Genomic DNA, 72089 nt, shown 5'->3' on the forward strand with positions numbered 1-72089 from the left:
TTGGGTCATGTTGTATCAGTAGAAGGTATTCAGGTGGATCCTAAGAAGATTGAGGTAGTTCAGAACTGCCCTAGAACCACATCAACTACAGAGATCCGTAGTTTCCTGGGTTTGGCGGGCTATTATTGTCAATTTATGGAGGGGTTTTCATCCATAGCAGCCCCATTGACCAGATTCACTAAGAAGGGTGCCCCGTTCAGGTGGTCAGACGAGTGTGAAGTGAGCTTTCAGAAGCTCAAGACTGCTTTGACTACGGCACCGATATTGATGTTACCTATAGGTTCAGGAGCTTATACAGTATATTGTGACGCATCTCGTATTGGTCTGGGTGCGGTTTTTATGCAGGGTGGCAAGGTTATTGCATATGCTTTGCGGTAGCTGAAAGTTCACGAGAAGAATTACCCTGTTCGTGATCTAGAGCTGGCAGCCAGTGTTCACGCGCTGAAGATTTAGGGGCACAATCTTTACGGCGTGCCATGTGAGGTATTCACTGATCATCGGAGCTTGCAGTATTTGTTCAAGCAGAAGGAGCTCAATTTGAGGCAGAGGTGGTGGCTGGAGCTATTGAAAGACTATGATATCACCATATTGTATCATCCCGGGAAGGCCAATGTGGTGGCCGATGCTTTGAGTAGAAAGTCAGTCAGTATGGGCAGCCTTGCATATATTCCAGTTGATGAGAGACCGCATGCATTGGATGTTCAGGCCTTGGCCAACCAGTTCATGAGGTTGGATGTTTTTGATCTCAGCCGTGTTCTAGCTTGTACAGTTGCTCTGTCTTCTTTGTTTGAGCGCATCAGAGATCGGCAGGATGACGATCCTCATTTACTTGCCCTTAGAGACACAGTGCGGTACGGTGGTGCCAAGCAGGTTAGTGTTGGAGATGACAGAATTTTAAAGATGCATGGTCATATTTGTGTGCCTAATATGGATGGACTTCGTGAGTTGATTCTTGAGGTGGCCCACAGTTCCCGGTATTCTATTCATCTGGGTGCTGCCAAGATGTATCAAGACTTGAGGCAGCATTATTGGTAGAGGAAGATGAAGAAAGACATAGTTGCATATATAGGTCGGTGTATAAATTGCCAGCAGGTAAAGTGTGAGCATCAGAGACCTGGTGGTTTACTCCAGAGGTTAGAGATTCCTGAGTGGAAGTGGGAGCGTATCACTATGGATTTTGTTGTTGGACTCCCACGTACTCAGAGGAAGTTCGATGCAGTTTTGTCATTATGAACAGGCTGACTAAGTTAGCGCATTTCATTCCTATGGCATTTACCTATTCCTCGGAGCGGTTGGCAGAGATTTACATTCGTGAGATCGTCCGTCTTCACGGTGTGCCCGTGCCTATCATTTCTGATCGAGGTACGTAGTTTACCTCGCACTTTTGGAGGGCAGTTCAGCGTGAGTTGGGTATGTGGGTTGAGTTGAGCATAGCATTTCATCCTCAGACGGACGGGCAGTCCGAGCGTACTATTCAGATCTTGGAGGATATGCTCTGCGCTTGTGTTATAGACTTCGGAGGATCGTGGGATCAGTTCTTTCCCCTTGCAGAGTTTGCCTACAACAACAGCTACCAGTCGAGCATTCAAATAACTCCATATGAGGCATTATATGGTAGGCAGTGTCGGTCGCCAGTTGGGTGGTTCGAGCCGAAAGAGGCTCGGTTGTTGGGCACAAACTTAGTACAAGATGCCTTGAATAAGGTCAAGATTATTCAGGATCAACTACGCACATCTCAGTCCACGCAGAAGAGTTATGCAGATCGTAGAGTTCGTGATGTTGCATTCATGGTTGGAGAGAGAGTGTTACTTCGGGTATCACCCATGAAGGGTGAAATGAGGTTCGGAAAGAAGGGCAAGTTGAGCCTTAGGTATATCGGACATTTTGAGATTCTGGAGAGAGTGGGAGAGGTGGCTTACAGGCTTTCGTTGCCATCTAGTTTAGCAATTGTTCATCCGGTATTCCACGTATCCATGCTTCGAAAGTATCATGGCGATCCGTCCCATGTGTTAGATTTCAGCTCTGTCCAGTTGGACAAGGATTTGACTTACGAGGAGGAGTCGGTGACTATTTTAGCCCGACAAGTTCTCCACTTGAGATCAAAGAGTTACCCTTCAGTTCGAGTGCAGTGGAGAGGTCAGCCTATTGAGGCAGCTACTTGGGAGGTCGAGTCCAATATGCAGAGTAGATATCCCCACCTTTTTACCAGCCCGGGTACTTTTCTATCTCTTTTCGAGGATGAACGGTTGTTTTAGAGGTGGAGAATGTGATGACCCAAAAGGTCATCTTATGTTTTAGAACTCGAATCTGCGCTCTTAAGCCTTAAAATCTCATTTTTACCCTCCTCGATTTGTATGCGCAGTCCGGGCATGTTTTCGGAAAGCTTTTATGTTGAAAATTGATGAAAATAACAATTTATGCATTAAAAAGTAATTTTAGTTGACTTCGGTCAATATTTTTGGTAAACGGGCCCGGATCCATATTTTGACAGTCCTGGTGGGTCCGTATCGAATTATGGGACCTGGGCGTATGTGCGGAATCGAATTCGGAGGTCCCTAGATTGAGTTATGAATTTTTTAAAAATAATTAAAAGTCTGAAAATTATTTGTTTTTAAGAATTGATCCATGTTTGGTATTGTTAGTACCACGTCCGTATTTTGGTTCCAGAGCCTGGTACAGGTTCATTATGATATTTAAGACTTGTCTGTGAAATTTGGTGAGAAACGGAGTTGATTTGACGTGATTCGGACGTCCAGTTGAGAAAATAGAAATTTTAAAGTGTTCTTGAGAATTTCATTTGATTTGGTGCTAAATTCGGAGTTCTAGGTGTTATTTTGGCGATTTGATCGCGCGAGTAGGTTCGTATGATGTTTTTAGACTTGTGTGCATGTTTGGTTTGGAGCCTCGAGGGCTCGGGTGAGTTTTGGATAGGCTACGGGATGTTTTAGACTTAGAATTTCTGCTGTTTTGCTGTTGCTGGTGCACAGGTATTTTGTGCTTCGCGATCGCGAAGTGTAAACTAGGCTGGGAGGTAATTTCTTCTTTGCGAACGCGAAGCATTAGGCATGGTACCCTTCGCGAACGCGATCAGTCTCCCGCGAACGCGATAGGTTAAGGGACCTGGGGGAGGGTTCATGTTCTTCTACGCGAACGCGTCCATTGGGTCGTGAACGCGAAGGCTTGGGAGGAGCTGCCTTACACGAACGCGTAGAAAGGCTCGCGAACGTGAAGGCCTTAGGCCGTTGTGCATCGCGATCGCGACAGGCCTCTCGCGAACATGATGAAGGCCTGTCCAGTGTTTTAAAACAGACTTCAAAACGAGATTTGTTCAAAATTTCATATTTTCTTCCATAGAACTCGACCTAGGGCGATTTTTGAAGAAGGATTTCGACACCCAATCATAGTTTTGCACTTTCTAACTTGTTTTCTTCAATTTCCATCATCATTTATTGAATTCCTTGTCTTTTATCTTGTTCTTTAAGAGTAGAAATTAGGGATTTTGGGGGAATTGGAAATTTTACAAATTTGGGGATTTAGACCTCGATTTGAGGTCGGATTCCGGAACTAATTACATACTCGGGCTCGGGGATGAATGGGTAAATGGATTTTGGTCTGAAACTCAAATTTTGACCAAGCGGGCTCGGGATCGATTTTTTCGACTTTTTGGAGGAAAATTTGGGAAATTTAATTTATGCAATATAGTTGATTTCTTTAGTAATATCTGATATTATTGAGTCATTTTTGAATAGATACGAGTGGTTTGGAGGTGAATTCCAAAGGGAAAGCTGTGATTGAGAATTAAGTGGCATTCGGAGCGAGGTAAGTGTTGTGTCTAACCCTGACTTGAGGGAATTAGGAACCTTAGTGTATCGACCCAGCCAGTCATTCCGAGAGTTGTAGCCTTGTTTTTCCCATTTCTGCTTATTTATGTGTTGTTCAGCTGTGTTGAGTTGTATCGAGTTGGTAGATCTGGAGTAAAATGAACACTTAGTCTCTTAGTTAGAAAAGTCAACCGGAAGTTGACTTATAAGTAAACGAATTCGGATGTGGATTTTTATGATTCGATTAGCTTCGTTGGGTAATTTTAGACTTAGGAGTGTGTCTGGAATGTAATTTGGAGGTCCGTGGTAGAACTAGGCTTGAATTGACAAAAGTTGGAAGTTTAGAAGTTCTTAGGCTTGAATCCGAGATTGATTTGGTGTTTTGGTATTGTTTTGGGTGTTCCGAATGTTTGACTAAGTTCGGCTAGTGATATATGACTTGTTGGAATTATTGGTTGAGGTCCCGAGGGCCTCGGGTGAGTTTCAGATAGGTTTGGGTTGTGTTGCGCTCGTTTTTCTTATGTTTCGACGCCGTTTCTTCAAGCATAAATGATATCATATTGAACAAATGAGCTCCAATTTATTTTTTTATTGAAGCATTGGATCCATATCGTAATTATGGACCCGTAGCAAAAAGAATCATCGAATTTGGACATCGTATGAGGATTTTATGGTCATTTTACTAAGAATTAGGTTGCCAGATTTGTTAGATTAATTACGACATTGCCACTGACGGTGTATTTAAAAATCTGCACGATTTGCAAATATTAAAACATACATATCTCCTTCATTATAAGGTCAAATTGAGTGATTCAAAAGCCTAACTTGACTATGATTTCACAAGGAATCCATTGGAGGCAAAAAAAGTGAGTTTTGGGATCGTTTGTCATGAGAAACGAGGCAGAATAACTGGCAAAAAATATATAAAACGAGGGTTTGTTCATTCGGTCATATTTTGAGTTGGGGAGCTCGGATTTGGGCGATTTTGGGAGCAATTTTCACTATAAGGATTGGGGTAAGTGTTCTCTACTCAGTTTTGGTTATATTTCATGAATCCATCTTCGTTTTGGGATTTGATTGATGATTTCAAAGTGAAATTGAGGGAGTTAGGGTTTGAGTTTTGGAGAGTTTAAGTGAGGATTTGAGGGACCAAACAGAGTCCGATTTTAATGAATTTTATATGGTTAGAATCGAAAGAGGACGAGGTTTAATATTCTACCATTTTTGACTCATTTCGAGATGTGGGCCCGGGGGCCAGGTTTTGGCCAGTTTTGGATTTTTGGCATATTTTGTAATTTTTATTGTGGAATTAGATTCGTTAGCCTATGTTGATGGTATTAATCTGATTATGGTTAGATTTATAGCTTTTGGAGACCGTCCAAAGACGAGGGCATCCCGGAGTAGGATTTTACGCTGTTAAGGTAAGTAACAGTTTTAACTTTGGCTTTGAGGGTATAAACCCGAAGAATTTGATATCGTGTGACTGTTTGGAGGTGATACCCATGCTAGGTGACAGGCGTGTGGGTTATACCTCGAGGTATTGATACTTGGTCTGTCCCGTGAGGCCTCATAGCCATCATCTGTGTTTACGTAGTTACTTGTTGTTGAACTTGTCTTCCTTCATATTAGAGATCATGCTTAGGCTTTATTCATGCTCACATTATTTGTACTTAGTCATAGAAATTATTGTACATGTTTACCTCAGTCTCTATTATTTGCTAATATGTTGTGATACTTGATATGGGTTGTGTTCCCTTATTTGTTGATGATGGTGAGGCTAGTGAGGTACATGATTGAGTGAGGCCGAGGGCCTGGTTGTGAGGATATTAATACCATAGCGTGTGAGTTGTCCGCGTAGTACGTGAGTTGATCGTGCGGGCCCAGGTATTGATACCATAGCGCATGAGTTGTCCGCGTAGCGCATGAGTTGACCGTGTGGATCCAGGTATTTATATGATGGCACGTGAGTTGTCTGTGCTTAGCGCTTGGGCTTTGGGAGCCCCTCCAGAGTCTGTACACACCCCTAGTGAGCGCAGAGTGTTGACTGTTTTGAGTGTTGAGTGCTGAGTGCGAGTGATGAGTGATAGAGTTACACTGCTGTGAGGTTGTATTTATTTGTGTTGTTGCTGCATTTATCTGTTAAACTTCTTTGTGGCACTTACTGAGTTATGGAATTTACCTGTTTATTTCTATTTATTTTTAAATTGTGAAAATAAATAATTGGACTGTTTTACTTAGATCGTCAGTACTGCTCAGTTCCTTAGTTATTTCTGTTACTACTGAGTCGGTTGTACTCATACTACACCCTGCACTTTATGTGCAGATCCAGGTGAGTTAGAGCGCGACGATCGTTGAGTTCAGGCCGTCTATCTATGGAGCTTGCAAGGTAGTTGCTAGCGTCCGCAGGACCTTGTTACTCCTTTTGTCATTTCTTCTTTTGGACAGTTAGACAGTTTATATATCTTAGTTTATAGTTTTAGACGCTCATGACTTAGTGACACCCCGATGTTTGGGGCTTGTTTCCGTATTTTTCTATATTATACTTAGAGTTGATTTAGTTTATGAAAAATTTAAATGTTGAAATGTTTTATTAAATTCTTATAATCAGTTTAGTAGTAATATTTTGGGAAGCAGGCTTGCCTTGTAACACGATAGGCGCCATCACGATCATGGTTAGATTTTGGGTCGTTACACTTAGATTACTTGCTAAGTGAAATCCATGTGAGTAGCGTATATGTGAGGTGACGAGTACTTATGCACCGTCAATTTACCTGTTTTCCATGTTTCTCTATTTTTCTTATATTGTCTCTTTCCTATGCCTAATTGCTACGTGTTATACTAGTGTTGTTCAATTTATCGTTCTTATCATGTTTACTGATTTTCTGGTGATAATTGAGTTTTTATTTCAAAGTTGAGATTGATATTATGGAACCAAATGTTGAAGTAAGGTTTGTACTTATTATTCTATCTCCCTGTTGTTATTTATGCATTGCATTATGGTAAGGGAGAGTGTTAATGCACAAAGGGTGATGTCGTGCCATATTGTGAGAGTTAATGCACGAAGGGTGATGCTGTACCATATTGTGAGTGTTAATGCACGAAGGGTGATGCCGTGCCATATTGTGAGAGTTAGTGCACGAAGGGTGATGTCGTGCCATATTGTGAGTGTTAATGCACGAAGGGTGATGTCGTGCCATAATATGAGAGTTAATGCATGAAGGGTGATGACGTGCCGCTTCTATTGATTTATTGGTGAGATTGAGAGTAAAAGCACGAAGGGTGATGCCGTGCATTATTCCTTTACTGTATTCACTATTCCTGTTGATTCGTGGTATATTGATTGCTCCGGTGATCATTCTGTTGTAGTTCTTTATCTTTTATTCCATCTCAGTATGTTCCCCTCCCGACATTTCCTGTTTAGTTCTTCATTTCTATTATTTGTATATACACTGTTAAATTGTACAGGTTGATTTGTAGGTGCCTTTCCTTAGCCTCGTCACTACTTCATTGAGGTTAGGCTCGACACTTACCAGTACATGGGGTCGGTTGTACTGATACTGCACTCTGCACTTTCTGTGCAGATTTTGATACTGGCTCGGGTTGATCGAGATTTTGCTATTGGTCTGCTGTCCGGAGACTCAAGGTAGATTTGTTGGCGTTCACAGACCTTGAAGTCCCCGTCTATCTTTTCTGTTCTACTGTTTCTTTCATTCAGACAGTTGTATTTCTTTCAGACTATTACTTGTAGTAAATTCTAGAATGCTTATGAATTATGACTCCAGATCTGGGTGGTAATAATTAATATATTTTTATGATATTCTGCACTTATTATATTTTATCTTAGTTAATTATTGTTAATTACTGAATGGAAATAAGGAATTGGTTTAATGATTTTCTAACGTTGGCTTGCCTAGCAAGTGAAATATTAGGTGCCATCACGATCCCGTCGGTGAAAAATTTCGGGTCATGACAGATCCCCTCACACTGCATTGTATGGCTGAAAGATCGCCTCATACTGCATATGTATGGCTGAAAGATCACCTCATACTGCATATGTGTGGCTGAAAAATTGCCCCAAACTACCTTTGCATGGCTGAAAGATTGCCCCATACTGCATTACATGTCTGAAAGATCATCCCATACTGCATCAGTCTGGCAGAAACATCTCTCCATACTGCATAGCATGGCTGAAAGATCACCCCATACTGCATTGCATGGCTGAAATATCGCCGCATACTGCATTGCATGGCTGAAAGACCGCCTCATACTGCATTGCATGGCTGAAAGACCGCCTCATACTGCATCTGCATGGATGAAAGATTGCCTCATACTGCATCTGCATGATTGAAAGATCGCCTCATACTGCATCTGCATGGCTGAAAGATCGCCCCATACTGCATTTGCATGGCTGAAAGATCGCATCATGCTGTATTGCATGGCTGAAAGATTGCCTCATACCGCATCTGCATGGCTGAAAGATCACCTCATACCGCATCTGCATGGCTGAAATACCGCCTCATACTACATTGCATGGGTGAAAGATCGCCTCATGCTGCATCAGCATGGCTGAAAGATCGCCTCATACTGCATTGCATGGCTGAAAGATCACCACATACTACATCTGCATGGCTGAAAAACCGCCAAATACTGCATTGCATGGCTGAAAGATCGCCCATACTGCATTTGCATGGCTGAAATATCGCCCCATACTGCATCTACACGGCTGAAATATCGCCCCATACTGCATAGTATGGTTGAAAGATCGCCCCATACTTCATTGCATGACTAAAATTTTGCCTCATACTGCATTTCATGGGCTAAAAGATCGCCAAATTATCCAAAGGCGTCATAGTCTAAAGGCACCATTTTCATGATCCGAGGACACCATTTCATGGCCTAAGGATCTAAATTTGCACATTATTATTCAAAGGCGTCATAGTCTGAAGGCATCATCTTCATGGCCGAAGGACATCATTTCATGGCCTGAGAATCCCTTACTTTACGCTCCATGGCCCAAGACAACATAGTCCAAGGACATCATTCTCATCGTCCGAAGGCACCTTTCATAGTCTAAAAGGGAATTGCATCATGTTTAAATATTCTCAGTAAATAACATCCATCGTATTAACGCCTACATATGCTTACATACTAATTATCTTTTATAGGAACAATTGAAGTTTGCAGGTCAAAGCACGAAAAACCACAAGAAGTTTTATTATCAAACTGGGGCAATTTTCGCATCGAGTATCTCTTTATTTCTGATTTCTACTCAATTCCAGCATCACCGCAACTTGAGACTGGAATAATTTCTAGAATTAACATCTCCTTCAAGTAGTAAGTGTGCCTTTATCCTCTTTATAATATTACGTTTTACCACTTACTTCTCTTTCCTCAATTTTTGCACTAATCTCTACCTTACTTAGGATCATATTACTTCTCAATCCTATTTTCACCATACACCCTTTTGTTTTTATACGATCATAATATCCGGCACCGGGGCAAATTTTAGTGATTCATGTCCTTCACTAATCTAGAACTACACACGACCTGATTCTCATAAAGACCGAGATATGTAGGCAACTCAGAAACCAGAGTTCGGCCGTAATAAGTTTTCAAAAAACTCTAATTTCCTTTTGCTCTTACATAATTATCTCATCAATCGGACAAAATTGGCTACTACGTCAATTTCTTTGTCTGACAACTCTTTTATCATTTTCGGGCAAAGAGGGGCAACTGTTGACACTCATTTTTGTCCTTCTATACCCGAATTTATCCCATTGAGTTGCTATTTTACTTTAAAAGGTCATAATGATACTTATAGTATTCTTATCTTATTAAGAGTATTATATAAGTTTATTTTTTACATATTTTATTTATTAAATTAATAATTTTTGAGGACATAAGGCATTGTAATTCATTTTTAACTTGTTCAAGAGGTGCATTTATCTAAATTTTAGTTTCCGCTTCACATATTTTATTTGGGTATTTGAATTACCATTTGTTAATAATTTTTTCTATTACTATTATTATATTATTAGTATTGTCATCACTATTATTATTATTATTATTATTATTATTATTATTATTATTATTATTATTATTATTATTATTATTATTATGACCTTTTAATTAAATAGTGACTCAATTACTCTCTTAAGACCAAACCCAAACAACCTATTTCTAGCCCATCCCACTAAAGTCATCTTTCCTTAGTCTTACTATGTAAAAATTGCATGGAGCGCCCTATTTGGTCGCCCCTTTTTAACCTGTACCCGCTTTATTTTTTTGTTTGCATCCGTATCTATTTTTTTTGTTAAAAGCCTTTTAAAAAGATAATTTTGCCCTTCTTTATTAAAAGACTACTTTCTCTCCAAATATACGCCATTCTACTGTCTTTGTCTCTCTTCTCCCGTTCTTCGCGTTTTTTGATTTGTTTCTCTCTGAAATCAAATAATTTTCGATTCCTCTTGATTTTTCAACTGTTTGTTCCCCAATAACATTACGTTTAATCACATGTAAATTGCATGAACTTTCTGAGTTTTATTTTAGTATTATTTTTACGATTTAATTTCTGGTTTTTTTATTTATAGTCATCTTAGTTGAATCGTTTCCCTTTTTTTTATTTATGATAAAATAGTTTCCTAGGTTTTACTTTGATTAGTGCATTAGTTTTCTAGGTTTTATTTTTACGATTGTGTTTTTAGGTTTTTTGAACGTGTGTTTGTGTTTTTGATGAAAATTCTATAAATTCTTCAGTGATTTTTGGATACTTTGATATTTTTAACAATTTTGAGAGTAAAATAGATGATGCTATTAAAGTGTGAAGTTTATAATACTTCAATAATAACTTAATTCTAGGAGCTGAAGTTTTGTTTTGTGTTTTGTATTTTTGTTATATTATTTTATGAACTTCAGCATTATTTGGAGTTGAATTTGTGTTCTATATTTGTAACTTCACCATTTCTAGGAGCTGAAGTTTTGTTTTGTGTTTGCTGAACTTCGAGTTTTTGCTGAAGTTATTGTTTTATAACTGTTGAACTTCAACATTATAGTCCTGAAGTTTTTGTTTTTGTGCTTGCTGAACTTCGAGTTTATGCTAAAATTTTTATTTTGTAATTGGTGAACTTTCAGCATTCTAGGAGCTGAAGTTTTGTTTTGTCTTTGCTGAACTTCAGCATTCTAGGAGCCATACCAAGACTATTACAGTTTTTGCTGAAGTTTTTATTTTGTAACTATTGAACTTCAGCATTATAGCCCTAAAGTTTTTGTTTTTGTGTTTGCTGAACTTCGAGTTTATGCTGAAGTTTTTGTTTTGTAATTGGTGAACTTTTAACATTCTAGGAGCTGAAGTTTTGTTTTGTATTTGCTGAACTTCAGCATTTAGGAGCTGAAGTTTTTGTTTTATATTTGCTGAACTTCAGCCTTCTTAGACCTAAAGTTTTAACTGATATTTTTGATAATGTTCTGACGTTATTTTTCCTATCTTTTATTTTTTTTTTTAACAGATGGCATCTACGAATCCTAAAGATCCTAAAGCACCTAAAGATTCTAAAGCACCTAAAGCACGTAGAATACGCAAATCTCCTTCAGTCCCTATTGCTCTACCTACAAAATCAGGGGACAAATATTATGAGTTTGGAGATTGGTTTAACTGTCGTGCTTACTGGAAGGGGAACAATGGATTGAAGTGTTATATTGCAACTTTCTTGACTCCTACACAATAGGAGAAGCTGAATAATGGTACATTTTGGTATATTATGGCTATGGAGAATTTTTATTGCAGCATGAAGTAGGTTCATTATTTGATTCTTTCTCGCGTATTCACCAATGATCGAGACTCCATTAGTTTCAAGATTTTTGGTCATAATATGTCGTTCAGTCTTGAAGACTTTCATATTATGTGCGGTTTGAGGATCACAACACATAATGTTGAAAAAACAGTAAAACAAGAGAGCAAGATTCTGAAGCGCTATTTTGGGAAGTCTAAGGGTGTGACCTTGAAGGACATTCGAGATTATATGACCCAGAATAAAATTCAAAAGGATGATGTGAATTTCAAACACATATGCGAGAGTGATGAAGATGCTGTGAAGCTTATGGAAATTCTTGTTGTGGAGTCTGTTTTGTTTGGAAAAAAGAATGAATCAACTGTGTCAGCTGATTATGCAGCTATTGTTGAAGACGATAAGGCTTGTGCTGATTATCCTTGGGGTAATGCATCTTATGAGAAGCTCATTACCTTAATAAAATATTCTTTGGACAAGCAGGACAAAAAGAAACCAACTGAGTATACTATAGGTGGATTTCCATTTCCACTATGTGTTTGGTTCTATGAGCGCTTCCCAGATATTCGGGAGAAGTATTTAAAAGAGAAAGACTTCCTTGATGCCCCTCAGGTTCCCAGGATGTTACGTTGTGTATCTTTGGGAGAGCCTAAATATAAAGAACTTTATGAGGATTACTTCAGTAATCATGGTGTAAGTTAATATTTTTTATTTTTCCTTTTTTTCTGTAGTTGTGTTAATATGTTGACGTATCAGTTTTATTTTATTTTCATAATATACTTTTTTGTATTAAACAGAAATATCGGATATTTAGGATAGTGGATATAATTCCTACCGAAGAGGAATTGAATTCAATGCCTTTAATTGGAAAATTACCATACAATCGGAATTGTTCAAAGGTACTGAATCCGGTTCCATCAACTGGTGAATCACCACGTAGTCGGAGTTGATCAAAAGAAGCCAATCGAACTCTTGTAATTAGTGAATCATTACGTAGTCGGAGTCTATCAAAAGAAGTCAATCGAACTCCTGTAATTGGAGAATCACCTCGTACCCAGAGTCGTTATAAACGTTCTACAATGGCGTTTGACAATGATGAATTAGTCAACACAATATGTCGTGTAATATTTGAGCTGAAGTTTTTTGTTTTTGTGTTTTGTAAAACTACAGCATGTTTTAGCTGAAATTCTTTGTTCTGTTTGTGATGAACTTCAACATTCTAGTAGCTGAAGCTTTAATCTGTATTTGCTGAACTTCTGCATGTTTTTAGCTGAAGCTTTGATCTGTATTTTGCTGAACTTCAGCATGTTTTAGCTGAAACTTTGTTCTGTATTTGCTGAACTTCAGCATGTTTTAGCTGAAGTTTTGTTATGTGTTTGCTGAACTTCAGCATTCTTCTAGACCTGAAGTTTTGTTCTGTGTATCTATACTAGAGGGTAACGAGGGAGGTTAAAAGACATGCAGAAGAAGAAAGACGCATGATCGCGAAAAAAGTTGTTGAGGAGTTTCAACAGGATGAGTGATCTTCTATTGTGGATGAGGTTATGATAAAAGTCAAGGTAAGCTTATTTATAGAGAAGTATTTTTTTCTGCTAATGTTATTCAGATTAATCATTGTTAGTAATTTTTTTATAGGAATATTTTGATGAGAAGTTTGAAAAGTTGTTTAAGATTGTCGATAAATCAAAAAGAATGGACGATGGTGATGCAGATTTTGATTTGATAAACTATAGACAATATGATAGGATGAACGACTCGTTCAAACCTCTATCGGACATTAATGTTGCTCATGATCCACTGCATAAAGTCACAGATGAAAATATAACAGGTGGGAAAGCAGCTCTTGAAGGCGATATTCAAGTATTCGAGGAAGTTCAACGTGTTGAACAACAAGTTGAAGAGGAATGTACCAGTGTTGATAGACTGAGCAAAGATGGATATGATGAACAGTTATCAACCGAGAATGTAGGAAGCAACAAAGGTGCAGCTGATGAAGTTGTCGATACTGAAGAACATGCACCGAGTTGTGCTTTGGGTAGTGATATTGCACAAGGCAATGTGTGTGGTGATGGAGATCATGAACCTATTGGTACTAAAGAACTGACACTGAGTGATGTGTGTACCACTATTGGGAAAGGCAATCCGTTTGCGGATGCAATAGCTATTTGCCAAGAAATTTTAGGTGTCGAGACACAGGAAGTTTTCACTACAGGTATAAATATTTTCTATGTTATATATATATATATCATTGATCCCTCCCCCATCTTTATTAATATGCAGTGGAAGTTGAAAATAGTGGTGCTTTAATTGATGCAACTCAAAAACTCTCTGATGATGTTGCATTGCATGAAGATAGAGTTGAGAAAATCCTTCCAGGGAATACTCAAATGCTCCTCGACGTCGTTGCTGCACAATTGAATGAAGCTGGAGCTGCTGAGATTGAAAAAGGCATGCAATCTGGCAAAGCCGCAGTGGAACACAAATGTCAAGGTATTCTATAGATCACGAATTTATTACATTTGATCCAATTATATATTTTCAGTTTGAAATTTTACATACTTTCTTTTCCTTTTTTATTCTTTTTGAAGATTATTCAGAAAGACTCAATGCAGCTGAAAAAGAAATTGGTGAGATCATTCGGCTATATGAAAAAAGAGAAATACATCTAATCACACCTGTTGGCTCACAGACAGGTGTGAAGTGTGTTTGTATTATTTTTAAATTTTAGTCAGTACTATTAAGTATATTTTTTTTGGCATGAAGATATAGGCGTATCTGAAGGTAATGGAAGTGGATCCGTTGGAATGCAAACACCATCTGTGTCGCAACACTTAGACCATGTAGTTATTTTTTGCAATTCGATTACAAGGTGTTGTTTTGCCTAATATGTATTTTATATTAGTTATATTTTATGTATATATTTTCCTTTCTTTTGCAGATCTCATCTGATACATCACAACTTCTTCCAAATCCTAAGAGATGGAAGATGTCCAGTAATCCTAATGTTATGAGTGACACCAGTGATATCCTCAACTTCAAGTTATGTTCATTTTCGCTGGGTAGTATAGAAGGGACTGGTTCAGAAGGTAATTCTGCTGCTATTGTTGTTGGTGAAGAGAGACAAGAACATCGTGAACAGTAGGGAGTTGGTCAAGTATCTGCCACCATGGCTGTGAATTTTTCCCCTGCTGCTGAACCGCAACAGTTAGTTGTGACGGAACAGCACAAAGAGCAAGCAAAAAAGAAAATGGAAAAGGATTCGTATGGAGAGTATTTGGTTGAAATCTCCTTAAGTCATTCCTAAACAAAAGCGAAGGGGGCAAGATTGGAAAGTAGGAAAGACTACACGAAGGTGTCCCTTCCATTATGTTAATCAAGACAGTGCATTGATGCAAAGATTTACAGACTGGTTGAAGACAGATGCCATTGAATATAATTCCAAGCCATTCAGATTAGCTGGAATTGATATTCCAAAGTCATTTTTTACCGAGCTTGTGGATCCTACCTCTGATCTTTCGGATGAAGTAAGTTATTAAATTTATTTTTTGAATTGGTTTTCAACTATATTTCCCAAAACCTCAACTTATTTTTGTTTTAAAGTTTTTGTACTACAATTTGGTAAACTTCAGTTTTATGCATGGTAAAACTGCTGAAGTTGTTTAGCTTATTTGCTAAAACTTCAGACTAAACTTGTTGAAGTGTTTGACATGCAGTCTCTAGTTTTTTTTTCTAAACTTTAAATCAAACATGCTAAAGTTTTTTAGGTTATTTCCTAACATTTCATACTGAATATGCTTAAGTTTTTGTCATGCAGTTTGTAGTTTTGTAATACGTTTTTTCTAAACTTCATACTTATACATGCTGAAGTTTTTTATTTCACATATTTTCTTTTGTTGTTGTTCATTTGTAGCATATTGAAGTGGGCGTATATTTCTTGCGCAAAAAATATTGCTATCACCTTCCAAGTTATCTAAAATCAAGATGTGCAGTAACAAATTTAATTTTTGATTAGTATATGACTAAGTTAGCTAGTGTTCATCCTTCAGATGAACAGAAGAAGAAAATTAGAATAAGGAAGGAAAAGAGAATGGAGGAGAAAAAAAAATGGAAGGGAAAAAGAGCAAATCAAAGAGAAAGAGGACTGCCAAAAAACAGGAATGTGAGGATTATGAAAAAGAAGAAGAAGTAGAGATTGAGGATCTTACCGAGTTTACTTGGCTTATTGAAGAATCAACTGGTAAAAAGGTGGCCAACTACGTAAGAGGCATTGACCTTTCATGTGGTAACACATGGGCATCTGCCAAAAAAGTATTCTTTCCATTTCGACTTAAGCCAAGGTTGGGCCAGAGATGTACGCATTACTTTTTTGGAATTCTGCAATTTAAAGATAAAACTATATATGTGTATGATTCCATGAAAAATACACCATATGAGCGTGCAGTTGAACATGTCCAAAATTATGCCCAGTTGATCACACACTGTCTCAAATGCTTGGACTTTGGCACAATCAATAAAATTTATGGGGAAAATCATGTGAAAAAATTTGCAATTAAGTGGATGAACACACCCCTACAGGATAACAAGTATGTGTTTGGCATATGTTTACCATGAATCTTATGTTTATTGTTTTTTCTTCTTGTGTTAACTATTCTTCAATTCTTTTTCATGTTCTTTTTGTAGTGTTGATTGTGGTATATTTGCTCTTAAGTTCCTTGATATGTGGTTGAAGCAAGAAGATGTCTTCAAAATCAATCAAAGTCATGCGTTGATATTCAGGAGAGAATTGGCTGCAAATATTTGGGCTCATGGAAAGTGGAAACAAGATAGAGGTTATGAAACTCCAGAAGAGCAACTAGGACATGACTATGGAGAATATAAAGACACTCTATGTGAATGTTTTTGATAGAGAATAACTTGTAAATGAAAAATAATTTTTTTTCTTTTTTTTCAAGGATGTAAGTGAAAACAAATTTGGATTTGTGAATATACATTAATTTTTGTGAATTATGTGATGTTTGTATTTTAAATTTTTGTTCTATTCGCGTTAATTAGTCTTTTAGTTGTCTTGGATTGTATCAAATACTTTTGTCTCTTTTATCATGAACTTAAGTATATTTTTTTGAAAATTCAGCACACTAAACTTCAGCATGAACTCAATAACATTTTGTTTAGGCTGAAGTTTTGGATAAAAAGTGTCGACTGTAGGACAAAAAGTTCATTAGCATATTTAGCATACTAGCATATTAGGATATTAGGATATTAGCATGAAGTTTTAAGTTCTGCATGTTTAGTGTGAAGTGTTAGGAAATGAACAAAAGAACTTTAGCATGTTCAGTCTGAAGTTTTAGCACATGAACTAAATAACTTCAGCATCTGTAGACTGAAGTTTTAGCACATGAATTAAATAACATCAGCATATTAGCACATGAACTAAATATTATCATATTAGCATGAAGTTTTAACTTCTGCATGTTTAGTGTGAAGTGTTAGAAAATGAACAAAAATACTTCAGCATGTTCAGTCTGAAGTTTTAGCACATGAACTAAATAACTTCAGCATCTGTAGACTGAAGTTTTAGCATATGAACTAAATAACTTCAGCATATTAGCACATGAAATAAATATTAGCATATTAGCATGAAGTTTTAACTTCAGCATGTTCAGTCTGAAGTTTTAGCACATGAACTAAATAACTTCAGCTTTTGTAGACTGAAGTTTTTATGGGAAACTCATTGCTAACCCTCAAAACTTCAGCATGTTTTGGTATTTTTTTAACTTGATACTTATCTTTTTTTGCATTTACTAGCTACTTTTTGTCTTTTATTACCTACTTCATCTATTTTGCATTTACTAGATACTTATCTTTTTTGCATTTAAATTTGTCTGACCATATAGTAAATGAACTGAAAAGTTACTTTGAATTTACAAATAATAAATGAAAACTTTTCAGGCTGAAGTTATTTTTTTACTATAGAAAAACTGTAGAATTATTAGGCTGAAGTTATATTTCTTTTTCCATTTATCACCTACTTGTTTTCTTTACCACCTACTTATCTTGTTACATTCAATTTTTCTGAACGTAAAACAGTAAATAGACCTGAAAAGTTACCTTTGCATTTATAGATATTAAATTGATTAGGTGCAATCTTTGGCTATATTGACAATCTCTTCACTTGAAAATTTCATAGTCATCCATAGACTTCTATCATATTTCTTTAAATTTATACTCATCCTTAGCCTTTTAGCTTTTTAAAAGAAATAATGTCTGGTGCTAATGTAAGTAGGAATGTTACAATGGATGAACTTATGCAGAAGTGGGAGAGTTTAAAGTCTGATGGGAATAGTAACGTACCAATGGCTAATCTTATGCAGGCGTGGGATAAAATAAAGGCTGATTGGGAAAGTATCATGCCACAATTTTTTACCGATGAATCATTCCAGAATAGGCTGAACCTCGAACGCAGTTATGAAGGTTATTCAACCTCGTTTGACAAAGTTGTCCAGCAGTTTGATTGTTTTAAGTTTCTTATCTGGGACGACTATGCCAAGATGCAAAATAACTTGAAGAGTCTTCCTTATCTTATGGACAGAGTAATAATTGAACAAAGTCAGCTGCGTGATGAATTCAACAAGTTGAAGTGTGATCTCATTGGACTTTGTGGTCTTTTGACCGAGTATCTTATAGTTATCTCTGATTCGGATGATGATGAGACATATCGAGAAATTTAAGATTACTGTTCTGATGATGGTGATGATGCTTAGTTTTTGTAATCCTTTTTTTATGTTTTTCTTTTGTGTTTTTTGTTAATGTTTTTTATGGCTCTTCTTTTTGTTTTGTCAATGTTTTGATGATGGTCGTGTTTTGTTAATGTTTATGTTGTTATATTAATAAAAATCTTGTTACGTTTTTTTGTATTTTTTTTAAATTTTGAAGGCTGCATTATGATTTTAATGTAATAACATAGTATGTCAACATAAAACTCCATGCCTTATAAGCTGAAGTTAGCAAATATAAGTTAGAAACTTGAACCTTTTTGATCGGAAGTTTATTGCTTTTGATAGTCACACTTTACAGGCTGTAGTATTTTTGCATACATTTTCCCATTAATAAGCAATCTTTTAAGAGGCAGACTTATATATGCGGAAATGTTTTTGTTCATTTCATAAAACTTCACACAAAATATGCTTAAGTTTTGTACAACAGTCTGCAATTTTTGTAATGATTTTTTCCAAATTTCAGAGAGAATATGCTGAAGTTATTTAGTTCATTTTTTTAAAACTTCAGTCTAAATATGCTGAAGTTTTGTTATACATATATTTTTTTTTTGTGTGTGTGTTAAAGATATGTATTTCACTTATAGTTTTTTCTCGCTGAAGTCATTGCATACTTTTTTAAAATGCAACCAAACTTGTAAGCCGCACAACAAAAATGAATGGTTTGTACTTCAAGCAATATATAAAAGAATATTTTTCAATCCAAGAACTAATTTTTTTTATTTCTACGAAAACAATCACATTTCACATATATCATTCAATAATGAAAGTGTAAATTCAGACCAAGGATTACTGAACGCTGGAGTTTTTTTCAGCATGTTTCTTGGAATATGGATGAGGTGCTGGAGAATACAAGCAAGTTGTTTTGTTATGACCAATTTGTTTATAGCGACTGCATTTGGTAGACTTCAATGGTACTGATTCAGTCGCAGGGATATGCCTCTTCTTTTGTCTTCTTCCTTGTAAAATCTCTACATCAGGAGGTTTTGTTATTTCAGATTCTATATTTTGTGGAATATCCCATGCATTTTGATCTGCCACAGTATTCACATGTCCTTCATATGTTTTGAACCATGTTTCCCTTGAATACCATTTTGAGCAGTAATCAGATTTCTGCAAATATCTCTTATTAATAGCATCAATTGCGTGTGGACAGGGCAATTTATCAAGTTGAAATTCCAAGCAGTTACAAGTTCTCTTCTTTAAGTCCACAATGAATTCCATTCCTTTGCTATTTATTCTAAAAATATTGAATCAAGGTTGAACACCTAGGACGGAATAAAAAAGTAAAAAAAACTATATTAGTGTATTATTGCTTCAAAAAGAAAAAGTATGAAGTTCTTTATATGTAACCAGTAAATCACTGCAGCAGATATAAAAAGCTGAAGTGATTATGCATTAGTTAATTACTTCAGAGAAAATATGTTGAAGTAAATTCTGAAGTTAATAAATATACTCACAAATATTTTGCAAGCCAAGTCCATCTTCTTGTTCATCTCTTCTTCTGCCCATATTGATACTTTGTGAAAACTTTCATGTGCTTTTTTTTCTTCGTTCGTAAAATCACTCTTCCAACTTTTCTTGGATAAAATCTAACATTCTTAAAATAGGCATCTCTCTCGCTTTTAGTAACACGGAATACATTGATTCTACTATATTTGCTGTCAGCATATCATAACGTCGCCATGGGAACCACGATCGAGCCCATCTCTCCGGCGGCTCTTCCATTATGTAATTGTATGTTTTCTTGTCAACACTTTTGATTTAGGATATTAACTGATTAAAATCTTCATGTTTGTATGACCTTGCAGCGCTTTGAAAAAGATTTATTACCGTGGCTTTTGCATATCTTTGCTTTAAATTTTTCTCAAAGTAATAGAGGCAGATACCATGGTGAGCTTCAGGATAAACTTTTCTAATCCCATTTGCGATCAATTGGTTTCTATCTGATAAGAAAACTAGTTCACGATAGACTTGAATTGCTTTTCTCATTTCCCCGAAGAACCAAATATATGCATCATTATTTTCTGAATCTGCTACACCAAAAGATAGAGGAAAGATTTGATTGTTTGCATCCTTTTATACAACAATAAATAGAATGCCACGATATTTTGACTTTAAAAACGTTGCATCTACTGCAATCACAGGTCTACAGTAGCACCAACCAGCTATTGATGCTGCAGGAGCAAAGAACATGTAAGCAAATCTGTACAGTGAAACACAAAAAAACAAATCATAAGGTGTGAAGTTTTTCAGATAGGAACATTTGAAACTTCAGGCTGATGGTTAGTATTGTTTTGCTTACCGATTCTGCTCATCTGTTTTTATGCTAGTGTACATCCCTGGGTTTCTATGCACCATCATGTGTAGGTATGAAGGAAAAATCTGGTAGTTCTCTTACGGTGTTCCCCTTATGGAAGCAATAGCTTTTTGAATAGCGCGCCATGCCTTGTGATATCCAATATCAATTCCCAATTTCTTTTTCATTTCACTTTCTACAAAGGCTGGTGTAACCTCAATATTTTTATCTCAAACATGTTCTAAAATTTGTTCACTTATAAAATTTGATGTAGCATGCTTCTAATCTAATTTTCTTGCATCAAACGAGTATTCATGGTTGTTATAATATTTTGTCACCCTGAAAAGTGAGTAATATTTTATTCTGGTAGCACGTATATTCAAACCACATTTCTCCACGATGCATTTCAACTCGTATCTCTTTGAACATGATCTAACAGCCGTGAATTCAACTTTTTGGTTTATCTCCAAGCTGCAGAAAAATTTAGTCATGTTCTTCTTGTTGTCAAAAACTGATCCTACTCTTACATCCTCAGGCAATGCATCGTGCCTAAGTATTTTATATGGTGAAGATTCTTTCAGCTTTCTCCTCACTCTTACAGTAGAAGTTTCAGCAATTTCTTCAATTGTATCTGATGTTATTGGTATAAATTCCCTGTTTTCTTCATCTTCGTTGCTTGTCATTGTAGAAGGTAACAAAAAACTTTGTTGGATCGTGTGTTGGTTGTATATTTGCATTATTAGTTGTCCTTCTTCTTCTTGGTCGTCAACAAACTGATATGAATTTATTGTAGCGACATGTAATTATTGCAGCATTCCATATTCTGAAGCAGCCGTAATGTTAGAAGGTTGTTGCTTGTTGTCTACTTCCATTATTGGTTGTTCTAGTTCATGTTGATAATTAGCAAATTGTTCTGAATCTATTGTATATGCAAGAGATGGTTTGAATGTTGCAGATTCTGAAGCAGCTATACTGTCATAAATGAGTTGTATTTTTTCGATGACAAAATGACAATTCTTGTACGCTGAATCAGTTGTTAGCAAATGTATACAGGTTCTGAGTTCTTCATCTGAAGTTACAAGCATCCCTTTGCTTGTATTTAGTTTGATATCAAACCATATCTTTAGTGAATATTTGGTTGAATCAATATCTGTAACTTCACTAATTTTCTTTTGGAAAGTATTGAATGATACTTGTTTATTAAGCAGAACAAGTTTTGTATCATGATCCAAGTATTTGAAATCAAAAGTCCACCTCCCATTGAAAGTAATAACAAGGCAAATCGAACTCATCCTGTAGAAGCATGTTTAGTATCAAGTATTAGGAAACTGAACAAAAGAATTTAAGTGTGAAGTTTATAAAACATTCATTAGAAAATTACATACTGCAGGAGAAAAACTTAAGAAAATTTAAGCTGAAGTTTTAGCAAATGTACTAGAATACTTCAGCTTGTTTATTCTGAAGTTTTTGAAAAAAAGCTCATGAAAAAGCTGTTTAATGCTGGACAAAACTTAAGCATGAACGAAATTTAACTTCAGCATGCAGGAGAAAATTACATAGTGCAGGAGGAAAACTTCAGCAGTTTCGTCCTGAAGTTTTTGAAAATGAACTAAACAACTTAGCATCGTCTGCAGAAGTTTCGGAAAAAGCTCATGACAAAACTATTGAATCCAGGACAAAACTTCAGCATATTAAATGCTGAAGTATTAGCAAATGGACTAAAAAATTTTAGCTTGTTTATACTGTAAGAGAAAGACTTCAGCGTTTTGGTGTAAAGGTTTAGCAAATTATGTAAAAACTCAGCTAGTTAAATTCACTAGGAAATTTACATAGTGCAGGAGGAAAACTTTAGCAGGTTTGTCCTGAAATTTTTACAATTGAACTAAACAACTTCAGCATCTGCTGCTGAAGTCTCAGAAAAAGCTCATGACAAAACTATTGAATCCAGGATAAAACTTCAGCATATTTTAGTACTGAAGTATTAGCAAATGAACTAAAAAACTTCAGCTTTTTTATACTACAAGACAAAGACTTCAGCGTTTTGGTATGAAGGTTTAGCAAATTATGTAAAAACTCAGCTTGTTTAGTATCATGTTCTAGCAAACAAACTAAAAACTTCATCATGTTTGTCCTCATGACAAAACTGTTGAATGCCTATGTGTCCTGCATTTAACAGTATCCAGAAATAATTGGGGCCACTCATGCCATTGTTTTGAAAGTATGATAAAGAAATATGAATTGAGATGACTGATTGAATATGGGTGATGTCTCAAATGAGATGGCCTAACCGATCAGGCCGAGATCGAACTCCGTGTAGGAACACGGTGGTATTGTGGATGAAATTGTGAAAATGGTTGAAGTCTCAAATGAGATGGCCTAGCCGATCAGGCCGTGATCGGACGCCATGCCGCACACATGGTAGCACTGTGCTGGAAATTATAATAAAATTGTGGTAATGTCTCAAATGATATGGCCTAGCCGATAAGGCCGAGATCGGACTCCGTGTAAGAATACGGAAGTATTGTGAATTGTGGTATATAGGTACTAAAGGTCACCCAACCTAATAATATGGAAATTTTCTTGAAAACATATATGATCCTTAACTTGTTGTTTTACTATTATTTGAAGCCCTTATTGAATTCTTGACTGTTTCTCATGTATTATTATTCGTTCTATTGAGTTGGTGTTTAGCCTTACATACTAGTGTTATTCGACGGTACTAACGTCCCTTTTGCCGGGGGTGCTGCATCTTTAAATGGATGCAGGTGGTTACATAGCAGACAACATTGATCACAGATAGTGCTGTATCCTCTTCTCAGCGGACTCGGTGAGCCCCATTTCATTCCGGGGTCATGTATTGTACCTTTTGTTTATATTATGGTCAATTTTTGAGGTATAACCGGGGCCTTATTGCTGGCACTATCTTTATACTCTTTTGTATCTTTAGAGGCTCCATAGACACTATGTGGGTTGTGTATGGGTGTTGTGAATGTTAAACAAGTATATGTTGTGTTTATCACTTGTTCCTCTCACACTTTAAGAAATATGTATTTTGAGACTTAAAGGTGCAATGACTAATGAAACGATTTAGGATTGTATGAATGAGCTTCCTACGGTATAATTAATGAAATCACGCCTTTTCTTGATCATGAGTTAATTGGGTAGAAAGTATCTAACAGTCTTGCTTGGCCGGGTTCACTTGGTTGTGCGCCGGTCGTGCCTCCTGAGGATGGGGCGTGACATAAAGGGGGCTTTTTCATCACTACTTTTGACCATTACTATTCACGACCATTGTAACATTTTTACTAGGATTTATTACACTTGTTGCTCTTTGATTCTTGCTTTGTCGGCTGTAAGTCGAGGCAAAATTTATTTCCTTTATTTTCTTTTGGTATTTGGATTTTTTCTTGTTGCTGTTGTTTAGAGTTTATCACTGCGATGGTTTGGTTTATTTCTCTGTTCGTGGGCTATTCATTTGGATTTCTGGTTTTCTAATTAATTCGTGTAACAACCCGACCGGTCGTTTTGAGCATTTACGCTCCTTTCAACTATTTGAAGTATTGACTAACTTCCTACGAGGTATTATGACTTGTGTAAATTATCGGTTTTGGTTTTAAGGTATTTCAGAGTTAGTTTGGAAGAATGAACTTTCATGTTGGAAGCTTAAGTTGAAATAGTTGACCGGATAATGACTTATGTGTAAACGACCTCGGATTTGAATTTTTATGATTTCAATAGCTCCGTATGGTGATTTTGGACTTAGGAGCGTGTCCGAAAAATTATTTGGAGGTCCGTAGTGGAATTAGGCTTGAAATGTCGAAACTTGAATTTTTGGGAAGTTTGACCGGGGGTTGACTTTTTTATATCGAGGTCAGAATCTGATTCTGGAAATTGAAATAGCTTCATTATATCATTTATGACTTGTGTGCAAAATTTGAGGTCAATCGGACTTGATTCGATAGGTTTCGGCATCGAATGTAGAAGTTGGAAATTTCATAAGACTAAAGTTTCAAGTGAGTTCGCACAAGACCCAACGTTGAACAAGAATATCTACATATATATATATATATATATATATATATATATATATATATATGGAGTTACGTGATGATCTACCTATCAAATAAAAGATCTTCGAGTCTAGTTTCCAACGCTTCAAACCGTTCGTCATTTGGACATTCCTGCAAGAAGTTACGACTAAATTACCAAAGTTTGGAAAAGTGCGATTCTGCGACCAATTCTGCGATCACAGAACCATTATGCGATCGCAGAAGTAGTTATGCGACCGCAAAATGGTTGCAAACCTGTCCAGTGAAGCCCATTTCTGGGCATCGATTTTGCTGTGCATTTTGCGACCCGCATACCCATTCTGCGGTCCATTATGCGACAGCAGACCTTCTTTCGGATGGTTAATTTTTCTATTTTCATAACCCGAACCCATTTTGATAAATAGGCTTTGGGACTCATTTTGGAGCAAAAATATGACATATTTTAGAGAGAAGGGAGAGTGTTCTAGAGAGAGGAAGAAGCTCAAGTGCTTTGTTCATCAAGATCTTGTTCAGGCTTTGAAATTCAACAAGGAAATATCACAAGATCTTTATCCAAGAGGTAAGGTTCTAACCCCTAGTCTTCAATTTCGAGTTTGGCTAAAGATGGGTGATTAAGAGTATGATTCTTGGGTGTAATAGTATCATTTATACATATCAATAAGGTTTATGGAAAGATTGTTGAGTTCAAATGGGTATAGATTGGGTTGAAAATGGTAGAAATCTTCAAAGACTTTAATTGAAGATTTGAGGGTCGAGTTGATGTCGGAATTTGGTGAAATTTGTATGGTTGGACTCGTAGTTGGATGGGCGTTCATATTTTGTAACTTTTGTGAGGTTCTGAGACGTGGGACTCACATGCGATTTTTGAGTTAATTTCGGATTTTATTGGAAAAAATAGTATTTCCTTATGGGATTACTTACAATAATTGGTATTGATTAAATCGAATTAAGTGTGCCTAGATACGACACTTTCGGAGACCAATTATCATGGCAAGGGCATAGCAGAATAAAGAATTACACGGGTTAAGGTAAGTACCACTTCTAAACTTGGTTCTGAGGGTATGAATCCTTGAATTTGGTATGATATAAATTGTTTGGAGGTGACACTCACGATAGGTGACGAGCGTGTGGACGTGCACCATATAAATTGTGTCTTGAATAAATCCTGTGCAGTTGTAAAGATTAAAGAATCATGTTATTATCTGAACATATGGCATGTGTTAGAGGAATTAAGTTGAGGCTAGTAATAAAGATCATGTTTATGCTATATGCCGATATTTTAGGACCCATGGGGTCGTGATGCTGTTGAATTAATTGTTCTAAAATATACATTTCACATTCAGTAATAATTGTCCATTATGAGGATATTTATGGGATTAAGCTACGCAACGCAGCAGGGTATTTGGCTTTATATATGTTATTATTAAATGGATCGGGGCTGCCCACCTGCAGCAGGCCAGAATAGCTTTATACATTATTATTGTTCTGGATCGGGCCTGCCCGCCTACAGTAGGCCTTATTGGCTTTACTATTTTATGGATCGGGGCTGCCCGCCTGTAGCAGGCCTTAAAGGATTTGTCATTATACGGATCGGGACTGCCCGCCTGCAGTAGGCCATATTGGCTTTGTATTATGCTTGGGCTGAAGGAGCCCCTCTGAAATCTGTACACACCCCCAGTGAGCGTAGATGGTCATCGATATTCGGGATGAACTTTCCAGGGAATGGACTTGCCTTACTTACTGCTTATATATATATTTGTGATGGAGTTTCCCAGGGCATGGACTTGCCTTAGTTATTTGTATTGTAATGAGTTTACCTGGACATGGATCTTGATCGAATTATTTATATTTGGGGCATAAATTATCCTAGGGCTGGATTGGACTCTACAGTACAGAGTGATTGACTGTCAGTCGATGTGTATTTATATACGGGTTGGAACACCCCTGGGCTGGATTGGACATAAACAGTACCAAGTAATCGGATAATTTATGACCAGTATTTACATGAGGTCTTTTTACTGAAATGTCATATGCCCCATATCATGCAGTATTGATCTATTTCACTTGTATTGAGTTTAACTATTGAACTTGAAAGCATGCCTATATTTCTGTACCATTATTTTTACTGGACTGTACCTGGGAAGCTCATCATTTCTTTCAGCCCAAAGGTTAGTCTTGTTACTTATTGAGTTAGTTGTACTCATACTACACTCTGCACCTCGTGTGCAGATCCAGGTGCTTTCGGACACAAAGACTGTTAGATTTCAGAGTACTATCAGTTGGAGACTATCAAGGTAGCTGCTTGGCGCCCGTTGACCTTATCTCTCTTTCCTTCAGTTATTGTACTGTTTTATATTTTTAGACAGTGGATTTTATCAGTCAAACATTGTACTCATATTAGATGCTCATGCACTCGGTGACACCGGATTTTGGGAGTGTTATATTTGAAATTGTGAAATTTCTTCCGTTGAATTTAATTAATTATTTTCAAATTTAAAAGATATGGTGGATTATTGAGATTTTCGGCTTGCCTAGTATTGAGATAGGTGCCATCACGACAGGTGAGATTTTGGGTCGTGACAAGTTGGTATCAGAGCCTAGGTTACATAGGTCTCACGAGTCATGAGCAAGTTTAGTAGAGTCTTGAGGATCGGTACGGAGACGTCTGTACTTGTCACGCCCCAAACTCAGGGAGCACGACCGGCACTCAACCGAGAGAACCCAGCCGAGCAAGCCTATTAGACTTCCTTCTACCCAAACTCATCCATGAATAAAGAGGAGATGTACTCCATTAATCAATCACAGAAAAGATTTTATTAACAACTTCCTTTTCATTCCCATTAGCAGCTTCATTCATAATTTCCAAAACATTACAAGTTTATAGAATTAATGAAAAATCATAATTTCCAAGTACCAACATTTCTAGTTCAATTCCTAACATCAACCATAACCCACAACCTATCTACGGAGCCTCTAAGTACAATAAAAATGTAATATGAAAATGCCGGCAACAAGGCCCCGGCTATACCTCAAAACACAGTACATGAGATACAAAAGATACATGACCCCGAAATGAAGTGAGGCTCACCAAATCAGCTGAAAAGAGTGTACTGCTATCACTGATCAATGCCGCCTGCTGAAGAACCACCTACATCCATTAAAGATGCAGTGCCCCCGGCAAAAGGGATGTAAATACTGTCGAATAGCACTAGTATGTATAGCTAAAAATCCTCTTTCAAAATAGAATGCCCATATAAGAAAAGGAAACACATAGAAACAGCAAGTCACAATCAATAATATCCAAACGTCCAGTTAAAACACAATAGTTTTCAAAATATGAACTTTATATATAATTTTGGTTGGGAGATCATTAGAAACGATATACCACCGTCTTTGTCAGCACGGAGTCCTATCACGCCCTATCAGCTAGGCCATCTCCCCACGAACAATGTGGTTTGACATGTGATGCGAAAGAAAGCTGTTACCAAGAGTAGTACCACCATATGCGCAATATGGCATCTGATCTCCACCCGATCAGCTAGGCCGCCTTCCCACATATGCCGTGTGGGTTGAATTTTCCAATCTACAAAGGTTCCAGTTTCATCCCAATTAAGGGGAATAATATCATAATTTCCAAAGGTTCCAATTTCATCCCAAATAAGGGGAATAATTCCAATCCACCCCTACACCGGCACGTGTAGTTTCAGGTGTCGGCCTTATGACCCTCCCTTCCTTTGTATTGCTAATGATGCTCCCAAAAATAGTTTTGATTTGATTTGCAAACAGAAATATCATAAATACAATTGTACTCACCTCAACATCTTTCACATTGTATGAAGTCTCATTAGTATTTTCAGTCATTCACAACGACAATATTTCCTTGGCTCATTAGGCCATTCACAAGATTCTTTATTCCTGGCACGATGGTCGTATTTCATATTCCACACTTTCACCTCTTTCAATTTCAAAGATCACCATCAAGTATCAATATATAGGATATTTCAGAAATCATATACTTCAAATATATTTGAAATGGAAACTTCAAACACAAATGGTTTCTTCCCAAAGAATGAGGCATACCAACCAACAATAGAAACACACAGGAAAAATCATAAACAGTCAATACACCATTTACTCTTGCAATACTCTTCCCCATAAATGACAATGTACAATTTCAACATATGAGTATATAGAACTAGAATTACACTGGATATTGTAACAACCCGGCCGGTCGTTTCGAGAGTTATAACCCTGTTTTCCCTATTCCTACTTCTTTTTGTGTTATTCAACAATATTATGTTATATCAGGTTAGTTGGTTCGAGTCCAGAAGGAACTCGGAGTGAAATGAGACACTTAGTCTCATAATTGAAAATTTTAAGTTAGAAAAGTGGACCGGATATGGACCTACATGTAAACGAACTTGGATTTGAATTTTGATGATTCCAATAGCTCCGTATGGTGATTTTGATCTTAGGAGCGTGTCCGGAATATTATTTGGGAGTCCGTAGAGGAATTAGGCTTGAAATGTCGAAAGTTTTATTTTTGAGAAGTTTGACGGGGGGTTGACTTTTTGATATCGGGTTCGGAATCCGGTTCTGAAAATTGGAATACCTCTATTATGTCATTTAGGACTTGTGTGCAAAATTTGAGGTCAATCGGACGTGATTTGATAGGTTCCGGAGTTGTTTGTAGAAATTAGAAATTCCAACGTTCATTATGCTTGAATTGGGGTGTAATTCATGGTTTTAGCGTTGTTTGAGGTGATTTGAGGATTAAACTAAGTTCGTATGATGTTTTAGGACTTATTGGTATATTTGGTTGAGGTCCCGAGGGCCTCGGGTGAGTTTCGGATGGTTAACGGATCAAAAATTGAACTAGAACAACTGCTGCAATTTCCTTCTGTTGGAAATTGCTTCTGCCCAGAAATCGAGCTCAGGGTCGAGGGCCACGATCGAAGCTCAGATCGAGCTCAGGGTTGAGGGCAATGATCGAAGGCATGATCGAGCACAGAGTCGAGGGCCACGATAGAAGGCATGATCGAGCCCAGGGTCGAGGGTCACGGTCGAAGGCCGGGTTGAAGTCATAATCGAAGGCAGGATCGAGGACCTCGATCGAAGTCTAAGATCGAGGGCCAAGATCGAGGCAGAACCGAGGATGTCTGGGCAGAATTATAAAAATAGGGACTTCGTCCCATTTGCCATTTTTGACAAATTGGAGCTTGGGGAGAGACGGTTTTTGATATATTTTCAAGGAAAACTTGAGGTAAGTCCCTTGTGATAATTTCTACTCCATAATATTGAATTATCATTGAGTAATCCGACTAGATTTCATGATTTTGAGGTGTAAATCAGAGATTGAATTTTAGAAATTTGGAAATAAGATTTGTTGATTTGAGGGTCGAGTTGAGGTTGGATTTTGGTAAATTTAGTATGGGTAGACTCGTGGTTGAATGGGCTTTCGGATTTTGTAACTTTTGTTGGGTTCCGAGATGTTGGCCCCACAGGCGACTTTTGAGCCAATTTCGGGTTTTGGTCTAATTTTGAAGCTTTTCTTGTGGAATTCATTCCATTAGCGTATATTGATGGTATTATACTGATTTTGAATAGCATTGGCATTAAACTCGACGAATCTTTCTTTTGCAAACATATTTTCACAGTATTTACAATACCAGGTACCCGTGGGAATACTTGGCAAAGAAACACACTCTGCATCAGAAAAAAGATTGAAATGAGCACGTAATGGTCACGTGAAAATCAAAGTCTTTGTTGAAACCATTTGATACTTATATGTTTTAGAAAGAATTTCAGTAAATTGGGCTGAATGCCATGTTTAGGCCTTGCGCCAATGCTGTTTGGACCCTTAGGGGCTGTTTCTTATCATCCTCTCACCGTTTTCGATTGAAAATCTATACTCAGTCATGTTTATATTTGTTTACCGCATAACTCAGTTTTATGACTCTATTTTGATGCATATAAATATTTTGGGTCGAATGCCCTGTTTTACTGGAATGCCCGAGGGCTTGAATTGTGAGGATGAGTGTGGATCGGGGCTGCCCGCCTGCAGCATACTTGTGACTGAGTGAGGCCGAGGGCCTGATTGGTGAGGATGACTGTGGATCGGGGTTGCCTGCCTGCAGCATACTTTATTATTATCGCACGTGAGTTGTCCGTGCAGATTATAGCGCTTGGGATGAAGGAGCCCCTCCGGAGTCTGTACACACCCCCAGTGAGCGCAGGTACCTACTGAGTGCGAGTGCCGAGTGCTGAGTGATTGGGAGGCAAGAGTGATTGTGAGGCATGCCCGAGTGGCAAGAGTAATTGTGAGGCATGCCCGAGTGGCAAGAGTGATTGTGAGGTATGCCCGAGTGGCACGAGTGACTGTGAGGTTTGCCTGAGTGGCTGTTTATGATTTCTTCATTTTTGCTCACCTTTGCATTGAGCCTGTGTTTGAAAAACTATTGGAAAAATGTCTTTAAAATGATTTTTATTGGAACTGGATTTAAACGAGATGTTTGATTCAAATCCTGATTTTTAAGAGCATGTGGTATTTTACTGAGATTTCCTGATATGAACGTTATATGCTTTATTGCTCGTCACTACTGCTCAGTCTTTATTTATTGTTGTTACTTACTGAGTTGGCGTACTCACGTTACTCCCTGCACCTTGTGTGTAGATCCAGGTGTGGCTGGACACGGTAGCAGTTATTGAGTGTTCTGGTTGCAGATTTTCTTGGAGATAGCAAGGTAGCTGTTTGGCGATCGCAGCCCCTGCTCTTCTCCCTCTTATCTTCCTCTAGTAGTATTTAGCTATTTTTCCAGGCTGAGTTAGCCTTGATATTGTTAGACAGATTATAGTAGATGCTCATGACTAGTGACACCCCGATGTCGAGCTTTTCTTTTCCGCACTTCTGTTTTTCTTTGATTTAAACTCTTTATATGGAGATTGTTATGTTAAATAACCTTGAAATTATCTTTGAAATGAAAATATCGTTTTGTTTTGGAAATGAGTCGGCTTGCCTAGTTCCACGATAGGCGCCATCACGACAGAGGGTTAGTTTTGGGTCTTGACAGATTGGTATTAGAGCCTAGGTTACATAGGTCTCACGAGTCATGAGCGGGTTTAGTAGAGTCTTGCGGATCGGTACGGAGACGTCTGTACTTATCTTCAAGAGGCTGCAGAACCTTTAAGAAACTCCACATTCTTGAATTCTTGTCATGCAAATCTGTTGATTCTAGTAACTAAACATCTGTTGTTTCATTCTCTCACAGATGGTGAGGACTCGTGCTACCGGTCAGGAGGGCCAGCTACCAGTACCACCAACTAGGGCCGCAAGAGACCTAGGCCGCGGTAGAGGCCGTGGTAGGGGCAGAGGTGCAGCCCGTACAGCAGTTGGGGCAGTACCTACAGATCCACCGGTTGTCCCAGATCAGGACCAAGTTTCAGTTGTTGATGCACCAGCTCAGGCACCACATGTGCCTATTGTGATTCCAGGCCTTCAGGAGGCCCTAGCTCAGATTCTGACAGCGTGTACTGGCCTTGCTCAGGCGGTCTCTATTTCGACGGCCGCAACCACTTCTCAGGCCAGGGGAGGCACTCAGACTCCCGTCGCTTGCACACCCGAGCAGGTTATTAGAGGACTTCAGACACCAGAGGCACCACCAGCCCATCCGGTTGTTGTTGCTCAAGATTATGTGTTTCCTGCTATGCCTGAGAATGATCAGCGTAGGTTGGAGAGGTTTGGGAGACTTCAGCCACCACCTTTTAGTGGCATAGAGAGAGAGGACGCTCAGGACTTTTTGGACAGGTGTCAGAGGATACTCCGTACTACTGGTATTTTGGAGACTTGTGGGGTCTCGTTCAATACCTTTTAGTTTTCTAGGGCTGCACTCAGCTGGTGGGAGACTTACAAGAGGCGTAGGCCTATTGGCGCAACACCCCTTACTTGGCAGCAGTTCTCCGTGGTCGTTTTGGAGAAGTTCGTGCCTCGATCCCGCAGAGAGGAGCTGCGTAGACAGTTTGAGCGGCTATGCCAGGGTGATATGTTTGTGATGTAGTATGAGATGCGATTCTCCGAGTTGGCCTGTCATGCTATCTGGTTGGGTCCCACGGACAGAGAGAGGATCATGAGGTTTATTGATGGCCTCACTTATCAGCTACAGTTGCTCATGACCAGGGAGCGCGTTTCGGGTGCTACCTTCGATGAGGTTGTCGACAATGCTCGGCAGATTGAGATGGTTCGCGGTCAGGAGAGGGTTGAGAGGGAGGCCAAGAGGCCTCGTGGTCAGGGTGGATTCAGCGGTGCTCCTTTTGGGGGTCATTTCCAGCACGGTAGAGGTCATCATTTCAGACAGGCTCAGTCAGCTCGGCCATTTCATCGGGGTGCATCATCTGGCCATGGTTCTCACAGTTATCATCAGGGCCACTCATTACTTAATGCCCTTCCAGTTTAGAGTTTGTCCCGTGCTCCACCTGTTCAGGGCTCTTCCATGCCAGGTTCATCTACTAGTCATCCCGGTGCTAGGGGTTCCCTTCAGTTTCCGCCGCCAGCACCAGGGAGTTGTTCTGAGTGTGGGGAGCTTGGGCATATGTGGAGGCAGTGTCCTCGTCTTCATGGAGGTCTATCTCAGCAGAGGAGTCAGCCTCCGACTACAGCCCCAGCTACCTCACCATCCGCCCAGTCAGCTCGGGGTGGAGGTCAGTCAGCTAGGGGTCGCCTTAGAGGTGGAGGCAGATTAGGGGGTGGTCAGGCCCGTTTCTATGCTCTCCCTGCCAGACCAGATGCTATTGCTTTAGATGCTATGATTACAGGTATTGTCTCAGTTTGCCACAGAGATGCCTTAGTTTTATTTTACCCTGGTTCCACGTATTCATATGTTTCCTCGTATTTCGCCCATTTTCTAGATATGCCCCGTGAGTCCTTAGTTTCATCTGTACATGTATCTACTCCTGTGGGCGATACTATTATTGTGGACCGCATATATTGGTCATATGTGGTGACTATTGGGGGTCTGGAGACCCGAGTAGATCTATTGTTGCTCAGTATGGTTGACTTTGATATGATATTGGGTATGGATTGGTTATCTCCATGTCATGCTGTTCTAGATTGTCACGCTAAGACGGTGACGTTGGCTATGTCGGGAATTCCGAGGGTTGAGTGGAACGGTTCTATAGATTATGTACCAAGTAGGGTGATTTCATATGTGAAGGCTCAGCGCATGGTTGAGAAGGGTTGCCTATCTTATTTGGCTTTTGTGAGGGATGTTAGTGCAGAGACTCCTGTCATTTATTCTGTTCCGGTGGTACGTGAATTTCTGGATGTGTTTTCTACAGACTGACCGGGCATGCCGCCTGACAGGGATATTGACTTTGGTATTGATTTGGTGCCGGACACTCAGCCCATTTTTATTCCACTGTATCATATGGCACCAACGGAGTTGAAGGAATTGAAAGAACAGCTTCAGGAACTCCTTGATAAGGGGTTTATTCGGCCTAGTATGTCACCTTGGGGTGCACCGGTTCTATTTGTGAAAAAGAAGGATGGTTCCATGAGAATGTGTATTGATTACAGGCAGTTGAACAAGGTCACAGTCAAGAACAAGTATCCTTTGCCACGTATTGATGATTTATTCGACCATCTTCAGGGAGCGAGGGTGTTCTCCAAGATTGATTTGAGGTCCGGTTATCACCAGCTGAAGATTCGGGATTCAGATATTCTCAAGACAGCCTTCAGAACCCGATATGGCCATTATGAGTTTTTGGTGATGTCTTTTGGGCTGACCAATGCCCCAACAGCGCTCATGCATCTGATGAACAGTGTATTCTAGCCTTATTTGGACTCATTCTTCATTGTATTCATTGACGACATCCTGGTGTACTCTCGTAGCTAGGAAGAGCACTCTCAGCATTTAAGGGCTGTATTGCAGAGATTGAAGGAGGAGAAGCTTTATGCAAAGTTCGCTAAATGTGAGTTTTGGCTCAGTTCAGTAGCATTCTTAGGGCACGTGGTGTCCAGTGAGGGTATTCAGGTGGATCCGAAGAAGATAGAGGCGGTGCAGAGTTGGCCCAGACCGTCCTCAGCCACGGAGATTAGGAGCTTTCTTGATTTGGCGGGTTACTACCGTCGCTTTAAGGAGGGATTTTCATCTATTGCATCGCCCTTGACCAAATTGACCCAAAAGGGTGCTCCATTCAGGTGGTCGGATGAATGTGAGGAGAGCTTTCAGAAGCTCAAGACTTCTTTGACCATAGCTCCAGTGTTAGTTTTGCCATCAGCTTCAGGTTCTTACACCGTGTATTATGATGCCTCGAGGATAGGCGTTGGTTATGTTTTGATGCAGGAGGGTAGGGTGATTGCCTATGCCTCGCGCCAGTTGAAGACCCATGAGAAGAACTATCCTATCCATGATCTTGAGTTAGCAGCCATTGTTCACGCCTTGAAGATTTGGCATCATTATTTGTATGGGGTTCATTGTGAGATCTATACTGATCACCGAAGTCTGCAGTATCTGTTAAAGCAGAAGGATCTAAATTTGCATCAGCGGAGATGGTTGGAGCTTCTTAAGGACTATGATATCACTATCTTGTACCATTCGGGGAAGGCCAATGTGGTGGCCGATGCTTTGAGTCGCCGGGCAGAGAGTTTGGGGAGTTTAGCCTATCTTTCAGCAGCAGAGAGACCTTTAGCATTAGATGTTTAGACCTTGGCAGGCCAGCTTGTCAAATTGGATATTTCGGAGCCTAGTCGGGTATTGAATTATCATCGAGTAATCCGACTAGATTTCATGATTTTGAGGTGTAAATCAGAGATTGAAACTTAGAAATTTGGAAATAAGATTTGTAGATTTGAGGGTCGAGTTGAGGTCGGATTTTGGTAAATTTGGTATGGATAGACTCGTGGTTAGATGGGCTTTCAGATTTTGTAACTTTTGTCGAGTTCTGAGACGTGGACCCCACAGGCGACTTTTGAGATAATTTCGGGTTTTGGTCTAATTTTGAAGCTTTTCTTGTGGAATTCATTCCATTAGCATATATTGATGGTATTATACTGATTTTGCATAGATTTGGAGCATTTGGAGGCAGAGTCCAGAGGCAAGAGCATTACGGGGTAGAGATTTGACCGGTTTGAGGTAAGTAACGATTGTAAATCTAGTCTTGAGGGTATGAAACCCCGGATTTCGTATCATTCTATTATTTTGAAGTGACGCACATGCTAAGTGACGGGCATGTGGGCGTGCACAGTTGGGGATTTGTGACTTGGTTCGTCCCGTAGCAACTGTAAAGTTGCATACTTTGTTGAAACCATTTGATACTTATATGTTTTAGAAAGAATTTCAGTAAATTGGGCTGAATGCCATGTTTGGGCCTTACGCCAATGCTGTTTGGACCCTTAGGGGCTGTTTCTTATCATCCTCTCACCATTTTCGATTGAAAATCTATACTCAGTCATGTTTATATTTTTTTACCGCATAACTCAGTTTTATGACTCTATTTTGATGCATATAAATATTTTGGGTCGAATGCCCTGTTTTACTGGAATGCCCGAGGGCTTGAATTGTGAGGATGAGTGTGGATCGGGGCTACCCGCCTGCAGCATACTTGTGACTGAGTGAGGCCGAGGGCCTGATTGGTGAGGATGAGTGTGGATCGGGGCTGCCCGCCTGCAGCATACTTTATTATTATCGCACGTGAGTTGTCCGTGCAGATTATAGCGCTTGGGCTGAAGGAGCCCCTCCGGAGTCTGTACACACCCCCAGTGAGCGCAGGTACCTACTGAGTGCGAGTGCCGAGTGCAGAGTGACTTGGAGGCAAGAGTGATTGTGAGGCATGCCCGAGTGGCAAGAGTGATTGTAAGGCATGCTCGAGTGCCAAGAGTGATTGTGAGGTATGCCCGAGTGGCAAGAGTGATTGTGAGGCATGCCCGAGTGGCACGAGTGACTGTGAGGTTTGCCCGAGTGGCTGTTTATGATTTCATCATTTTTGCTCACCTTTGCATTGAGCCTTTGTTTGAAAAACTATTGGAAAAATGTCTTTAAAATGATTTTTATTGGAACTGGGTTTAAACGAGATGTTTGATTCAAATCCTGATTTTTAAGAGCATGTGGTATTTTACTGAGATTTCCTAATATGAACGTTATATGCTTTATTGCTCGTCACTACTGCTCAGTCTTTATTTATTGTTGTTACTTACTGAGTTGGCGTACTCACATTACTCCCTGCACCTTGTGTGCAGATCCAGGTGTGGCTGGACACGGTAGCGGTTATTGAGTGTTCTGGTTGCAGATTTTCTTGGAGATAGCAAGGTAGCTGTTTGGAAATCGCAGCCCCTGCTCTTCTCCCTCTTATCTTCCTCTAGTAGTATTTAGCTATTTTTCCAGGCTGAGTTAGCCTTGATATTGTTAGACAGATTATAGTAGATGCTCATGACTAGTGACACCCCGATGTCGGGCTTTTCTTTTCCGCACTTCTGTTTTTATTTGATTTGAACTCTTTAAATGGAGGTTGTTATGTTAAATAACCTTGAAATTATCTTTGAAATGAAAATATCATTTTGTTTTGGAAATGAGTCGGCTTGCCTAGTTCCACGGTAGGCGCCATCACGACCGAGGGTTAGTTTTGGGTCGTGACAGATTGGTATTAGAGCCTAGGTTACATAGGTCTCACGAGTCATGAGCGGGTTTAGTAGAGTCTTGCGGATCGGTACGGAGACGTCTGTACTTATCTTCAAGAGGCTGCAGAACCTTTAAGAAACTCCACATTCTTGAATTCTTGTCATGCAAATCTGTTGATTCTAGTAACTAAACATTTATTGTTTCATTCTCTCACAGATGGTGAGGACTCATGCTACCGGTCAGGAGGGTCAGCTACCAGTACCACCAGCTAGGGCCGCGAGAGGCCGAGGCCGCGGTAGAGGCCGTGGTAGGGGCAGAGGTGCAGCCCGTACAGCAGTTGGGGCAGTACCTACAGATCCACCGGTTGTCCCAAATCAGGACCAAGTTTCAGTGTTGATGCACCAGCTCAGGCACCACATGTGCCTATTGTGATTCCAGGCCTTCAGGAGGCCCTAGCTCAGATTCTGACAGCGTGTACTAGCCTTGCTTAGGCGGTCTCTATTTCGACAGCCACAACCACTTCTCAGGCCAGGGGAGGCACTCAGACTCCCATCGCTTGCACACCCGAGCAGGTTATTCAGGGACTTCAGACACCAGAGGCACCACCAGCCCATCCGGTTGCTGTTGCTCAGGCTTATGTGTTTCCTGCTATACCTGAGGATGATCAGCGTAGGTTGGAGAGGTTTGGGAGACTTCAGCCACCACCTTTCAATGGCACAGAGAGAGGACGCTCAGGACTTTTTGGACAGGTGTCAGAGGATACTCCGTACTGCTGGTATTTTGGAGACTTGTGGGGTCTCGTTCACTACCTTTCAGTTTTCTAGGGCTGCACTCAGATGGTGGGAGACTTACGAGAGGCGTAGGCCTATTGGCGCAACAACCCTTACTTGGCAGCAGTTCTCCGTGGTCATTTTGGAGAAGTTCGTGCCTCGATCCCGCAGAGAGGAGCTGCGTAGACAGTTTGAGTGGCTACGCCAGGGTGATATGTCTGTGAGCAGTATGAGATGCGGTTCTCTGAGTTGGCCCGTCATGCTATCTGGTTGGGTCCCACGGACAGAGAGAGGATCATGAGGTTTATTGATGGCCTCACTTATCAGCTACAGTTGCTCATGACCAGGGAGCGAGTTTCGGGTGCTACCTTTGATGAGGTTGTCGATATTGCTCGGCAGATTGAGATGGTTCACGGTCAGGAGAGGGTTGAGAGGGAGGCGAAGAGGCATCGTGGTCAAGGTGGATTCAGCGGTGCTCCTTTTGGGGGTCAGTTCCAGCACGGTAGAGGTCGTTATTTCAGACAGGCTCAGTTAGCTCGGCCATTTTATCGGGGTTCATCATCTTGCCATGGTTCACACAGTTCTTATTAGGGCCACTCATCACTTAGTGCCCTTCCAGTTCAGAGTTTGTCCCGTGCTCCACCTGTTCAGGGCTCTTCCATGCCAGGTTCTTCTACCAGTCATCCCGGTGCTAGGGGTTCCCTTCAGTTTCCGCTGCCAGCACCAGGGAGTTGTTCTGAGTGTGGGGAGCTTGGGCATATGTGGAGGCAGTGTCCTCGTCTTCATGGAGGTCTATCTCAGCAGAGGAGTCAGCCTCCGACTACAGCCCCAGCTACCTCACCATCCGCCCAGTCAGCTCGGGGTGGAGGTCAGTCAGCTAGGGGTCGCCTTAGAGGTGGAGGCAGATTAGGGGGTGGTCAGGCCCGTTTCTATGCTCTCCCTGCCAGACCAGATGCTATTGCTTTAGATGCTATGATTACAGGTATTGTCTCAGTTTGCCACAGAGATGCCTTAGTTTTATTTTACCCTGGTTCCACGTATTCATATGTTTCCTCGTATTTCGCCCATTTTCTAGATATGCCCCGTGAGTCCTGTCACGCCCCGAACCTAGGAGCGAGACAAGCACCCCGTGCCTCACCTAACCTGGCGTACCAAATTGCGACTAAGGGACTCTGAACACATAATGTCATACTTTGGCCATGGGGCCACCTTGCAAGATAATTTGCGAAGCAAAATATAAAACTGAATGGAAACTAGCACTAACTAAATATCAATATAAAGCTAGGCCGACAAGGTCGTCATAGCTACTACAGCTGACAAACCACCAATTTATACAAACCCAACATACTGCACTAACCAACAGGATATGCCTACAAGCCTCTACTGATAGATGTACTGTGATCGGAACAGGGCCCCGACCTACCCATAACATATATACAGATATACATAAGATGTACACAAAACTCTAGTCCTGGCAACTCCGAAAGACGTGGAGCTTACCGATCAGGCGGAACTCGGAAAACACCTACTGAGGAGGTCTACCCGTCTGTCTGTCTGAACCTGCACGCATGAAATGCAGCGCCCCCAAAAAGGGACGTCAGTACGAAATAATGTACCGAGTATGTAAGGCAATAAAATAACTGAAATCTGAAACTGAACTGATAATATGATAACTGAAATTAACTGGGAGTCAAAGATGATCTGGAGATATACTTACCTGCTGATACTGACTCAACTCCTTCAATATAGTAAGTAAAATAATTGTACGGCCTTATAAGGCTCGGTATATATAACTGCTCTGCCATAGTAGGCTCGCTTATAGGCGCTCGGCCATACTAGGCTATGTATCTCGACCATGCTGGGCTCGCTCATAGGCGCTCGGCCACAGTAGGCTCGGTATATAACTTTCCATCTGATCAGAGGTTGCCCAATAGGGGCCTGCCCATCGATTATAGCTCGATGGTAATGAAAATACTGTAATACTGTATATATAGGCTTGCTGCTCTCTTGACTGAAAGAAGACAATACTAAAATTGAATATAGAGTCTCGATAAGGAATAATATTGTAACTTATGAGACTAGAATAGTGTGAATAAATTCATGAATATGAACTTCTCTTTTTGTCTCATTACTAACACATGTAGCTACGAGATCATGCCAAAATGAAGGAAGGCTTAGCCTTAACATACCTTATCACAATCTTTTCAATCACCAAGTTGAACTCACCTCTTCGCACCTTAATCTACAAGAATGATAATAATACTATCGTTAAGTTACGAAAGGTACAACTATCGCACAACGAACGACAAACCTATTTTGTATTAAAACGGGCAGCATCTCCCCTATAATATGCCCTTCCTCCAACTTCAAGATAACACCAACAATACAAGGACAGAACAATAACAACATATATACATCATTTTCCAGCCCTATATACACCATCAAATACTACAAAACAGCCCAACACACCCCAATCTCTTCGTACACAAAACGACCACCGTAGTAGTGTCAAACGACCCGAAAATGTTATGACGAACGACCAGCCAACCACCCTACATTTATATGGTGTTTATAAACCCCCTTCCTCCTCCAAAACTCCACAAAATAGTAATAAAACACGCATCCCAACAGCAACACAAAACAGTCCACAAAACAGTCCGCTACAAGTGAATAACTCGAACTCACGGCTTCCGATCACCGTCCCGTGAGTTCTTACAAGTATAGAACGACTTATCATGAATTTACAGAAGAAAAAATGGATGAAAGAGAGCAGTAAACTCACCTTATTTGTTGGATAACTCAGCTCCTATCTTGGTTCTTCAAACTCTAAGTTTTACCTCCAATTGGAACTTGAAAGGGAGAGAAAATCAATTAGGGTTTGTGGAAAATTTTTGGGAGGATTCTTTGCAGAGCTTATGTCTGGTTATTATGCTCTATTTTAAGTCTAATATATGAAGAAAATAGGCCCTTAAAAGGCCTCTTTGGACGACCCAAAATGGCCCATTTTTGGGCTTTCATTTAAGCAAGTAGGTGACACACCTACTTGTCACCTAGCAGCTTGCGCAGTATCGCAAAAATGCACATATCTCTCTACTCCGATGTCGTATTGACAAATGGTTTAATGCGTTGGAAAATAGACTCATAGATCTTTAATTTGATGGGTGGAACACACCATAACTCTAAGTATATTGGGAGAAAATTGCAGTTACATTTGACCCAAAGTTTCAGTAAAACTTATGAATGTAACTTGTGATGACTTTCATCGACTTTTGTTCCACAACTCGCTTGACTTAAAAACATAACACACGGATGTAATACGACTAATATAAATCATAACATAATCTCTTTATCATGTTAATCACCCTAGTCTCACCCCAAAGGTACATGTTATAACATTCCCAACTTGTCGACTTTCGATGAAACATTATTTTATTTAATTGCTTTAGCTTCTGAACTGTCCAACCCTCTTTGTACTTGTTGTTCATGATCTTCAATATTTGTAACCTCAGAGGTAACATGATTAACTTACTTTATATACTTTTAAATATTATCTCATTTTTTTGTCCTACATTAGTTTGCTTACGACGCATTTTTACATACGAAAATATAGGGTGTAACATCACTCCCCCTTGGGAACATTCGTCCTCGAATGTTTACTCTTGGAGACTTTGGAAACTTTTTCCAGAGTATCCTTCGTACACTAGGTTAAAACCAACCTGCACGTAGCCAGAAACATACTATGCATGCCACACATGGCCAATCTTTATAAATAGCAGCAATTTGCCTCTGACATAATCCTGTCTCGTAGCCCTGCTACATCTGGAACACACAAACGACCCTTGTATCTGAGAACCCCATCTCCCTTGAGCTCTAACAATGGCTTCTTCTGCTGCGGAACTCGCTCTCTCAACTCGACCAACTCTGGGTCCTCGTACTGCCTTTCCTTGACTTCAGCTATGAGGGATGATTTTGCAGTGTTTTGGATTACAACTCCACCATCCTCAGAATCTACTAACCGAACCCCCAACGAAGCCAATTGATGAATATCTCTAGCTAATTGTCTTTTCTCGGGCTCTACATGTGCTAAGCTACCCATAGATCGGCGACTTAAGGCATCTGCTACAACATTAGCTTTCCCTGGATGGTAGAGAATGTTAACATCGTAATCTTTCAATAACTCAAGCCATCGCCTCTGTCGCAAATTCAACTCTTTCTGCTTGAAAATATATTGTAGGCTTTTATGATCAGTAAATATATCAACATGAACACCATATAAATAATGCCGCCATATCTTAAGTGCATGGACAACCGCAGCTAACTCGAGGTCGTGGGTCGGATAATTCCTCTCGTGCTTCCTCAACTGCCTTGAAGCATATGCAATTACCTTCCCATGTTGCATCAGGACACATCCTAACCCGACACCTGATGCATCACAATACACGGCATAACCCTCTAGACCCTCTGGAAGTGTTAGAACTGGAGCTGAGGTCAACTTGTTCTTAAGCTCTTGGAAACTCCGCTCACAAGCCTCTGTCCATTGAAACTTAGTTTCTTTCTGTGTCAACTTCGTCAATGGTGCCGAAAGGGAAGAAAAACCCTCTACGAACCTCCGATAGTATCCTGCTAAGCCTAGAAAGCTACGAACCTCTGTCGGAGTGGTAGGTCTAGGCCAAGATTTCACGGCCTCAATCTTCTGAGTGTCCACCTTTATCCCTTCATCTGATACAATATGCCCCAAGAATGCTACAGACTTCAACCAGAACTCACATTTAGAAAACTTAGCATACAACTTACGATCACGGAGGGTTTGGAGTACCGCTCGCAGGTGGTCCGCATGCTCATCCTCTGAACGGGAATAAACCAGAATATCATCAATAAATACTATCACGAACAGATCTAAAAATGGCCGGAATAGGCTATTCATCAAGTCCATAAATACAGCGGGTGCATTAGTCAACCCGAAGGACATGACAAGGAACTCGAAGTGGCCATATCGGGTCCTGAAGGCTGTCTTCGGAATATCTTTTTCCCGAACTCTGACCTGGTGGTACCCCGACCTCAAATCAATCTTGGAAAAGCATCTAGCTCCCTGCAACTGATCAAACAAGTCATCGATCCTTGGAAGTGGATACTTATTCTTAATAGTTACCTTGTTCAACTGCCTATAATCGATACACATCCTCAGCGAGCCGTCTTTCTTCCGCACAAATAGTACCGGTGCACCCCAAGGTGAGGTACTGGGCCTAATGTAACCTTTCTCCAGCAAATCTTTTAACTGCTCCTTCAACTCCTTCAATTCGGCAGGTGCCATTCTATACGGAGGGACGGATATTGGTTGAGTTCCTGGAAGCAAATCGATGCTAAAATCAATCTCTCGCTCTGGAGGAATACCTGGAAGCTCATCTGGAAACACATCTGCATACTCTTTGACTATGGGAATAGACTGAAGTGTAGGTATCTCAGCATCTGCATCTCTAACTCGCACAATATGATAAATGCACCCTTTTGCGATCATTTTCCTCGCCTTCAGATAGGAAATAAACCTACCTCTGGGTGTTGGTGTATTACCTACCCATTCAAGGACTGGCTCACCCGGAAAATGAAATTTGGCTACCTTTGCTCGGCAATCAACTGTGGCATAGCAAGCTGCCAACCAGTCCATGCCCATGATAGCATCAAAGTCCATCATCTCTAGCTCAACTAGGTCAGCTGAGGTCTGACGACTACAAATTGTCACCGTACAACCTCGGTAAACCCGTCTAGCAATAATCGATTCTCCGACCGGTGTAGATACCGCAAAAGGATCACTTAGTATTTCAGGCACTATACCAAACTTCCTCGCGACAAATGGGGTAATATATGATAAAGTAGATCCTGGGTCTATCAAAGCATAAGCATCATGAGAGCAAATGGTTAATATACCTGTCACAACGTCTGGTGAAGACTCCTGGTCCTGTCGACCCGCTAAAGCATAGATACGGTTCTGATTACCACTTGAACTGGAACCTCTACCTCTGCCTCGACCTCTACCAACCGAAGACTGAGACTCACGCCTTGAAGGATGCACGGACATAGACGATCCTGTTGCTGAACTCGCTGGTTGTGCCATTCCCCCAGAATCTCTATTTGGGCAATCTCGCATCATATGCCCCGGACGCCCACATGTATAACAAGCATCAGAACCTGCTCGGCATTGACCCAAGTGTCCTCTACCACAGATGTCACACCGCGGAGGAAATGACCATGTCTGCGCAGAACCTCATTGTCGCTGCAAACCCGACGCCCGTGAGCTCTCACCTGGTCCTGACTGAGTATAGCGGTCATACCCGTAACCCTGTAACTGAGGTGGCGGAGGCCTAGGTGGCCGTCCGAAGTACTGGGTCCTATAACTACCCTGAGATTGCTCCTGAGACCTGGGAAATCTCATCCTCTTACGTTGCCCTTGCTCAGCCCTCTCTGTACCCTGCTGCCGACGCCTACCCATTTCTATATTCTGGGCGAATGCCTGAATCCGAGAGATATCCATACTATCCTGCAATGCAGCGGTGGCACATGCCTCGGTTAACTCTGGGGCTAACCCTGCTATAAACCTGTGAATCCTGTCCCGCATAGTAGAAACTATGGATGGTGCATATCTGGCCAATGAGTCAAAACGGAGACTATACTCTCGAACACTCATATTACCCTGCTTGAGGGTTAGAAACTGATCGACTCGAGCCTGTCGGATCTCCCGCGGTAAGTACTGGTCAAGGAAAGCATCTGAAAAATTCTCCCAAATAGCTGGAGGTGTATCACGTCCCCTGGACCTCTCCCATCCCTCATACCAAAGGATGGCTATATCTCGGAGTCGAAAAGCTGCTAGCTCAACTGCCTCTTTCTCCGTGGCATGCATAACACGAAAGATCCTGTGAAGCTGATCTATGAAATCCTGCGGGTCCTCCCTCTGATCTGTCCCCGTGAACTCTGGGGGACTCAAAGCAATAAACTCTCGGACCCTTGAACTCCCAGACCCCTCAGAAGTTCCTGCACTAGCTGATGCCCTAGCATGTTGCTGGGTAGCTACCAACTGTGTCAACAAATGCACCGCACTCCTTAAGTCCTGATCTGATGGAAGTGGAGGGGGAACTGGATGTGCGGTTTCCCTAGGAATCTCCGTAGTTGGTGGAGGAGCCGGTAATGGCTGAGTAGGGGTCTCCCCTTGAGCCTCAGACTGGGCCCCATCTACTGGGGGTACCCTGTTGGTCCCCTCACCTACTACTGTATCTCTCCTCTGGCTAGCCGTAGTCTTCCTAGTCACCGTCATCTGTGCATGCAAACACCGACACATAAGTTTAATTCAAATTTCCTATAACTCAGTTCTATAGCACGATTTAGATTTCAAAGAAGTGTAACCAACTCCTAAATGCCCTGTAGTTCCTTGCTTATATAATGTGGTGCACAACACATCTATAAACAAGACCCTACTAGACACGGCTTGTAGACTCCCTAGGACAGAACTGCTCTGATACCAAGTTTGTCACGCCCCGAACCTAGGAGCGAGACAAGCACCCCGTGCCTCACCTAACCTGGCGTACCAAATTGCGACTAAGGGACTCTGAACACATAATGTCATACTTTGGCCATGGGGCCACCTTGCAAGACAATTTGCGAAGCAAAATATAAAACTGAATGGAAACTAGCACTAACTAAATATCAATATAAAGCTAGGCCGACAAGGCCGTCATAGCTACTACAGCTGACAAACCACCAATTTATACAAACCCAACATACTGCACTAACCAACAGGATATGCCTACAAGCCTCTACTGATAGATGTACTGTGATCGGAACAGGGCCCCGACCTACCCATAACATATATACAGATATACATAAGATGTACACAAAACTCTAGTCCTGGCAACTCCGAAAGACGTGGAGCTTACCGATCAGGCGGAACTCGGAAAACACCTACTGAGGAGGTCTACCCGTCTGTCTGTCTGAACCTGCACGCATGAAATGCAGCGCCCCCAAAAAAGGGACGTCAGTACGAAATAATGTACCGAGTATGTAAGGCAATAAAATAACTGAAATCTAAAACTGAACTGATAATATGATAACTGAAATTAACTGGGAGTCAAAGATGATCTGGAGATATACTTACCTGCTGATACTGACTCAACTCCTTCAATATAGTAAGTAAAATAATTGTACGGCCTTATAAGGCTCGGTATATATAACTGCTCTGCCATAGTAGGCTCGCTTATAGGCGCTCGGCCATACTAGGCTATGTATCTCGACCATGCTGGGCTCGCTCATAGGCGCTCGGCCATAGTAGGCTCGGTATATAACTTTCCATCTGATCAGAGGTTGCCCAATAGGGGCCTGCCCATCGATTATAGCTCGATGGTAATGAAAATACTGTAATACTGTATATATAGGCTTGCTGCTCTCTTGACTGAAAGAAGACAATACTAAAATTGAATATAGAGTCTCGATAAGGAATAATATTGTAACTTATGAGACTAGAATAGTGTGAATAAATTCATGAATATGAACTTCTCTTTTTGTCTCATTACTAACACATGTAGCTACGAGATCATGCCAAAATGAAGGAAGGCTTAGCCTTAACATACCTTATCACAATCTTTTCAATCACCAAGTTGAACTCACCTCTTCGCACCTTAATCTACAAGAATGATAATAATACTATCGTTAAGTTACGAAAGGTACAACTATCGCACAACGAACGACAAACCTATTTTGTATTAAAACGGGCAGCATCTCCCCTATAATATGCCCTTCCTCCAACTTCAAGATAACACCAACAATACAAGGACAGAACAATAACAACATATATACATCATTTTCCAGCCCTATATACACCATCAAATACTACAAAACAGCCCAACACACCCCAATCTCTTCGTACACAAAACGACCACCGTAGTAGTGTCAAACGACCCGAAAATGTTATGACGAACGACCAGCCAACCACCCTACATTTATATGGTGTTTATAAACCCCCTTCCTCCTCCAAAACTCCACAAAATAGTAATAAAACACGCAGCCCAACAGCAACACAAAACAGTCCACAAAACAGTCCGCTACAAGTGAATAACTCGAACTCACGGCTTCCGATCACCGTCCCGTGAGTTCTTACAAGTATAGAACGACTTATCATGAATTTACAGAAGAAAAAATGGATGAAAGAGAGCAGTAAACTCACCTTATTTGTTGGATAACTCAGCTCCTATCTTGGTTCTTCAAACTCTAAGTTTTACCTCCAATTGGAACTTGAAAGGGAGAGAAAATCAATTAGGGTTTGTGGGAAATTTTTGGGAGGATTCTTTGCAGAGCTTATGTATGGTTATTATGCTCTATTTTAAGTCTAATATATGAAGAAAATAGGCCCTTAAAAGGCCTCTTTGGACGACCCGAAATGGCCCATTTTTGGGCTTTCATTTAAGCAAGTAGGTGACACACCTACTTGTCACCTAGCAGCTTGCGCAGTATCGCAAAAATGCACATATCTCTCTACTCCGATGTCGTATTGACAAATGGTTTAATGCGTTGGAAAATAGACTCATAGATCTTTAATTTGATGGGTGGAACACACCATAACTCTAAGTATATTGGGAGAAAATTGCAGTTACATTTGACCCAAAGTTTCAGTAAAACTTATGAATGTAACTTGTGATGACTTTCATCGACTTTTGTTCCACAACTCGCTTGACTTAAAAACATAACACACGGATGTAATACGACTAATATAAATCATAACATAATCTCTTTATCATGTTAATCACCCTAGTCTCACCCCAAAGGTACATGTTATAACATTCCCAACTTGTCGACTTTCGATGAAACATTGTTTTATTTAATTGCTTTAGCTTCTGAACTGTCCAACCCTCTTTGTACTTGTTGTTCATGATCTTCAATATTTGTAACCTCAGAGGTAACATGATTAACTTACTTTATATACTTTTAAATATTATCTCATTTTTTTGTCCTACATTAGTTTGCTTACGACGCATTTTTACATACGAAAATATAGGGTGTAACAAGTCCTTAGTTTCATCTGTACATGTATCTACTCCTGTGGGCGATACTATTATTGTGGACCACGTATATCGGTCATGTGTGGTGACTATTGGGGGTCTGGAGACCCGAGTAGATCTATTGTTGCTCAGTATGGTTGACTTTGATATGATATTGGGTATGGATTGGCTATCTCTATGTCATGCTGTTCTAGTTTGTCACGCTAAGACGGTGACGTTGGCTATGCCGGGAATTCCGAGGGTTGAGTGGAACGGTTCTATAGATTATGTACCAAGTAGGGTGATTTCATATGTGAAGGCTCAGCGCATGGTTTAAAAGGGTTGCCTATCTTATTTGGCTTTTGTGAGGGATGTTAGTGCAGAGACTCCTGTCATTTATTCTGTTCCGGTGGTACGTGAATTTCTGGATGTGTTTTCTACAGACCGACCGGGCATGCCGCCTGACAGGGATAATGACTTTGGTATTGATTTGGTGCCGGGCACTCAGCCCATTTCTATTCCACCGTATCGTATGGCACCGGTGGAGTTGAAGGAATTGAAAGAACAGCTTCAGGAACTCCTTGATAAGGGGTTTATTCGGCCTAGTGTGTCACCTTGGAGTGCACCGGTTCTATTTGTAAAAAAGAAGGATGGTTCCATGAGAATGTGTATTGATTACAGGCAGTTGAACAAGGTCACAGTCAAGAACAAGTATCCTTTGCCTCGTATTGATGATTTATTCGACCAGCTTCAGGGAGCGAGGGTGTTCTCCAAGATTGATTTGAGGTCCGATTATCACCAGCTGAAGATTCGGGATTCAGATATTCTCAAGACAGCCTTCAGAACCCGATATGGCCATTATGAGTTTTTGGTGATGTCTTTTGGGCTGACCAATGCCCCAGCAGCATTCATGCATCTGATGAACAGTGTATTCTAGCCCTATTAGGACTCATTCGTCATTGTTTTCATTGATGACATCCTGGTATACTCTCGTAGCTAGGAAGAGCACTCTCAGCATTTGAGGGCTTTATTGCAGAGATTGAGGGAGGAGAAACTTTATGCAAAGTTCTCTAAATGTGAGTTTTGGCTCAGTTCAATAGCATTCTTAGGGCACGTGGTGTCCAGTGAGGGTATTCAGGTGGATCCGAAGAAGATAGAGGCGGTGTAGAGTTGGCCCAGACCGTCCTCAGCCACGGAGATTAGGAGCTTTCTTGGTTTGGCGGGTTACTACCATCGCTTTAAGGAGGGATTTTCATCTATTGCATCGCCCTTGACCAAATTGACCCAAAAGGGTGCTCCATTCAGGTGGTCGGATGAATGTGAGGAGAGCTTTCAGAAGCTCAAGACTTCTTTGACCACAGCTCCAGTGTTAGTTTTGCCATCAGCTTTAGGTTCTTACACCGTGTATTGTGATGCCTCGAGGATAGGCATTGGTTGTGTTTTGATGCAGGAGGGTAGGGTGATTGCCTATGCCTCGCGCCAGTTGAAGACCCATGAGAAGAACTATCCTATCCATGATCTTGAGTTAGCAGCCATTGTTCACGCCTTGAAGATTTGGCATCATTATTTGTATGGGGTTCATTGTGAGATCTATACTGATCACCGAAGTCTGCAGTATCTGTTAAAGCAGAAGGATCTAAATTTGCGTCAGCGAAGATGGTTGGAGCTTCTTAAGGACTATGATATCACTATCTTGTACCATTCGGGGAAGGCCAATGTGGTGGCCGATGCTTTGAGTCGCCGGGCAGAGAGTTTGGGGAGTTTAGCCTATCTTTCAGCAGCAGAGAGACCTTTAGCATTAGATGTTCAGACCTTGGCAGGCCAGCTTGTCAAATTGGATATTTCGGAGCCTAGTCGGGTATTGGCTTGTGTGGTCTCCACGTCTTCTCTTTATGATCGTATCAGGGAGCGTCAGTATGATGACCCTCACTTGCTCTTTCTTCAGGACAGGGTTTGGAGAGGTGATGCTAGGGATGTGACTATTGGTGATGACGGGGTGCTGAGAATGCAGGGCCGGATATGTGTGCCTAATGTAGATGGGCTTCGAGAGCTAGTTCTTGAAGAGGCCCACAGCTCGCGGTATTCCATCCATCCGGGTGCCGTGAAGATGTACCTGGATTTGAGGCAGCACTATTGGTGAAGGCGGATGAAGAAGGATATAGTTGGGTTTGTGGCTCGGTGTCTAAACTGTCAGCAGGTTAAGTATGAGCATCAGAGACCGGGTGGCTTGCTTCAGAGGTTAGAGATCCCAGAGTGGAAGTGGGAGCGGATCACTATGGACTTTGTAGTTGGGCTCCTACGGACTTCGAGGAAGTTCGACGCTATTTGGGTTATTGTGGATCGGCTGACCAAGTCCGCGCACTTCATTCCAATTGGTACTACTTACTCTTCAGAGCGGTTGGCTGAAATTTACATCCGAGAGATCGTTCGCCTGCATGGTGTCCCAGTTTCCATCATTTCAGATAGGGGTACTCAATTCACATCGCGGTTTTGGAGGGCTGTGTAGCGAGAGTTGGGCACTCAAGTTGAGTTAAGCACAGCTTTTCACCCTCAGACGGACGAGCAGTCCGAGCGCACTATTCAGATATTGGAGGACATGTTGCGTGCTTGTGTCATTGATTTTGGGGGTTCATGGGACAAGTTTCTGCCACTCACGGAGTTTGCATATAACAACAGTTATCAGTCGAGTATTCAGATGGCTCCGTATGAGGCTTTGTATGGGAGGAGGTGTAGATCTCTGGTTAGATGGTTTGAGCCGGGTGAGGCTAGGCTCTTAGGTACAGACTTGGTCCAGGACGCATTAGATAAGGTGAAATTGATTCAAGGTCGAGGGTCACGGTCGAAGGCCGGGTCGAAGTCATAATCAAAGGCAGGACCGAGGACCAGGATTGAGGACCTAGATCAAAGGCCAAGATCGAGGGCCAAGATCGAGGCAGAACCGAGGATGTTTGGGCAGAATTATAAAAATAGGGACTTCGTCCCATTTGCCATTTTTGACAAATTGGAGCTTGGGGAGAGGCGTTTTTTGATATATTTTCAAGAAAAACTTGAGGTAAGTCCCTTGTGATCATTTCTACTCCATAATATTGAATTACCATCGAGTAATCCGACTAGATTTCATAATTTTGAGGTGTAAATAAGAGATTAAAACTTAAAAATTTGGAAATAAGATTTGTAGATTTGAGGGTCGAGTTGAGGTCGGATTTTGGTAAATTTGGTATGGGTAGACTCGTGATTGGATGGGCTTTCGAATTTTGTAACTTTTGTCGGGTTCCGAGACGTGGGCCCCATAGGCGACTTTTGAGCCAATTTCGGGTTTTGGTCTAATTTTGAAGCTTTTCTTGTGGAATTCATTCCATTAGCGTATATTGATGGTATTATACTGATTTTGAATAGATTTGGAGCATTTGGAGGCAGAGTCCAGAGGCAAGAGCATTGCAGGGTAGAGATTTGACCGGTTTGAGGTAAGTAACGATTGTCAATCTAGTCCTAAGGGTATAAAACCCCGGATTTCGTATCATTCTATTATTTTGAAGTGACGCACATGCTAGGTGACGGGCATGTGGGCGTGCACTGTTGGGGATTTGTGACTTGGTCCGTCCCGTAGCAACTATAAAGTTGCATACTTTGTTGAAACCATTTGATACTTATATGTTTTAGAAAGAATTTCAGTAAATTGGGCTGAATGCCATGTTTGGGCCTTACGCCAATGCTGTTTGGACCCTTAGGGGCTGTTTCTTATCATCCTCTCACCATTTTCAATTGAAAATCTATACTCAGTCATGTTTATATTTGTTTACCGCATAACTCAGTTTTATGACTCTATTTTGATGCATATAAATGTTTTGGGTTGAATGCCCTATTTTACTGGAATGCCCGAGGGCTTGAATTGTGAGGATGAGTGTGGATCGGGGCTGCCCGCCTGCAGCATACTTGTGACTGAGTGAGGCCGAGGGCCTGATTGGTGAGGATAAGTGTGGATCGGGGCTGCCCGCCTGCAGCATACTTTATTATTATCGCACGTGAGTTGTTCGTGCAGATTATAGCGCTTGGGATGAAGGAGCCCCTCCGGAGTCTGTACACACCCCCAGTGAGCGCAGGTACCTACTGAGTGCGAGTGCCGAGTGCCAGTGCTGTGTGACTGGGAGGCAAGAGTGATTGTGAGGCATGCCCGAGTGGCAAGAGTGATTGTGAGGCATGCCCGAGAGCCAAGAGTGATTGTGAGGTATGCCCGAGTGGCAAGAGTGATTGTGAGGTATGCCCGAGTGGCACGAGTGATTGTGAGGTTTGCCCGAGTGGCTGTTTATGATTTCATCATTTTTGCTTACCTTTGTATTGAGCCTTTGTTTGAAAAACTATTGAAAAAATGTCTTTAAAATGGTTTTTATTGGAACTGGGTTTAAAAGAGATGTTTGATTCAAATCCTAATTTTTAAGAGCATGTGGTATTTTACTGAGATTTCCTGATATGAACGTTATATGCTTTATTGCTCGTCACTACTGCTCAGTCTTTATTTATTGTTGTTACTTACTGAGTTGGCGTACTCACGTTACTCCCTGCACCTTGTGTGCAGATCCAGGTGTGGCTGGATATGGTAGCGGTTATTGAGTGTTCTGGTTGCAGATTTTCTTGGAGATAGCAAGGTAGTTGTTTGGCGATCGCAGCCCCTGCTCTTCTCCCTCCTATCTTCCTCTAGTAGTATTTAGCTATTTTTCTAGGCTGAGTTAGCCTTGATATTGTTAGACAGATTATAGTAGATGCTCATGACTAGTGACACCCCGATGTCGGGCTTTCCTTTTTCGCACTTCTGTTTTTCTTTGATTTGAACTCTTTAAATGGATCTTGTTATGTTAAATAACCTTGAAATTATCTTTGAAATGAAAATATCATTTTGTTTTGGAAATGAGTCGGCTTGCCTAGTTCCACGATAGGCGCCATCACGACAGAGGGTTAGTTTTGGGTCGTGACAGATATATTTATAAATTAAAGCATTAGCTAAAGCAGCCACTAATGAGCATGAATTTAGTACAAAAGCTTTTAGACAATTCTATCTTCGAAGTCATTTTTAAACAATTGAGTCGAGGCTCATTTCACATTCTTTATCGCATCTTCTCAAATCATTTGCACAATTATAACTCAAATTCTTGGCACGTTGGCCACACTCTATATCCCCAATTAACTTATTTCACTTCCAACCATCTTTATAGATTATCAACAATAAGACATTTCCAAATTAAGACTTTAGGTACACATATGAGCAATTAAGAGTCTTAAGAATATTGAGATTTTCTCACACAATTTAGCATACTATCTTTCATTGAAACACGACTCAAAGCCATAACCTTTTAATACGTAACCCATACTTTGAAACTTACGAAAACATTATGGAATTCAATTCCAAGAGATAAAGTTTAGCCAACATACCTCAATCGAGCTTCCTTAACTCTAGAATGATCCGGAATTCTTAGCAATCCCGATCTATTTTGAGACATAACAAAATTGAACTATAATTAGGAATATATTCATGGTCTCAGCTCATTTGAGCATTTTATCAGACACTAAGTGTGCAAATTTAACCACAAGGTTCTTCTACAAGATTTTCTTCACTCCACAACCCAATCCTTACTTATTTCAGCTCAACAATCTTCTCACAATTCTTATTGGTATATGCATGTATAAATAATAATCTCATACCCATGAATCATACTCCTAATCAACCATCATCTACCCAAATTCGAGATTGAAAACTAGGGTATGGAACCTTACCTCTTTAGATGAAGAACTTGAGGGATTTCTTGTTGGATTTTAAGGCTTGAATAAGATCTTGATGAACAAAGCACTTGAGCTTCTTCCTCTATCAAGAACCCTCTCACTTCTCTCTAAAAATATCAGATTTTTGCTCCAAAATGAGCTTCAAGGCTTATTTATCGAAGTTGGGTCGGGTTATAACAATAAAAGGATGGATACTCCAAATATGCCGGACCGCGCGACAGGCCTGGCCTCGCCAGGCTAAAGCCTAGTTAAGTTTGGCTTTTTGCTGGCCTCGCCAGGCTAAAGCCTGGTATTACACTTGGCCACACCAGGCTAAAGCCTGGCCTTACACCTGGCCTCGTGAGCTCTGTAGCGAGCTACAGGATAGCCTTTGGGTGTTTGATCATAACTTCTTGTAGGAATGGCTAAATGATGAACGGTTTGAAGCGTTAGAAACTACACTCAAAGGGCTTTAATTTGATAGGTAGATCACCTCATAAGTCATTATAGTTTGGTATCAGCATGCGTTTGAAATAGGATCTTGTACGAATTAAGACATCCTTTCCACTAAATGTATCCTACTTGTTCCACACGAATTCTTTCCATTCACAAAACTCCTTAGTATGTTTCAACACACCTTAAACATATACTTTTCATTTAGAAACAATATGGTTCTATCCCATGGGTCTCCTTTAATACTCTAACACGTTATTCCCAAATACGGTTGGCGTACTTTAAAAATATTAAATCGTTAGAAAAAATTTCCGGGGCCTTACATTCTCCCCCGCTTAGGATCATTCATCCTCGAATGAGGAGTAGTGTCCATCCCAAATACTTAACATAATTTATCTCTTTTCTCACATACCTCAAGTCCCCAAATTGACCAACTCCCAAATTGTTTTTCAAAAATTTTGGCAGAGTCTCCCTTGTATTTGGGCCTAACCACCTGCCAGAGTAACACCAAAACCACCCTAACAACACTTCCATAACTCGACAAAGCATAGCAATATATATCAACAACATTAATCTCAATATTACATACATCATATTATCAAGAGTGATATCTGGACATGAGCTGCACATATTTAAATCATAACAGACAGAAGTACCTTTCAAATCACAATCATTTAACTATACACTCAAGTGGGAACATTTTATTTCCTTAACACTTTTTCCCCTCCATATGGTCTCCTCGACTTACAGACTTTGCCATAACACATTAACGGAGACAATCTCAACTCCCAGACTTTTCTAACAAGGATAGCAAATAGTTGCCCCTCACAATCCCATTATCCCTTATCTTCACCTTATTAGACATAGACACATGAAACATCGGGTACACGGAGAACAATAATAGGGAAACATCATACTCATACTTTAGCCTATTTTCTTTCAAAATTCCATAAGGCCTAATGTGACTTCACATACTTTACCTTTATTAACAATTCACATAGCATCCTCATGCAGAAAATATTGAGAATAACCCATTCACTTTCTTCAACTCTAAATCTCCACGCCGAACACCCAAACTAAACCTTTGGCAACCTCCAACAATTTCTCTTAGATGTGCTAGCTTGACTATGAACATAAAATTTCCTATCCCATATATTTGATCACGGGATGATGCTTCTTGTTTGACATGTCTGAACCTACAATACTCGATAGATTTGCTACAAACAGGAACAACGAGGTTTGAGATTTCACTGGAAATATTCAAGAATCCATCAACGTGCTGAGCACGGCATTTCAGGAGGTTATATCCTAAGAGACAAGAAAGTCACTACCAATAGCGCTGACATGGTGATTCATTGTGGTGACATCATCGGTTGAACAAACGAGTCATAGAGTTTCCTAGTAGGCATTGATAACGTAGGGAAAATGTTCATGATTCTGAGATTTAAAAGAAATGAGTCATGAAAAGGACATCAACAATTGTTTCATTCCATTCGTGCCTTATTTGGAAATAGTAAGCCTCAAAGAGAGCTAACACTTATGTGAAGTTGCATTACACTCTTAACAGTAACTAGCACAAGGAATCTAGGCCACAAGCTTACGAGGATGAAAAGAAGTTGAACACTTGTAAGATTATTATCATTACAACAGCTTAACCTTTGCCAATATTTGATCCTATGTGAGAGGACTAGAGATACGATGAGTTTGTCTTTCAATTCAATATGCTTATCATAAGGCTGCTTAACTTTCAATCTCACACAAGTGGAATCATGTAGCTAGGACATCTTAATGTTGGGATGAAATCATGTATTAGTTAGAGAGAATGAACACTTTGCCGTGAGCTAAACATGTTTTTTCCATAACAACTCTCAAGTTTCCATATCAGGCCAATTCCGGGGCAACCACAATACTGGGAACAATGTGAGTTACTCACTGAGGCATGATCTAGGTAGACATGAAAGTCATACTGAGATGGGTAAACAACAAGACCTCCCTGTGACGAATGTGTGATAAATCTCAAGTTGCTCAGAAACTTTATGTGGATAAGTGGCCCCTTTCAATTGGCATGTACGCACATGATAGGTGCTAAGATATACTCTCATGTTACTAGACAATGAAAAGGATTCATGATACTATTCATAAAGAAGTAGAATAATTGTTCCAACCATAGAAGTCACATATACCGGAGAGGAAAACAGTGACTGAAGAAGGATCTCAACACTAGGCTGCTTTCCATTGGGTATGATACTGCATAGGTAAATATTATGGTGATGCATGTATAGGCACAAATGAGCAGATGTTATCCATTTGAATCAAAAGGTTCTGTACAAAATTCATCAGGTATTGTCCCTTGTTGAGAATTTAGGGAAGCAATGGGAAGTATTAACCTAGGGTTATAACGCAATTCAAGGAACCCATTATAGAACTCAATTTCTCAAGAGGTTGTAAATATAAGGAATTCTGATAAAGTGGCTTCACGAATACTGTGTCTCATTCTAAGAGTAGATACAGAGAACGACTCATAAAGTTATTTCGGTTCTATCCCAACTTCTATAGTAACATAAGAAGTGACATATGACAAAGTGGAACCGGGATCAATAAGAGCATACACATCATGAGATCAGACAGTTAATATACCTGTAACCACATCTGGAGAAGCCTCAAACTTTTAACGTCTCCTCATAGCATAAAACCGGTTGGGCCCTCCCGAGCTCTGAATACCACCCCTAGTTGTTCCACGCCCTGCAGGCATTATAGTGCCTCTAGCTGGGGGAGGCGTTATGGATGTAGTAGCTACAGAACTGGCTGGCTGTGCCATACCCTTGCCCATGCTCTGGCGAGACAAATAACAATCTCTTTGAAAGTGGCCCGTCATACCACACTTGTAGAATACCTTTGTACCATAGTGACACACTCCCGGATGGCATCTCCCACACTTTACACAACGGGGATGAGGTCCGCTAAACTGACTCGTCTCACTAACCTGATATTTACCCTTTTTGCATACATCATAAGCATACCCCTTATCCTTCCTCAAAGCTTCCAATGCGGGATTAACAATTCCAACACCGGATTGCTGTGTGGGCCTTTGGAATTGCCCAAAGATACCACCTCTAACGCGTTGCTGAGCATACACACAACACGATGCCAAATGTTCCTTCCCGCATGACGGACATAACTAGATGGGTGTACCCAACCTAGGGCATTTGTTCTTCTTGTGCCCCCTCTTTCCACAGACATAACATATTTCAAGGGTCAACCAACATATTCCCAAGTGTCGCTTCTTGCAAATCACACAATCTGGTTTATTAGCACCAACAACCCTCTTTCGTTTCTTAGATTCTCTCACCACATGATCAGGTGGTGCGGTGACAGTGGTAGGAATAAGGATATTTCCCTTAGCAACAAGTTCTTCCAACCCATCCATGGCTTGACGCATTCTCCCAACGAACTCTTGTGTAATCTCCCCCAGATTAAATGGAGCGGTCATTCCCTCCTCATTATTTTGAACTCGTGGATTACTCATCTGAAAAACAATCATGAGACATAACGAGGAAATTAGCTACCTATCTTGACCTCTATCGCACGATCTGGAGTATCAAAGAAGTGTGAAATTCCTAAATGTCCAAGTAGCCTCCTCATTATAGATGTGGTCAACAACATACCGATAAGAAGGACTCTACTAGACACGGCTCCGAGACATCCTAGGACACTTTAAAACCTTAGGCTCTGATACCAAGTTTGTCACGCCCCAAACTCAGGGAGCACGACCGGCGCTCAACCAAGAGAACCCGGCCGAGCAAGCCTATTAGACCTCCTTCTACCCAAACTCATCCATGAATAAAGAGGAGATGTACTCCATTAATCAATCACTGAAAAGATTTTATTAACAACTTCCTTTTCATTCCCATTAGCAGCTTCATTCATAATTTCCAAAACATTACAAGTTTATAGAATTAATGAAAAATCATAATTTCCAAGTACCAACATTTCTAGTTCAATTCCCAACATCAACCATAACCCACAACCTGTCTACGGAGCCTCTAAGTACAATAGAAGAGTAATATGGAAATGCCGGCAACAAGGCCCCGGCTATACCTCAAAACACAGTACATGAGAAACAAAAGATACATGACCCCGAAATAAAGTGGGGCTCACCAAATCAGCTGAAAAGAGTGTACTGCTATCACTGATCAATGTCGCCTGCTGAAGAACCACCTGTATCCATTAAAGATGCAGCGCCCCCGGCAAAAGGGACGTTAGTACTGTCGAATAGCACTAGTATGTATAGCTAAAAATCCTCTTTTAAAATAGAATGCCCATATAAGAAAAGGCAACACATAGAAATAGCAAGTCATAATCAACAATATCCAAATGTCCAGTTAAAACATAATAATTTTCAAAATACGAACTTCATATATAATTTTGGTTGGGAGATCATTAGAACCGATATACCACCGTCTATGTTAGCAAGGAGTCCGATCACACCCGATCGGCTAGGCCATCTCCCCACGAACAATGTGGTTTGACATGTGATGCGAAAGAAAGTTGTTACCAAGAGTAGTATCACCATATGCACAATATGGCGTCTGATCTCCACCCGATCAGCTAGGCCGCCTTCCCACATATGCCGTGTGGGTTGACTTTTCCAATCTACAAAGGTTCTAGTTTCATCCCAATTAAGGGGAATAATATCACAATTTCCAAAGGTTCCAATTTCATCCCAAATAAGGGGAATAATCCCAATCCACCCCTACACCGGCACGTGTAGTTTCAGGTATGGGCCTTATGGCTCACCCTTCCTCGGTATTGCTAATGATGCTCCCAAAAATAGTTTTGATTTGATTTGCAAACAGAAATATCATAAATACAATTGTACTCACCTCAACATCTTTCACATTGTATGAATTCTCATTAGTATTTCCAGTCATTCACAACGACAATATTTCCTTGGCTCATTAGGCCATTTACAAGATTCTTTATTCCTGACACGATGGCCGTATTTCATATTCCACGCTTTCACTTCTTTCAATTTCAAAGATCACCATCAAGTATCAATATACAGGATATTTCAGAAATCATATACTTCAAATCCATTAGAAATGGAAACTTCAAACACAAATGGTTTCTTCCCAAATAATGAGGCATACCAACCAACAATAGAAACACACAGGAAAAATCATAAACAGTCGATACATCATTTACTCTTGCAATACTCTTCCCCGGAAATGACAATGTACAATTTCAACACATGAGTATATAGAACTCGAATCACACTGGATATATTTATAAATTAAAGCATTAGCTAAAGCAGCCACTAATGGGCATGAATTTAGTACAAAAGCTTTTAGACAATTCTATCTTCGAAGTCATTTTTAAACAATTGAGTCGAGGCTCATTTCACATTCTTTATCGCATCTTCTCAAATCATTTGCACTACTAGACACAATTATAACTCAAATTCTTGGCACGTTGGCCACCCTCTATATCCCCAATTAACTTATTTCACTTCCAACCATCTTTATAGATTATCAACAATAAGACATTTCCAAATTAAGACTTTAAGTACACATATGAGCAATTAAGAGTCTTAAGAATATTGAGATTTTCTCACACAATTTGGCATACTATCTTTCATTGAAACACGACTCAAAGCCATAACCTTTTAATACGTAACCCATACTTTGAAACTTACGGAAACATTATGGAATTCAATTCCAAGAGATAAAGTTTAGCCAACATACCTCAATCGAGCTTCCTTAACTCTAGAATGATGCGGAATTCTTAGCAATCCCGATTTATTTTGAGACATAACAAAATTGAACTATAATTAGGAAGATATTCATGGTCTCAGCTCATTTGAGCATTTTATCAGACACTAAGTGTGCAAATTTAACCACAAGGTTCTTCTACAAGATTTCCTTCACTCTACAACCCAATCCTTACATATTTCAGCTCAACAATCTTCCCACAATTCTTATTGGTATATGCATGTGAAAATAATAATCTCATACCCATGAATCATACTCCTAATCAACCATCATCTACCCAAATTCGAGATTGAAAACTAGGGTATGGAACCTTACCTCTTAGATGAAGAACTTGAGGGATTTCTTGTTGGATTTTAAGGCTTGGACAAGATCTTGATGAACAAAGCACTTGAGCTTCTTCCTCTCTCTAGAACCCTCTCATTTCTCTCTAAAAATATCAGATTTTTGCTCCAAAATGAGCTTCAAGGCTTATTTATCGAAGTTGGGTCGGGTTATAACAATAAAAGGATGGATACTCCAAAAATTTCGGACCGCGCGACAGGCCTGGCCTCGCCAGGCTAAAGCCTAGTTAAGTCTGGCTTTTGGCTGGCCTCGCCAGGCTAAAGCTTGGTATTACACCTGGCCTTGCCAGGCTAAAGCCTGGCCTTACACCTGGCCTCGCAAGCTCTGTAGCGAGCTACAGGACAGCCTTTGGGTGTTTGATCATAACTTCTTGTAGGAATGTCCGAATGATGAACGGTTTGAAGAGTTAGAAACTACACTCAAAGGGCTTTAATTTGATAGGTAGATTACCTTATAAGTCATTATAGTTTGTTATCAGCATACATTTGAAATAGGATCTTGTACGAATTGAGACATCCTTTCCACTTAATGTATCCTACTTGTTCCACACGAATTCTTTCCATTCACAAAACTCCTTAGTATGTTTCAACACACCTTAAACATATACTTTTCATTTCGAAACAATATGGTTCTATCCCATGGGTCTCCTTTAATATTCTAACACGTTATTCCCAAATATGGTTGGCGTACTTTAAAAATATTAAATCGTTAGAAAACTTTTTCGGGGCCTTATAGTACTTATGTTCGAGAGGCTGCCAAAACCTTAGGAAATTTTACTTTCTTGTATTCTATCGTGCAGAATTGATTCGGCTTGAAACATAACTCTTTGAATTCCTTCCACGCATTTCATATGCGCATATGACCGCTCGGTATAAGTTGTGCATCGCCGGCGTGTGATTCTATAAACGAGGTTCAAGTTGTGTATTCTGTGTTTTGGTGATGAGCCAGTCTGGAGGACTTGAGGCCAGGTTTAGACCGCAGCTTAGGCTCGGTAGCTTCAGTTGTAACATGTACATTTGGACTCATATGTCCGGTAATGTCCCTACGAGTGGAATTTATGGCTCGATGAGCGATGGAATGGATTTGTGATGAGAATGATGTGACTTCGAAATATGTTAAAACGATTTGAATGTGACGAGAAGTATTTCCTTGAAATGTAAAAGTGGCCATTAGGTGCTTGATTTTCGTTTTGATGTGATGTACAGTCTCGTGTATGAATGTACTGAAGGATCTTTCAGTTAAATTGTGGGACAAATTAAATTCTCATGTCTTGTTAATGAGTTTGGACTCAGAAAGATTAAGTGATTGCGTAGTAATTATGGTTGCGAAAGGGTATAATAAGATGCCAATTTGAGACTAAGCAAGTGGGTTATCTCATGCGGAGTGATCTATGTAGGTGTGTTCCTTACGATGTGAATAGAGAGTTTCTTTACTGCCAGCGGGGCGTATGTGTTGAGACTTGAATTTGAATCTAGTTGAGAAAGTTGACTTGATTGTCGCGAGAATAAATATGAACTTAGTGGATAATTGAGGTAGTTTATGGTGGGTGTTGCATAAGCTTGAGAAGAATTTTCGTTGAACTGACTGCAGTATTATGGCAGTAATAAAGTATGGGTATTATGAATTATCGAGTGTTGTGTTCTATGGCTTTGAGCCAAGTGGGGGAGTCTGCTATTGACAATTCAATTCACGGTTATATGTTTAAAATTTAGTTTTGGTCATAGGCATACTTGTGGGTTAGTTATAACTTGCAGAGGTTGAGATCGAGGGTGACTCGAATAAGGAAATTCCTGGATACGAGTTATATTACACTTATGAATATATAAAAATCATGGAATGAGTGAGTTGTTATTTGTGAAGGATGTAGTACGCACGGAGTATGAATTTGATTGGTGGTGTTAAGACTGGGGTACTTCTTTGGGTGTTGTTGTGCTAATGGGGCATGTGTCTTTCGGCCCATTTGGGCGGTGCAATTGATATTTGAGCAGAGTGGATGACTCCTGAGAAAGTTCCAATGGATTCAAGATTAATATGTAACAATTGAGAATTTTTGGCAGATTTGTTTATGGCTAAAATATGAGATTTAAGTTGGATGGTGTCGAGAGTTGTGCTATTTTTGTATATCATTAGGGATTTTATATTTCGGTATCAGGAAGGTGAACGAAACGGCCTTAGACTCAAATAAGGTATTTTCAGAGTGGGTGTTTCAGTTTTGGTATTTATAAGGGTAATTATGATGTGGAGAGACTCTACAGATGTTTTGGTGGCAATATTCTTGGGTTTTGGTAACCTACGTGGTTTGGTCGAGTTAAAGAAATTTAGTTCTAATAGCTTACTTATATGCAGATGGATTTCAAAGTGTTCTTGACGGTTTGAATTGGATATTTTCTACTGGTGTGGGAAACATGTTGTATATTGTGATTTCCTCCTGGAAGGAAGCGAGAGAAAGGTTTCTAACTAATCAGGTATGTAATTTGCCGGTGACTCAGAGTTGATAATGAGATTCTTGTGCCTTTCACATGGTAGATATGGTGTGTTGTGCGGGATTTAGATTCACACGCATAAGGTGGCAGTTCATTCTTGAAAGAAAGATCACGAATTTTGGACAGAATGGTCAGTTTTAGATATTTAGAAGAATGTTATAACTGCCCGAGGATCCCTGAGAAGGGTGTGTATTTCAGAAGGCGCGTTGTGTTTTGACTTACGGATGTTCATCGATATTGCAGTACCCACATGGGTTATAGACTGCTAATATTCAAATTATTTCTATGTGGCACGAAAGAATTATGAAAGTATTCCTCATGGAAAGATCGTGAAAGGAAGACGTGTTAGTCATTCTAGTGCTGGAGTTGGGATCAGTTACGGTGATTCATGTGTTTGATGAATTTGGAGACTGGGAGTTCTCAGAAGTATATTATTTCAAGTTGCGGCCTGTTTGAGGTGAGTATTTTATTTTTACTCAGTGGAGGCACTAGTTGCGTTAATTATTTATGATAGCTACGCGCTATAAATGTGCATATATGTCAGGTTTGAGCCAATGTGCGGGCATCAGGGCAAGTACTCATACTCGAAAGAATGCTTAGGCTATGATATGCCTAGAGTTGACTGTAAGCGTAAAGTTATAACATTTCTCGTGTTCGTACCTTTGTTGAGAACTCTCTAGGCTACATTTGAGGTTTCAAAGAGGTTAATTCCCCTGAATAAATGGGGTAGTTACTATTTTTGTGTTAACTTGCTAATTTGAAGTGTGACACCAGACTTTGCACATGCTTACGCTATGGCATGTTATTTATACCAATCAAGGAGCATGTGAATCTTATTTCATTTATCACATACATGTGTACTTATTTGATTGCTCATATATGATATGCTTGGACCGAAGGCCTGTGACCATGCCTGGCGAATTACGTTATTGGCACGTGAGTTGTCCGTGCGGATCCATATACTGATGTTTTTAGCACGTGAGTTGTCCGTTCGGGTTCAGATATTGATACGATAGCACGTGAGTTGTCCGTGCGAGTGATGTTAATGTGAGCTCTAAAAGAGCTGGTTACTGTTATTAAAGTTGTGTGTATCGGTTGTACAATATATATAATGAGATTATAGCATTACAGTTGTGGTGGTGCTTGTTGAACTTACAATACGGTTCTCTACTTTGAGACATTTTCTATTTTTTGGGTACAAAATTGCGCAGTTGTGGATTGAGTTGTATTGGTGTGGCATGTCAATAGGATAGTTGTGTTTAATAATATAAGGTCATTGGACCTAGAATGGATACTATCAGGTTGGATTCCGGTATATTGGGAGGATAATATTGAAGGTCGGCATAAAAAGTGACTTTATTTGGGACTATGGTTATGGATGGATACAGCTTGTTCATACTTATACAGTGTATAGATGTGAGATTCGGGTATTGAAAAGAATTCTGGATGTTAGAAATTTGGCTCCATGGTTTTTGGGCTAAGGTTAAATTAATGATTTTCAGTTATGTTGTGTGGTCAGTCCTATATAGAATAGGGTGACGTGAGATCACCCCCGGGTACGTGCGTGGTAAGATGGAATAGTGATGTGGTGGCTTGGAAACAACTCCGAGCACGTTCGAGGACAAACGTATGTTTAAGTAGGGGAGATTGTAACGACCCGACCGGTAGTTTTGAGCATTTACGCTCCTTTCAACTATCTGAAGTATTGAATAACTTTTTACTAGGTATTATGACTTGTGTAAATTATCGGTTTTGGTTTAAAGTATTTCGGAGTTAGCTTGGAAGAATAAACTTTCATGTTGGAAGCTTAAGTTGAAATAGTTGACCGGATATTGACTTATATGTAAACGACCTCGGATTTGAATTTTTATGATTTCAATAGCTCTGTATGGAGATTTTGGACTTAGGAGCGTGTCCGAAAAATTATTTGGAGGTCCGTAGTGGAATTAGGCTTGAAATGTCGAAACTTGAATTTTTTGGAAAGTTTGATCGGGGGGTTGACTTTTTGATATCGAGGTCGGAATCTGATTCTGGAAATTGGAATAGCTTCATTATGTCATTTATGACTTTTGTGAAAAATTTGAGGTCAATCGGACTTGATTCGATAGGTTTCGGCATCGAATGTAGAAGTTGGAAATTTCATAAGACTAAAGTTTCAAGTGAGTTCGCACAAGACCCATTTTTGAACAAGAATATCTACATATATATATATATATATATATATATATATATATATATGGAGTTACGTGATGATATACCTATCAAATGAAAGATCTTCGAGTCTAGTTTCTAACGCTTCAAACCGTTCGTCATTTGGACATTCCTACAAGAAGTTATGACTAAATTACCAAAGTCTGGAAAAATGCGATTTTGCGACCAATTCTGCGATCGTAGAACCATTATGCGATAAGAGAAGTAGTTATGCGACCGCAAAATAGTCGCAAACCTGTCCAGTGAAGCCCATTTCTGGACATCGATTTTGCGGTGCATTTTGCGACCCGCATACCTATTCTGCGGTCCATTATACGACCGCAGACCTGCTTTCGGAGGGTTAATTTTTCTATTTTGATAACCCGAACCCATTTTGATAAATAAACTTTGGGACTCATTTTGGAGCAAAAATCTGACATTTTTTAGAGAGAAGGGAAAGTGTTCTAGAGAGAGGAAGAAGCTTAAGTGCTTTGTTTATCAAGATCTTGTTCAAGCTTTGAAATCCAACAAGGAAATATCATAAGATCTTCACCCAAGAGGTAAGGTTCTAACCTCTAGTCTTCAATTTCGAGTTTGGGTAAAGATGGGTGATTAAGAGTATGATTTTTGGGTGCAATAGTATCATTTATACATATCAATAAGGTTTATGGAAAGATTGTTGAGTTCAAATAGGTATAGATTGGGTTGAAAATGGTAGAAATCTTCAAAGACTTTAATTGAAGATTTGAGGGTCGAGTTGATGTCGGAATTTAGTGAAATTTATATGATTGGACTCGTGGTTGGATGGGCGTTCATATTTTATAACTTTTATCGGGTTCCGAGACGTGGGACCCATAGAATTACACGGGTTGAAGTAAGTAACACTTCTAAACTTGGTTCTGAGGGTATTAATCCCCGAATTTGGTATGATATAAATTGTTTGGAGGTGACACTCACGATAGGTGACGAGCGTGTGGACGTGTACCATATAAATTGTGTCTTAAATAAATTTTGTGCAGTTGTAAAGATTAAAGAATCATGTTATTATCTGAACATATGGCACGTGTTAGAGGAATTAAGCTGAGGCTAGTAATAAAGATCATGTTTAGGCTATATGCCGATATTTTAGGACCCATGGGGTAGTGATGTTGTTGAATTAATTATTCTAAAATATACATTTCACACTCAGTAATAATTGTCCATTGTGAGGATATTTATGGGATTGAGCTGCGCAACGCAGCAGGCCATTGGCTTTATATATGTTATTATTAAATGGATCGGGGCTGCCCGCCTGCAGTAGGCCAGAATGGCTTTATACATTATTATTGTTCTGGATCGGGCCTGCCCGCCTGCAGCAGGCCTTATTGGCTTTACTATTTTATGGATCGGGACTGCCCGCCTGCAGCAGGCCTTAAAGGCTTTGTTATTATACAGATCGGGACTGCCCGCCTGCAGTAGGCCATATTGGCTTTGTATTACGCTTGGGCTGAAGGAGCCCCTCCGGAGTCTGTACACACCCCCAGTGAGCGTAGATGGTCATTGATATTCGGGATGGACTTCCCAGGGCATGGACTTGCCTTACTTATTTGTATTGTAATGAGTTTACCTGGACATGGATCTTGATCGAATTATTTATATTTGGGGGATAAATTATCCTAGGGCTTGATTGGCCTCTACGGTACTGAGTGACTGGCTGTCAGTCGATGTGTATTTATATACGGGTTGGAACACCCCTGGGCTGGATTGGACATAAACAGTACCAAGTAACCGGATAATTTGTGACCAGTATTTACATGAGGTCTTTTTACTGAAATGTCATATGCCCCATATCATGCAGTATTGATCTATTTCACTTGTATTGAGTTTAACTATTGAACTTGAAAGCATGCCTATATTTCTGTACTATTATTTTTACTGGACTGTACCTGCGGAGCTCATCATTTCTTTCAGCCCAGAGGTTAGTCTTGTTACTTATTGAGTTAGTTGTACTCATACTACACTCTGCACCTCGTGTGCAGATCCAGGTGCTTTCAGACACAGAGACTGTTAGATTTCAGAGTACTATCAGTTGGAGACTATCAAGGTAGCTGCTTGACGCCCGCTGACCTTGTCTCTCTTTCCTTCAGTTATTGTACTATTCTATATTTTTAGACGGTGGTTTTTATTAGTCAAACATTGTACTCATATTAGATGCCCATGCACTCAATGACACCGGGATTTGAGAGTGTTATATTTGAAATTGTGAGATTTCTTCCGCTGAATTTAATTAATTGTTTTCAAATTTAAAAGATATGGTGGATTATTGAGATTTTTGGCTTGCCTAGTATTGAGATAGGCGCAATCACGACAGGTTAGATTTTGGGTCGTGACAATTCGGCACTTCACGAACTAGTTAGTCTTTTAAACGATGCATTACGATTCCTTACGTGGTAGTTGTACGTAGAGCGTTGCCTTTAATTTACTTGTGGTTGTATTGATCGAATGCGTAAAGCATTCTGCTTGGCAAACGTATGAGTATATTATAATCTCCATTTATAAATCTTGGTATTCTTTCTGTATTTGTGTTTGTACTCGTTTGACCATGCTGGATGCCGTGCGGCATCTCGTTGAAATTAAAGCATGTGTCATATGATGATCAGGTATGCCTCCTTGACTCTTGTGTGTGTCTATTTCTCTATGTGATTATTCTTTTATTGCAATAGATATCATATCGTTAGGAATTTCAAGACATGAATCTGTATGTACGTGTTCGAATCTATGTTTGCCTGTAATTCTTTCTGGATGACTATTTTCTGAATGAATTCAAAGCTCCTCTAGATACCATGCTTTAGGACTCATACTATTTGATTCATGCATAACAATGAATGTATGTGTCGTAATCGTAAACTATGATTGGCATCAGTGCGTTTGATTCACATATCATGCCATCAGGATTATAAAAGCTAGATACTAATTTGTTAACTCCGTGTTTAAATCCTTGAGGCTATGCATTGACATGATCATTTAAGTATTGTCTCTTAGAGCTAAAGGATTGATATATTGCTTGTTTAAATAAAGAAGTATGCTAGAAAATCATGAATAACGCTTATTTGCGCCTTACTGCTAAAATGTGTTCAATAACTAGATGTCATGCCTTTAAGTTCCTTATGACATAAAGCCATATACCGTTGAAGACCAGCAACTTGTAATCTATTTGTGCCTCTCTTGGTGTGGTTTGTTCAGCTGATACATGTAATGGATAATCGTTAGGACATAATAACTTAATTGATGAATACAAGTCTGTTATTGTGTTTAACTGGTTCAAGTATGTATTTGGGTTATGGATTAGAAATTTGGGTCATGGGAAGCGGGAGAAGGCCGAGAAGATACCTATGAGGATCTGTCAAGATTTGTACTTTATTTTAGTTTATAGTTTCGGCTTGGTCATTAGTCTGTTGTGCTAATTTGTACTGATAAATAGTAATCTGATTGTGTAAACGAATTGCTGGAGAAAAGGACTTACCTGTTATGTCTACAGAGTAATATTTGACTGTTAAATGTGTTTTATATGATATTTCCATGTTTAGGAAATTTAATAGATGAATTAGTTTATTGCCTTGGCCACCAACTTCATGTTTAATAAGTTCAACATAGGTGATAAGGAATCAGATTTTTCTACTTTGTCTTTCTTTTTAAATTCTTCACTAGTCTTAAGTAGCGACCTGGGCTCTCTAAAATAAACTAAATCTTTAGCAGCTTAATACTCAAGTTTGTTAATCTGTCTTGGGTCATTTGCAATCTCTTGCTGACCTCCTAAGAATTTTATTAAAGAAGTGGTTAAGTTCATCCATGTTTAAAAAAATAAGTAGAACCTTTTTCAACTTTGAGCCTTATTCTATAGTAATCAACATCAGGTTTGAGTGTTTTTGCCTAGTAGTTTCAAATTAATTTTTCTTATACCTATCCTTTTTATAAGTCATGAGCTCTTTACTTTATAATTTTATCTAAGAGTCAGTTCTTCTTTTAACTTAAGCTATGACCCATTTTATCAAACTTCGTATTCAATTATTTTACAATACGAGGCTTAATACATTTAGGAGCCCACGTTTTTTTCTCTTTCCTTTTTGGTTTCTCTATTTAATTAATTCGGAGGCCAACATGAGCCCTTACTTGTCTTATATGTTCCTTGTTTAAGTCCCAATGTGCTCCTTTTATGTGACGCTAATAATAATAGAAATAGAAACCTGAGCTTTTCTTTAAGTCTAGAACCATCCCTTTAGAATAGTGTCCAAAACCACCTGGACTATAGGAATGGACGGGTAGTTTTGAATTAAGACGCGATTTAGAATTGATTAGTGCACTCTTAGGTTAACAATTTAAAGATAGTAACGAGGGTAGCAGACATGATACATAAATTGCCCAAATAGCCATTTTACTTTTGGCTATAAAAGTCTTAGCCGACTTTGCACGGGAGTTGATCCATCAGGCTTAAAAATCTAGGTCCCCTTTTATATAATTAAGTAGACTTTCTACGATTTACAATTCTTACATTTTTTCAAGACTAATTTTAATTAATTGCTTTTAATTGATGTATATACTTGACCACTTAGGATTAATTCACAACTCAGCAACCTACAACCTAGTCTAATTCAATAATCCCACATAGTTTAGAATTCGGTCGGGAACCACAATTGTGGACCTCGATGAGTGCCTAACACCTTCTTTTTGATGTAATTTGAGCCCTTACCTAATCTTTGGTGACGTTGACTAGATAAAATAGAGTTATTTGCAAATAGGTGCCCTAACGTACCTTAAAAATCGTTAGGTGACGACTCTTATCTTTTAATGCCCTTTTAAAGGAGTTGTCACATGTCGAAACCCGCTTTCGCGAGAAAATGGGGCACGACAACGAACCTATTCCAACTCCCAGAATCACAATCCGAATTCGATATCATCAAAACCAACTCCCGGTTCAACTTATGAACTTTTTCAAAGCTTCAACTTGCCAACTTTCGCCAAATAGTACCGAAACCTTCTAGGAATATTCAAATGAAAATTCGGGCATACGCCCAAGTCCAAAATCACCATCCGGACCTAACGAAACTATCAAATACAAAAAGTCCAACTTGGTCAACTCTTCCAACTTAAAACTTCCTATTTAAGAATTATTCTTCCAAATCAATCCCGTATCACCCCGAAAATCATAATCGATGATACACACAAGTCATAATACATCATACTTAGCTACTCATGCCCTCGAACCATCGAACGGAATACAAATGCTCAAAACGACCAGTCGGATCACGATATTTTTCCCCTTTTTAACATACGTTCGTCCTCGAACGTGCCAACAATCGCTCTAAAGCCGTCAAATCACTGTTTAAACTCACCACACACATACCCATGGGTGACCCCACGTCACCCCGATCCATAAAAGCCTGACATCACAACCTAATTGAAGATCTTTACTTCAACCTTAGTCCATAAACCTTAGAACCCAATTTCCAATATCCAAAATCCATTACAAGACCCGATTCTCACGTCTAAACACCGTATAATCCTGAACAAGCTATATCAAGCCATAACCATAACCCAAGATGTAATCACATGACCTACTACATAACTCAGATACTCATAGTATAACTTCTTACCACAATAGTTGTCCAAAATAAACCCGGTACCAGCAACAAATCTCATATCGAATAAAACCTTGTTCTAAACCTTCGTGCACTGTAGTGATGAAATAGATATGCAGAACTCATAACCACTCACCACATCAACAATTCGTGGAGCTCCCTCGGGACCCAATAAAAACCATAGCCAATCCTAAGCTGACTATAGACATTATTCTACCAAACGTACATTAATCAAATCTAATAGCACCCATTCCAGGTCCAATAACCTCATCTCATCTAGTACAAGCTATCCGACAAACATGCCATACCAATACCACCTCGAACCACTTATCGTGCAATCCGTGCACCAAACAGGAAACAACTCGAATGTACCCAGTGATGGAAAGATAAACAAATTAAAAAACCGTCACGCAAGCTCAACAGATACCACCACAAGAGCTATGCTATGAACCCATCACACATAGTAGAACCAAGACACATGAATCTAACACTAAGGATCATATCCCAACATAACTATGCTGTAATGCGTGACCCTATCCCAAAATCGATAAATATGAAATACTTCAAACTATGATATTCACAATCATCAACCATAAGCATATCAACAACGATTATGCGAAGTGCATGACCATAACCGTGGAGAAATAAATAGCACAGTATACCACAAATAGGAAGATCATAACCAGGGAGCAATCAACTATTCAACAACCTAAGAGCCATCTCGCTCGAATTCCGTCACTAGGCCCAAACCAAACCGCACCACGTGTATATAGTCAACACTCTCACTGCCCATCGTAGCATCGATCGTAGCATCGAAGAGTAACACATAGAACATGTCAGAACACGAACAAGCTCAACTCTAACCGAATGACACGTCCCTCAATAACAGTAGTGCGGAGTCAACAAATCTGATCCAGTTTAAAATACACATCCTCATTAAGCCTATCAATGGGCCCCCAAATCAACTCTGGTCATCCACAAATAGATAAATAGCCCTCCAAAAGTCCACAATAACCTAACCATAACACATATCATCAACTGTCTAGTTCTGGCCATATCGTCATACTGCACAACCAAGGAATAGTCTACCTCCGAGACTCCCAATCTCCAAATCACAAGAATACAAATATCTTCATATCTGATCCCGACTTTACCACCCAATTAACTAACTCATCTCTCAAGCACAATCATCTCACAAGAAATACTTCCTTAGTTTTTTTCATGCCACATAGCAAATATCTGAACATCAGTAGTCCACCAACCAGTCGATTATCGTAATACCAGTCAAGCATCAGTAAGTCAAAACACAGTGCACCTTCTGAATTGTGCACCATTCGCAAGTGATACCAGATAGTGCCAACATT

At 39.9% G+C, this 72089-nt stretch overlaps 2 protein-coding genes across 2 annotated transcripts; both read right to left on the reverse strand.

Moving 5' to 3' along the window:
• Nucleotides 1-19167: 19167 nt before the first annotated feature.
• On the reverse strand, nucleotides 19168-20865 carry LOC138892432 (uncharacterized). Its single transcript, XM_070176148.1, has 3 exons — nucleotides 20780-20865; nucleotides 20504-20584; nucleotides 19168-19618 (listed from the first exon to the last, which is right to left on the reverse strand). The coding sequence occupies exons 1-3, from the start codon at nucleotides 20863-20865 to the stop codon at nucleotides 19168-19170; spliced, it is 618 nt and encodes a 205-aa protein (XP_070032249.1).
• Nucleotides 20866-42119: 21254 nt separating this feature from the next.
• On the reverse strand, nucleotides 42120-57966 carry LOC138892433 (uncharacterized; the record flags this gene model as incomplete). Its single annotated transcript, XM_070176149.1, has 6 exons — nucleotides 57901-57966; nucleotides 57563-57850; nucleotides 57308-57448; nucleotides 43498-43559; nucleotides 42966-43065; nucleotides 42120-42554 (listed from the first exon to the last, which is right to left on the reverse strand). Coding segments are annotated over exons 1-6 (1092 nt in total), but the record flags the coding sequence as incomplete, so codon positions are not given.
• Between the last annotated feature and the right edge of the window lie 14123 nt (nucleotides 57967-72089).

The sequence above is a fragment of the Nicotiana tomentosiformis genome, chromosome 5 (assembly GCF_000390325.3).
Source record: "Nicotiana tomentosiformis chromosome 5, ASM39032v3, whole genome shotgun sequence".
NCBI classification, from domain to species: Eukaryota; Viridiplantae; Streptophyta; class Magnoliopsida; order Solanales; family Solanaceae; genus Nicotiana; species Nicotiana tomentosiformis.

Coding starts and splice junctions, on each gene's coding strand:
- LOC138892432 (XM_070176148.1), bottom strand. CDS start 20,865: ATGAAAAAGAAATTGGGAATTGATATTGGATATCACAAGGCATGGCGC. Junction 20,585..20,779: donor GCTTCCATAAGGGGAACACC/GTAAGAGAACTA, acceptor TTCACTGTACAG/ATTTGCTTACATGTTCTTTG. Junction 19,619..20,503: donor GTGATTGCAGTAGATGCAAC/GTTTTTAAAGTC, acceptor CAATATTTTTAG/AATAAATAGCAAAGGAATGG.